This window comes from Homo sapiens, chromosome 10 (genome assembly GCF_000001405.40).
Source record: "Homo sapiens chromosome 10, GRCh38.p14 Primary Assembly".
NCBI classification, from domain to species: Eukaryota; Metazoa; Chordata; class Mammalia; order Primates; family Hominidae; genus Homo; species Homo sapiens.
In genome coordinates this window covers 123,200,680-123,272,768 of record NC_000010.11, presented here as the reverse complement: position 1 = coordinate 123,272,768, position 72,089 = coordinate 123,200,680, and the positions used below count along the sequence as shown (strand labels likewise).

Below are 72,089 nucleotides of genomic sequence, written 5' to 3'. Positions count from 1 at the left end.
AGGTCACAATGTAGCAGATCCCAGACCCCTTAACTCCATTTCTCTTTTCACTCAGCCTACAGTTGTCTCTTCTGCACACATGGCTCAGCTCAACCTCTTTCCTAACAATGAAATAATCTTGCATTGCCCATCATGTTCATACAGGTCCTTTAATCCTTTCCAGAAATTTCCATAGAATTTTTTTTTATCATGGCAATGAATCTTCCTTTGTTCCTTCACATATTCTCATCGATTTATTCATCAAGTATCTTCTCTAACAGGAACGATGCCCCTTGTGGAATACTGAGAGGTTCATCTCTGGCCCTCTGATACTTTTAGTCTAGGAGACTAGCCTAACTTTTGTAGCAGAGTGCGCATAATAAACTGGCTGATAGGGTAAAATCTGCTTCCTTCCATCACACAGCTAGAGGGGGCCCTAGAGATCCTCTGGTCCAACTTCTTCCAGACGAAATGGTACCTAACTGAAAACATCCTGTCTGAATTTATTGTTTCATTGGTTCTTGTCACCAATCAATTTGCTCTTATCAGGCAGAATGCCTCCTTTGAAATGTATGCCAGGCAGAAATTGGAGAATGTTCACAATTCCATGTGGCAAATGCTTGGAGATAAGCGAATTGGAGGACGTGCTCTGGGAGCCAGAGCAGCAAAAGGCAGGCAGGAATTTTCTAGGAAATGTATTAGTCGGGATTATCCAGAGAAACAGAACCAGCAGGATGTACAGTTGTCCCTCAGTATCCTCAAGGATTGGTTTCAGGACTTCCCTCAGACTCCAAAATCTACAGATGCTCAAGTCCCATAGTGTATTAGTTCCTTTTCACACTGCTATAAAGATACTACCTGACACTGGGTAATTTATGTATATATATATAGAAGAAGGATAAAGAGGTTTAATTGACTCACAGTTCCACATAGCTGGGGAGGCTTCAGGACACTCAATCATGGCAGAAGGCAAAGGGGAAGCAAGAACCTTCTTCACTGGGTGGCAGGAGAGAGAGTGCATGCAGGGAAATTGACACTTTTAAACCATCGGATCTCGAGAGAACTCCCTTACTATCCCAAGAACAGCGTGGAAGAAACCGCCCTCCTATTCTCCCTATCCTCGGGTTCCCCATCCCACAAATGTATTTTCAGTTGGATAGTTGGTTGAATCCATGAATGTGGAACCCACGCATACACAAAGCCAACTGTATAGAGCTATGTAGAAAGGGATTTATTATGAAGATTGGCTCCTAGAGACTGTCCCACAACCTACCATCTGCAAGTTGGAGACCCAGATAAGCCAGTAATGTAGTTCAGTCCATGACCAAAGGCCTGAGAACCAGAGGAGTTGATGGTGTAAATCCTATTCTGAAGGTGAAAGACCAAGGCCTCCACTCAAACAGGAAGAAAGGACAAATTATCCCTTCACCTTTTGTTTATTCAGGCCCTCAATGGATTGGAGGATGCCCACCCACATTGAGGAGGGTCATCTCCTTTACCGAGTCCTCCAGTGCAAATGCAGATCTCACCCAGAAACAATGTTTAGCCAAGTATCTGGGAACCCCATATTCAGTCAAGTTAACACATAAACTTAACCGTAACAGCAAAGGGAAGAAAGGTCCAATCCCAGCAGAGGGTCAAGTCAAGCTGGAAAAACTAAGCAAGTCTGTACAAATGGGATATAAAGTCACAGAGTCATCACAGAGCAAAGCTCAAAACCAGTAAACCAAGAGTCCTGGCACAGCTGTTCTTAGTCCCCGTGTGGTCTCACATGTCAAGGCTTAATTGCATGCCCTCTGATGGGAAGGTTGTCACAGAGAAGAGCCATAGACCAAGGCTGGGAGGAATGAAAGAATGTGGGCTGCCAGCTAGGGTTGGGGAGTGGGAGATGGAAGAGGAGACAGTGGTCAGGCCCCATTCAGAGGCCTTGAATGCCAGGTTAGGCGATTCGACTTGACTCTTTAGGGGACTCACCAAAGGGTTTTATGCAGGAAAGTAATGTAACATACAGGTCTTTGTTTAGAAAAGGTAGAGTTTTCCTTTTGGCCTGTTCATTTAGGATGTTGTAAAAATGGGAGAAATCAGAGGAGGGAAGACCAATTAGGAATTGTCCAGGCTAGAGGTGATTTTCAAAAACCCTTCTTCTAAAGCCAGGTTTAAAAGTTCCACACCTAAAAAGGGTACAAGCTGGTAGTTGAGGGGGATGAAGCAGCAAATAACACCAAAATTTGTTCCCTATTTATAAAATGAATCATCAGTGAGCTGCCATTCTCACTGTCTCAGCTGAGCTAATCTCATACCATAGCAAACCTCAACATTGTATTCCATTCTCTACTATTTGAGCTGATTCCAGTCTAAAGTGATTTCTGGCACAAAACCACAGCCAACAGAGTCCAACACTTAGAATAGCTGGGGTTTTAGAAGATAAAACCGAGAAAACCACACAAACTTAACCACAACAGCAAAGAAAGGGAAAATGTCCAATCCCAGCAGAGAGTCAAATCGAAGTGGAAAAGCTAAGCAAATCTGTAGACTTTTTATTCTTTTTTTTTTATTTTTTGGAGAGATGAGGTCTCACTAAGTTGCCCAACCTGGTCTCGAACTCCTGGCCTCAAGTGATCCTCCCACTTCAGCCTCACAAAGTGTTGGAATTATTGGCATGAGCCACCATGCTCAGCCCTGTACACATTTGAAAGGGGAAAGGTCACTCTAGGTCGTGTTAGAAATTATCAGAAGGCACTGATTATATTGTTAATAAGGCAACTAGGAATTTTAAAGGAAATTAAGCAGTATTGACTAAAGGATTTTTTTCCTAATTATCCCATTTTAGGGATAATCCTGGTTTCTTTTCTTTTCATGATCTAGTCCTCCCAGAGGACTATCTTGTACAATATGTTTTGTGGTGTGTTTGGAGTTTGAACTTTGGAATAAGGCCAAAAGGATAATTTAGTGATTGACTTTGCTCTCCTCAGGCTGCAATGCAGAAATTTGTGAGCCCATGGCCCAGACTCCTCACTACCAGGTCCGAGACAGCCCCTTCACAAAACAATCACACCCCATTCTGTGCAATATTTATAGGCTCAATTTTGGTTAAAGGTAAAAATTTTGTTTGGACACTCTAGAAGTCCTTCCTTAAAGGAAACTTTTGCACACCAAATAATCACTGTCAATTCCCATTTTACTTCCCCCTGTTGGTATAATTTTTGTAAAACTGGATCACATTTCTTCCAGCAATAAGAAGACAAGAAGATTCTGAAGAACTCTCTCCCACTCATTATACTTAGAAATGCTGGGTAAAATGCAGCCTCCCAAAAAATGTAATACACAGATACACTCTAAAGAAAGAAAAGGAAATCTCCAGGTGCTGAAGAGGTCACTTAAAACCAGAATGGCAAACACAGAGCAGACAGCTTGGGGCCCGAGAGGGTATTGGATCCAGACATAAGCTCCACAGCTCAGGGCTGAGGGCAGAATACCCGGATGAGGGCAGGAGTCTGGGCCTTGGCCCGCACTGAAAAGGAATCCTGGACTAAAACACAGCATAATATGGCCAGGCGCAGTGGCTCACGCCTGTAATTCTGGCACTTTGGGAGGCCGAGGTGGGCAGATCGCTTGGGCTCAGGAGTTCAAGACCAGCCTGGGCAATGTGGTAAAACCCCCTACAAAAAATACACAAATTAGCTGGGTGCAGTGGTGCACACCTGTAGTCCCAGCTACTCGGGAGGCTGAGGAAGGAGAATCACTTGAGCCCGGGAGGTAGAGGTTGCAGTGAGCTGAGATCCTGCTGTTGCACTCTAGCCTGGGCGATAAGAGTGAAACCCCGTCTCAATAAAAGAAAAGACACAACACAATAGAGGAGCCCTAATAAGGCTGCCTGTCCATCAAAATGGGACTAGAAAATTCCCACCTTAGGAAGAAACAATGAAAATAATGCTATTTGATGAGACTCTGGGTGGTGGGGAAATTTCCTCCATCCTCTGAGAAATCCAAATCCCAAGCATGCGTAAGTGAGGTGTTCAAATCTGTACTATCCACATGGTATGGGAATCTTAAAAGAAAACAATATTGTAACTGTTCCAGTAGCTAAGGCAGTGCCACACTACACTCTGTTGATAATGCTGTGGACAAACAGGCAGCTCAAACATTGATGCGGTGGGGGGTGTGAAATGAGACAATCCCTGTGAAGGGGGACTGGCGCTATCTAACAAATTCGCTCTGCAGTTACCATTTATCCAGCAATCCCATTTCTCAGAATCTATCCCAAAGATACACAAGAAAAAAATGCAAAGCCATGTAAGCACAAGACTATTGATTTCGGCATTTATTATAATAGCTAAATGATACAAATGAGTCAAATGCCCAACACTTAGAGTGATATCACAATGCAGTATCATGCACACTAAAAAGTATGCTATCTTTTGACTAAGAAAAGACTGTGTGTGTGTGTGTGTGTGTGTATGCATGCGCGCGCTTGCTTATATTTCCAAAAAGAAATAATGGGAGGGTAAACCAAAAACTAATGAAAATGATTACAAATAGAAGGAAGTAAGAAATGAAATAGAAAGAAAAAAAAAGATGGAAGCAAGATTTCTGTAGATGGACCCTATTATATGGTTTGAGGTTTTTGGTTTTATTTTTCAGTTTAGAATTATTAGCAATGTTTTCATGCTTAACAAAATCTTTTTAAGAAATCCTAAAAATTGAAAAAACACTGAAACAAATGAACCTAACTACCTATCAGATTGGTGGTGTAGACACACAAAGCAATTTAATTGACTTTAAAGTACTGTGTTCTGACTGTGTATCCCTAAGAGGTATAATTTGGGGACAAAAAGAACTGAAAAGAAGTCTTAAACTGTTTTCAATAGCTTATTTATCCCATAAATATTGTGAAGGTTATTTTGAAGCCACTAGTAATACAGTCTAGAATAAAATAAATAATTATGTTAATCTAAAAGAAGATTTTCATCATAAAAGAGATACAGTATAGAATCAAAGAAGTAGAAACACTGTGACTCTAAATTTGAATTTAAAATAACAGTATGACTTCATAATTTATCTTTTAAAAAATACATATTTTAGCTCTGTTTACTGAAAAACCTAGAAACAATGACAATCCCCTAGTAATGAGCACACCAAGTGCCCAGATATAGTCTCTAAATACCATCCCAAAGCAACCAGGTCTTATTGGGGAAGTGATGGATTTGAGGGATGGGTAGAAAATGCACAATATTAGCTTGGTACATCTTTTTCTGCCAGGAAACAAAGTAGTGATAAAAGGCTCCTGGAATTGTGTCAAAGGATACAGAAGCCAACCCGAAGAGCTATTTAAAGAAAAAAAAAAGTTGGTTTAAAAAAAAAATGGGTCACCTTTGTGGAATACTGATCTATCACTTCATTATCCTGAAAACTGGTAAAGAGAAAATATTAGAAAATCACCATTTTGTAACCCATAATGAACTAATGGATCTAAACAAATATCATAAGTGAATGACAAAAGCAGTAAGTGAGTACACCCATGTTGATAGCAGCAGTAATCACAATAGCCAAATGGTAGAAGCAAGCCAAGTGCCCATCAATGGATAAAATGTGGTACATACATATAATGGAATGTGATTCAGCTTTAAAAAATGAGGAAATTCTTCATATGCGACAACATGGATAAGCCTTACAGACATTATGCTAAGTGAAATAAACCAAAAGAAAAAGGACAAATGCTGTATGATTCCACTCATATGAGGTATCTGGAGTCATCAAATTTGTAGAGAGAGAACAGTGGTTGTCAGGGGCTGGGGGGAGGAGGGAATAATGAGTTGTTTAATGGGTACAGAGTTTCAGTTGGGGATTGCCTTAGTCCATTATGCTATAGCAAAATACTTGAGAGTGGGTAATTTATGAAGAACAGAAATTTATTCTCTCACAGTTCTAGAGACTGGGAAACCAAGATCAAGGCACCAGCAGGTTTGGTTGTCTGGTGAGGGCTGCTCTCTGCTTCCAAGATGGCCCCCTGTTGCCACATCCTCCAGAGGGCAGGGACGCTGTGCCCTCATACGGCGGAAGGCAGAAGGGCAAGGAAGCTCACAGTGAGACGTGTTTTATGCGGGCCTAAGTGCCCCTCAGGAAGGGGGAGCCCTAATGACCTAATCACCTCTTAAAGGCTCCCCCTCTTAATACTGTCACATTGGCAGTATTAAGGTAGAGCCTGAGTCTTGAAGGGGACACATCGAAACCACAGCAGGAATGATGAAAAAGTTCTGGAGCTGGATGGTAGTGATGCTTGCAACATTGTGAGTATGCTTAAAACCACTTAAAAATCGTTAAAATGGTAAGTTTTGTGTAATGTATGTTTTCTGTGTATTTTACAGTAAACAAGTATTAAACGAAAGTTTTGACTTCCTAAATGAGAGATTCAGCTGATACCACCTGAGTGTTGATCAATGAATAAAGTAGGACAGCAGACATTTCTGTGCTTCTCACTGTGATGCATTCAGTAAATGGCAATATCTCCAAAGTGTTATAACCCAGAAAGTCCTGAATTTAAAATAATTACTGAATTTAAATGCTGGTTCACAGTACCTTAGAAAATAGAAGAATAAGCTGTAGGACACCAAATAGAAGCAACTGGCAAAATGTGGACCACTGGGCATTTTACATTTTCTTCAAAGTACAAATGACTAAAAAAAAAAATTAATTAATTTAATTAAAACAATGGGGGAAGGGTGGACTTTAGTTAAGAAAATATCAAATGTGATATGTGAAACTTATTTGTTATTTATTCAAACAGAACATCTGTAAAAAGAAATTTTGAGACAACTAGGAAAATTTAAATATGCAGGGGACAGGAGATCATATTAAAATATTATTATTAATTTTGTTTACTGTGATAATGGTATAGTGATTATATTAACAGGGAAAAAGTTCTTGTTAGCCAAGTATTTCTAGGTGAAATGACATGATCTCTGAGATTTGCTGTAAAATATCCCATAATAATAACAGCAACAGAAATAATTGTAGTAATGAGAGGGGTAGATGAAATAACATTACCAAATGTTAATTGTTACTGCTGGTTGATAGCTAATGTTCTAATGACCTCCCATTATTTAGAAGAAGGATAAAGAAACTTCATTTGTTAATATAAGTATGCACATTAAAATGTTAAGAATAGCCACTAAACAAACAGAAATAACATATATCACTTTAATTCAATGTAGAGATTAATTAGAAAAAATTTTCAGAAGTAAACCCATGTAGACCAAAATCTCAAGCAAGGGAACTAAGAAATTATTCCATATACAAACTTTTATACAACAATCAACCTGACTTTGAATTTGAAACATTCTGCAAGCCCAGCAATCATTCATGAAGAAGTGAGTTGACCCTTTCTCTGGCCGTGGGCCATGAGTTTCCCATGGAAATCATGGAAAGAGTCTGTGCTTACACTAGAATCAGCATGTTCAGATCAGTAGCTGATGGGCACCTGCCAACCCACACCACTCACAGCACCCAGGCCGACTTGGCCAGGTCAGTGTCAGCAGGCATGCTCTCGAGCACCAAAGCACTTAACCCTTATGGGTTGTACCTGTCTATTTGCCATCCATATGGCAACCCTACAGCATCAGTCTTACCATCTCCACTTCACAGGTGAGAAAAGTGAGGCCTAACACGAGGCAGCATTTACCCTCTGAGACACAGTTAGGAGGTGGTGGAGTCAGGATTCATCTCACTGACCAGTCAAAAGAGTAAGAATGGTTGTGTAAAAGCCCATGTCTATCTGAAAAAAACCCATGAAAAGCCCATGTCTGAACAACGGTGGAGGCAAAAGCTTAATCATCAGAAAGAAACCAAAGTGACAAGACTGTGGGAGTGTCTTGTTCTGGGGCCACCTAAGCCTGTGCAGGAGAGGAATGGTGGACTGCTGGTGGAAATTACAAAAATAAAACAGGCATGGTATGGGGGTGCAATCTGAATTTATAATATTAAGAAATTAAAAATTAAGATCTCACTGACAATATAGAGATGGGGAAACCTCAAATACCCAGGCATATACTGGAATCCCAAAGAGATACTTCAGTTCATCCTCAGAAGAATATGGGATAAAAATTATGAACAAAGAAATGTATAATAGTTCTGGATTATTATTATTATTATGGGTATTATATAAATTTGCTTAATAAGTTGTAAGCAAAATTCTGGCATTGGGAGGGAGAGTGATTTCAGGCATTGAGGCCGGGAAATATCTTGGCATGGGACTTTTCTCAGGCCACCATCCCAATTTCCCTGAGATTCAGCGGGCTCCCAGGATGGAGGACTTTCAGTGCTAAACAGGGAAAGCCCTGGACAACCCAGATCAAGTTGGTCACCCTACAGATGGCCTTGAACCCAAATGCATAATACGCTGACTCTGCCAGACAATTCAGAGTATTTGATATGGGTACAACCCAAATGAAACAAGAACCTACTTCCACAAAACAGCCGTAGCTGCCTCTGCAGAGAGAATTCTGTGATAGATAAAATTTTTAAAGTACAATGACAAGGTCACTCTTGAAATTGAAGTCTTTCCTAAAAGCAAGGAGCCAGAGCCCTGCCCCCCTCAGCCTCCCTGGGGTCTATTTGTAATGAAAGAACACTCCTGGAATTAAAGTCAGGGTTAATGTACAGACGTTCACTTGGCTTCCCAGATCATGCCCATTATTAAACAGAAATCTTTTACAGAAAGACTGGCAACTTAAATCCCTCTAATCATTGGTCCATCCTATGAATTAAGACCAAGGCCTGGCAAATGTGCTGAGTGAGGAAGAACAATTACCAGGTTCATGGCTCCAGGTTCTGTTTACCCTGATATTGTCCAGGATAATCATTTATTTCCTGCTGCCTTCTAAGTTTTATTAAGCTGTTCAGAAAAGTTTCAGCCATGCTTTATGGCTATGTGAACTGCCCGTGTATCCATTTCACAATTTGATTCATTCTGATTAAATTGTTCAACTGTTAATGAGTTTTAGATTGCAAAATGGAGAGGCAAACAATTCAGAATATTTCACAAGTTCTTGCTGAAAACATAAAACAAAAGGCTCATTTCTGGGAGGAGAGACTGTACTAATTACCCTCTGTAAAAATAAATGTGTGCGGCCGCCTATACATTCTCCAGGCACCTGTGTAGTCACGCTCATGTGTAGAGAGCCAGGCAGTTCGTGGAAATCTCATAGATATCTAAAGAAATTCTGATCTTTTCAAGCCAATTTCAACAGAGAAGATAACCATCTTGACATATTATTCCAAATAATTTCTGGGGCTAGACAAAAAATTGATTCTTACTCGCTTTACTTCACAGTCTAATGAGTTTTGCCTGGATGAGGTGCTGAAGCATCTCACGTCCTGAGGCTTCGGAGAGGGATTGGAATTATGGACCAGGTGACTAAATACTGCTCTTCAAGCAATTCGACCCTTCTCCCACTCCCTCTCCCTCTGCCTCTTCTGCTCCCCCTCCAGCTCCTCCTCCTCCTTCCCACCTACTGTATGTTCTTGGCTCATCATCTGTTTCTCCAGTGATGCAGCGTTTGTTATAACAGTAATTGAGTAAAGATTCACTGGCTTCACCCTTTAAACATTTTTCCTTGGGCCTCCCTCCTTCTCATGAACCCTCTTGGAGTATAAACTATAGCCAATAGAGGCCATCAAAATACTGAGGGTCATGAGGCCTTGCATTGGTCACAAACTCTGGGGAAAAAAAAAATCCAACTTTTCATTTATAAAGTGGGAACATTTTCAGCCTAAAAGCAAAGTGCTCAAATTGATGATTTCTTCCGCTTTGTCTATAGTATAGACATGACTTCATTTCAAAGCAACTTTTCATTTGAGCAGCTCTTCAAATCCAGGAAAAGAAGAGGCATTTTAACCATGAAGAGTGAAGAGTTCTCTGCACACATTCCATAAGGGAAAGCATCGAGGAGCCTGGGAAAGCATCGAGGAGCCTGGAAAAGCACGTGCCATATGATCGCAGAATGTGAGGAGCAGCAGGGGCCTCTGAGGCCGGCAGGGCCAATGATACCGCTTTGCAGATGAGAAAGCTGAGGCCAGAGAAATCAAATGACTCACCCACAGCCAGGAATAGCCAAAGCAGGAGTAGGGATTAAAGAACAGCTGTGGAGAGGTGGAGCTCCCCAGATATGTCACCCAAGTGTTCTGCGCTCGGCTTAATCCAGCCCCAGCTGACCAAGAGGGTATTACTAGGGGCATTTCCCAAATGGGAAATATTAATGGATTGCTTCCCTTAGGCCACAATCCTAGGAAATGGCAGAATTGGGACTAGAACTCAGGTTTTCTAGCTCCAAAGCGATGCTTGCTCCTCTATTTCACGACGCATTATAAAAAGAGAACCACAAAGGGATGTGTGCTAAGAAAAGTGTGTGCAGAAGCAAGTCATCTCAGTGAGTTCAGTCTTTGTTTCCATGACTCCCATGACTTAGGCATGGCGAACCCTACCTCTGTATTCCATTTCTTAAGAATCCCCTTTCCCATCTCAAATGCCAGAAAGCCTGATTGATATACAATTTTTTGTTTGCCTTTTAGAATTTATTTTGACACACATTTTTAAATTAAATTAATTTACATTGGTTTTGCTTTAAGAATTTGAATGCACTGGAAGCCCCCTCAGATTTCCCAACCTAGCTTTGAAATTGGTGCTCTGAAAAGTCAGAGCAACTCCTGGGTGAATTGCAATCAACTTAGCTCTCAGGTCTCTAAACCCAAATTGGAACCTGAGTTATCTGAGTCCACCAGCCAAGCACCCGCAGCAAAACAGCACCTCCCCACTCCCCTGTGTTCCCCACTGCCTCCCCATCCACTGCAGCTTACATGTGAGGCAACTGCATTTCAGCACAAGCCCCCTTTGAAACATCTTAACTATCTCCAGAAAGAACTTCAAACATGTTTCAAAATTCTATTAACTGCTAAACAGATCATAAATGCATAAAATTATAACCTCTCACAGCATGTGTTCTGCCCTGAATCCTCTAGCATTCTTGGTCTTTAGGTCTGGCTTCAACAGACTCATGTTGGTCTACACCTCACAGCATGTTATGTGGAATCCCAGAATTCTCCTGGAAACCATCTAAGATGGCCGCCAGGGTGCCCTCAGCTGTGCCACAGGGACAAGGCTTTTAAAGGGACATCTCAGTTAGGAAAAACATTAATAACAACAGCAAGCCAACCTGCGAGCTGTACTTAATTGTGGATACTCATTCTATTATAAAGAAATACTAAAATGGGAGAAGTAAAATGTTTATGAGAAAGGTTCCCTTCATGTATTGTTGGTATGCTTCTGGAAGTCTTTTTTTCCCCTTGTTTTGGTAAAGTACAAGATATCTCAATAGCAACATAAACACCATATTGTCTACTAGTTACTATAGCAACTACTATCCATATAATTTGCTCATGCCTAAATTAAAGCTACCTAGGGTAGCTTTACTTGCGTCTCTCACATATTACTTTTTGATGGTGTTTTTCTTTAATGAGAATTCTGTCTCTTAAGTTGTAGGCAGGATGCTTACCACTCTGCCTTACTTGGAATTGACTTCCACCTTTGCCTGACTTTGTTTCCCATATTACTTTTAGGTATTTACCAAAAAGAGAACATACTTATTAACTGTATATATATATTCCATGAGGGTGGAGGAGGTGGAGGATGAAAGAGAAACAAGCTTTCCATCTGAAAAAACCATAAGCATCTGCCCAGCACTGAACTTCGCTGCTCTTGAACTCAACAATTCTTTTCTACTTCTTCATTTGACACAATGCAAACGGCATAACATGAAAAAGGATGTAATGGGAAGAGGTACTGAGATCCACTAAAGAAAAAGGCACAATAGTTAATCGTCTCTTCTCCAACATTCTTCCTTCCACCCCACAAAATAAACAAGTTGAGAAGTTCTTCAATGTTTGTGACTGTCAGCAATGTGGTGAGTTAATGCTCCTAAATGCTAGCACTGGAAAAATGAGTTCATTGTTGAGAAAGTTCTGGATGAGCCAGTAGCCAAGTATTATTAATTCTATTATATACTCTTGTTTGTGTCTGCTTAACGGTAAAGTTGGAAGAAGAACATTGCTGTGAAGAAATCCATTCAATAGACATGGCTTTGTGAAACATTGCATTTCAGATTGAAGATTTACTATGCTTTTCTTAAAGAATTCAAAGTCCTCAGTGGCCCTATTAAGATATGCAACAAAGTTCTCAAAAATTGCATTGGCAGGCAGGTGCTTACAACTACTTGATGAATTTTCACCGATTAAATATCCACCTGGAATTAAACCAGCACAAATTCATGAGAAAGAGCCATGAGGATCACTGTCCAACATGGTAACCGTCAGGATAGACAGTGGGCAAAGCCCCTAAATGCCCCTTTGCAGGGCTTTTGCAGGGCTCTGGATTCAGGTGCAGGAAATCTGTCTTTATCATTTTCATTACTGCTCCCAACACATTTTCAGTGTCATTAATTCATGGGAAGCATTTCATTATATTAGGTCCTCTTTGCAAATCCTCTCTTTTTGTCTTTCTTCTTTTCTTCCCTCCCTCTTTCTTTCCTTTCTTCCTTCTTTTCTCTTTTCTTGTAAATCTTTATCTAAACCAAGCGCATTTTGTGCTGGCTGCTCACAGCAGTGTGGGCGCTTGGAAACAGTCATACAAGCGCCGCCCGCCTCTGGACTGCAGCAAGCCTTTCTATTTGCCGGTATAATCCTGCAGACTTCAGCCGTTTCCCATTTGGTCCTTCATATCATCTCAGGCTAATCCGTCAAACATTTCAGACAGCCAAGCCAATCTCCAATTGCCGGGGACTTTGCCACAAGCACCATGTCTGTTAATAAGATTTTCATTTGGAAAGATGCCAGGGCTTCCATGTTTTCTATTGTATATAAATACTAAGATTTAATAGCTTCGGGTTTTGTTTAATGTAAACGTCAACTATTAAAAAAAAAAAAAGGGTTCTCAAATGCCTAGCCCAACAGTGAAATACCCCACTGACAGCTATTTGCAAGGGTAATGTTGTGGAAAACAACATCCATCTTGGAAACAGTTTCATTAGCCCCATCTAGCTGACCTCTCCACATAATGTTGTCAAATGTGACGGGCATCAGATTATTGGGAATATGAAGATCAATAAATATGCAACACCGGCTCTTAGAATGCTTCTGGCACCAGAGCCATACAAATGCCATGTAGCATGGCTCAGAGTAGCTGTCATCTGTCAAACCAGCTAGTAAACAGACAAGCTTAGGGGGAAGGCTATCTGTAATGGTAAAATATGTGGGTGAAGATGAATTAGACAGGGAGTGCACAGTCGAGGTTCTGATGCATGAAAGTTCCAAATGAAAAACACCAGGCAAACACTCTGGAGCAACAGCCTACCTTCTTTGGGGAATGGATATAAATTCTTGCCACCTAGTCAAAAGCTGCTCCATAGTCCTGCCTCTGTTTGCAATGTTGGCTGCCAAGGGAGTTATGTCTGCTTCTGGGATGCTTGCTGGCAGCTTGGAGTCTCTTGAATACATTTCTGTATAACATAAGGGAGACACACATTTCCCCAAATTCCTACTCACAATCCAACCACACAATGTGTCTTTCCATATGATTGCTGCCCAGGGCCAAAAACAGTGCCTGTACCGTCCAACAGGGCCTCCACCTTTGGGCCCACAAAAAAACAAGCTGGTTGAGCTGCTAAAGAAAACTCTGACCTGACTTAGTGTCTATCAAATTGCTCAGATAATAAGAGCTTTGGGGACCACTCTTCATGCCAGCTTCTGTATCAGGCCTCCCCTTTCTAAGACCTCTGCCTGCTGGATGGAGAACATCGCACCCACTCTTTGCCCACACCAGCCTTAAGCTGCGGGCCCTTGCTCTGCCCCCAGTGGTGCTCTTGGAATTCTCCAGAACAGGTACCACTGCCTGAATTATGCTTTTTCATAAACCCTCTTTCCCATGCAAAAAGTGCTTGAATCCAACTTAGTCCACCTTTAGGTTAAGGGAACATAAAGAAAAGCAAATTCTCACAACAGCAAGCACAGGAGATGTAAGCCACATTCGTGCATCTACTCAGACACCCTGTGCCAGAACAAACATGTTCCTCAAACCCAATTAATGTCGATGACCAGCAATGACCAACACACTTCCACCCCTCTGTGTTTTAAGAAATGTCATTCATCTCTATGGAAAAGAGAACAAACAAGAAGCATAAAGGTATTTTTGAAGTATACTGTTATGAGGTACTTGGCTAGTAATTTGCAGCCTAGGTACACAGCATACCTTTTAGCACGGCTATTTATCTCTCAGGGAGAATGCTGCCGTACTTACGATAAAGGCTCTGTTGGACCTCTTCATCAATAGCAAACCTTTAAGCACAGCACATCTCATAAATAGGAGTTCCACTAACACAGACTTCAAAAGGATAGAACTTGATAATTCAAAAATAGAGCTATATTAAGTGTTCCAGCAGTCCATCCATAAAAGCCGTCGTATATTCCAAATGCCAGAGTCCTCCGAGCAACATGACAGGTCTATTAGAATAATAGCAGGGGAAAGCATAATTACAAGTAATCATTGGCTGGAAAGGAGCTAGTTGTTTTTGTAGAGCAAAATGCTGCGCTGAGCCCCGCGGAAGATGCAGCTGGAGCAGCAGCGGCGAGGGCAGATAACCATCGAAAATCACCATGGCGCAAACCCTGCACTATTTATTTCTATTTATTAAGAACTCTTTGTATACCTTAATGTTTTCCCGGTGAAATCATCTTAATTTGAGCCCACATTTTCTTTGGATAAGATTATTACGTAATTGCTACTTACTGGCCACTATTTTCTATACATTTGTTGGTCAAACAGAGTGTCTGTCTCTTCCAGCCTGGCACACAGATCATTCCACCAGGCAGAGGCTCCTGGTTGGCTCCATGGAGCCATACCGTATATACCCTATGTGCCAAAAAGGATGAATAAAGCTAGACTAAGCATTAGCTTTTTACTGCAGAGATGAACGACTCCACCTATCAGAGGACTGGATTGTTTCCTCATTAGGGGTGGCAAACGATGGGGCACCCTTGGGCTGTTTTCCTATGGATTGGATTAAATTGGATACCAGAAACCTGATTCCTCTGGTGGCTTTTGTTTCTCCTCCTCCTTAATTAGATGGATTCCCTACCTTTTCCAAGCACTTTAAAGATTCCAAAATGCAAGGAGCCTTAACAACAAGCCCAGGAGGAAGTGAGGACAAGGATCATTAGCTCCACTTTGCAGACTTGCAAACTGAGGTTCCTGAAGTGAAGGCCCTTCCCAGGGGCACACAGTTGATGTGTAGGTGGGACTTGAGCCCTTCTTCCCACCCCATCATCCTGCTCTGACCAAATGCTTGTTATGCACCTGGTCATCTCTCTCACTTACTCTCTGGGAGGTGCTTGAAGGTAGAAGTCACATGCGTGTGCTCTCATGCACGTGAGACCAACATGGTCCCCACACTCTGGGATAGGCCTGTGTAGAAGCTTCTGGCCACACGCCTCAGCCTTCAGACCCCAGGGAGAGTGCAGGGGCTCACACCTGACACAGAAGGCAGTGTGCTCTCTGTGCAAAGAGAGACATAACCAAGTCACTTTCACCTGCGTCTTGACATTATTCACTCACCCACCATTGGGTTTATGAGCAGGATACCGGGGTGGAGGGAGGAAGGGGAAAACAGACAGAAATCTAGTCAGCTCCTTCACTGACTTTCTAGCCATCTGTATCTGGACTATTGACCTCATTGAGCCTCAGTGTTCACATCTAGAAAATGGAAATAACAATACTGCCTGGCTCAAAGAGTTGTAAAAGTAGGAGACTTTTACAACTTGTGCTGCACCGAGCGTAGTGCATGGTATATCGGAAGTGCTGAGCAAGTGGTCCTCATTTGATGTACCATAGGAAACCAGAGGAGGGAGTGATTCATGGGCCCTGTGTTCTTACGAAAGGTTTCCTGGAGGTGGTGGGAGCCCAGCCGGCACCTGGGGAGTAGGGGGATGGTTCTCTGAAAAGCCAGCACCCTAGGCCTGGTCATCGTGGTTCAGAAACTCAACTAGTCTCCTGCCAGGAGCTAATTTTTAATGAAACCATGATGAAAGACCCTGTTGGAGCTCAGGTTTGTAGATATGCCTGCTTCTCACATAGACCCCTACCAATATTGTGTCAGTTAGAACTTTAAAACCTTCTGGGGCTGGGCACAGTGACTCATGCCTATAATCCCAGCACTTTGGGAGGCCAAGGTGAGAGGATCACTTGATGCCAGGAGTTCAAGACCAGCCTGGGCAACATAGCAAGACCCCATCTCTACAAAATAAAAAATAGAAAAATTAGCTGGACATGGTGGCACACCTCTGTAGTCCCAGCTACTTGGGAAGCTGAGGCAGGAGAATCACTTGAGCCCAGGAGTTGGAGCCTGCAGTGAGCTATGGTCTTGCCACTGCACTCCAGCCTGGGTGACACAGCAAGACCCTGTCTCTAGAAAAAATAAAAAGAAATAAAACGTCCTTTTGGAATTCAAAAGCACATCAATGTTGGTTATAATAATATACAATCCTACTCCTTCTCCCAACGCTAAATACTCAAGTCCAAAATTAATTTGGTTTTGAGACAGTGACACTAGGATATCATCAAAGCAAGGTTAGAAACCCCTGGTACAATGAATATGCGTATTTAGAATGTAGGCTATTAAGGGATTTTCAGCTTATCAAGAGCTAGTCTTCATTCCTTCTACTGAGATACAGCTCCCGTAGTACCCAGCAAGACTATATTCTACATCCAGTGTACACGCCATGGAGATAAGACATCAAGGAAGAGGATGTGATGATGATGGTGGTGGTATGATGTTGATGATGGTGATGATAATGGTGGTGATGTGATAATGGTGGTGGTAATTATAGTGATGGTGTGATGGTGGTGGTGATGTGATGATGGTGATGGTAATGGTGGTGGTGGTGTACTGATGGTGGTGGTGTAATGATGGTGATGGTAATGATGGTGGGGGTGTGATGATGGTGATGGTAATGGTGGTGGTGGTGGTGTGATGATGGTGATGGTAATGGTGGGGGTGGTGTAATGATGGTGATGGTAATGGTGGTGGTGGTGGTGTGATGATGGTGATGGTGGTGGTGGTGGTGTGATGATGGTGATGGTGGTGGTGGTGGTGTGATGGTGGTGATGGTAATGGTGGTGGTGGTGGCGTGATGATGGTGATGGTAATGTTGGTGGTGGTGGTGTGATGATGGTGATGGTAATGATGGTGGTAGTGTGATGATGGTGATGGTAATGGTGGTGGTAGTGTGATGATGGTGATGGTAATGGTGGTGGTGGTGGTGTGATGATGGTGATGGTAATGTTGGTGGTGGTGGTGTGATGATGGTGATGGTAATGATGGTGGTGGCGGTGTGATGATGGTGATGGTATATGATGGTGGTGGTGGTGTGTTGATGGTGATGGTATATGATGGTGGTGGTGGTGTGATGATGGTGGTGGTGTGATGATGGTAATGGTGGTGGTGGTGGTGTGATGATGGTGATGGTAATGATGGTGGTGGTGTGATGATGGTGATGGTGGTGGTGGTGTGATGATGGTGATGGTGGTGGTGTGATGATGGTGATGGTAATGGTGGTGGTGGTGGTGTGATGATGGTGATGGTAATGGTGGTGGTGGTGTGATGATGGTGATGGTGATGGTGGTGGTGGTGGTGTGATGATGGTGATGATAATGATGGTGGTGGTGGTGTGATGGTGGTGGTGGTGTGATGATGGTGATGGTGATGGTGGTGGTGGTGTGATGATGGTGATGGTGGTGGTGTGATGATGATGATAGTGATGACAGTAGTGGTGGTGGTGGTGTGATGGTGGTGGTGATGGTGGTGGTGTGATGATGATGATGATAGTGATGACGACGGTGGCGGTGGTGGTGGTGTGATGGTGGTGGTGGTGGTGGTGACAGTGGTGGTGGTGGTGTGATGGTGGTGGTGGTGATGGTGGTGGTGTGGTGATGATGATGATGATAGTGATGATGGTGGTGGTGGTGGTGGTGTGATGATGATGATAGTGATGGTGACGGTGGTGGTGGTGGTGGTGGTGTGATGGTGGTGGTGGTGATGGTGGCGGTGTGATGATGATGATGATAGTGATGACGACGGTGGTGGTGGTGGTGGTGTGATGATGGTGGTGGTGGTGTGATGATGATGATAGTGATGACGACAGTGGTGGTGGTGGTGTGATGGTGGTGGTGGTGATGGTGGTGGTGTGGTGATGATGATGATAGTGATGATGGTGGTGGTGGTGGTGTGATGATGGTGGTGGTGATGGTGTGATGATGATAGTGATGATGGTGGTGGTGGTGGTGTGATGATGATAGTGATGATGGTGGTGGTGGTGGTGTGATGATGGTGGTGGTGATGATGATAGTAGTGGTGCGATGGTGACAATGGCTGTGTAAGTGGGGAAAGAAGGTTAGGCTCAGGGTCAGTTTTGAGCAAGAGATCCAGTTCGACAGAGAATGCAAATCCACCTAACATCAGCATGAATCATGACAGGGGACCTAGAGTTGACTGGCTGACTCCAAGTCCTGAGATCTGAGGCGACGCACTTTCCCTCAGCTGCTTCAAAATAAGGGGGTCAGGCTAGACTGGCTGGGGATCCCAAAACTCAGAAGTCTATCAACAGGTTTTACTGTGGAGAAGATCATCAACTCCAAAATAACCATTTTAGGCATATCTTGGACTGGGAAAAGATATAAACAGAAGTTAAGCCAACTAAAAAAGAATCTCTAAGGACTATATAAATCCACACAGCTCCTGTTTACCAAAGGCCACACATGCCCTGCCACTGGCTCTGTGGAAACTGGCTTATGTCCCGGCCCTCCCTTCCATGGCCCCACCGCTGGGTTTGTAAAATGATTTCTGAAATCACCTCTTGAAGGAAGCCTCATTACCCAGTGACATGTTGTAATCCCAGCCAATGCTTCCAGAAAAGTTTCAATGTCCATTACATTAGCTAGCCTTAAAATTGAATACAAATCCATTTAAATCAATATGTTGTAATAAATAGATATTAAGGCACCATGGCACTAATGTACAGGTAACTAATTAAAGCACCAGCATCTGCAGCACTCACATACCTCAATTTTCTCTACAAAATCCTTATTGAACCACTACTTTAAAAAAAAATAATTGCATTTGCAATTAGAAACACTGAAGTTACATTATCGATTTTCTGCTAAAAACCTTTTTAGTAAACAAGCACAAACTACATTCATTAAATGTAAGTGCTTGGAGCTATGGTGTGAAATTCAATTCAGCCATTATCATGAATTACACTGATTATTGCTGTAATTATTTTCTCTTGGATACAACTGCATTTCTGTCCCTTGCTAGTTCTGTTGGACATATAACCATGTTCATTTTATAGCTAATAATACTCAACTATAGTACCAGCAATTACTATCACTTATACAAATCATTAAGTTAAGCTACGGGTACCTAGTAAGATTCAAAAAAATTAAGTAAAACATCCTTTTTTACCCTTGAAATAACTAATAGCATTGGAGAACAAGGAAAATTACAGATGTTAACTGATTTACATTGCAAGCTTTAATCACCTGTACTTGACTCGTCAGAAATTTCTGCTGTCCTGACCACACTACACATTTTGAGAAAAAAATCCACCAACGGCCTTTTTTTTTTTTTAGAAATGAACAGTCAGTGGACTGTATTACACATCTGCAGCATCCTCAGGGAGGAGAAAAACCATGATCATTTGGTATGTTGCAAGAGAATAGATTTTATGTTTAATCAGAGCAAATAATGGCCTTGCATTTCTACGTGTGTTTGTTTGCTTAGGAATCTTATTAACTAAACAGATTTTTAGAGCAAAACCTCTCCTTTACTTTTCTTTCAGAAGCAGCTGTGGGTTTATGCAGTTCTTAAAGTGAATCCTCTAGGGAAAATAGATATTTTTCAAACGAGACCACCCTTCTCCCCTGGGGTGAGGGCATTGCACGGACCAGGCAAGGGTAGTAGACAATTCGAGATTCAGCAACCTTCCCTCCAAGTGGATGCAGTCTCTAGAGAGAACTGCCTTACAAGGAGAATGGATGGGAAAGAAGGAGGGAAGGAAAGAGGGAGGAGAAAAGATGTTTTTAAATTTGTGTGTGCGTAGTTTGCCACAGGAAGGTCTGCAGACTCTGGTCCCTGAGCTGGTGCAGAACCCCCACCTGCCAGCCAGAAAGGCTCTTCTCATTTGCCAAGGCCCTGTTCCACAGCCGGGACACTCACAAGACCTCATTTACAGAGAGGAGGATTGCTTCCTCCCGGCACAATTAAGAGTCCTTTGGAAAGTGAGCTTCCTGGGCCTCCTTGCTAAGCATTCCTCAGCCACCTTATCATCCCTCTCTTTTTTACCACTCTCCCCACTGGGCACTGGAGGGCTCAGCTCTGGGTGAGGTCCTGGGGTGGGCTGTAAATGAAGCAGAGATGCTTGGGTGGGAGACCTCAACTCCAGCAGAAAAATTGGGCCTTATTAAGGGGCTGGGAAGTCCTTTGCCATTTTATCAGTAGATGATTTTTTAGTATCACACACTATACACTTCACTTTATCTTTTTAAAAGGTGGAGGGAGGCTCATAGAAATCCATAAACAAAACCATTAACAAATAGAAAAGAATAGGGTAAGCGGGGGTGGCATAGAGGGTCTAGACACCTGGTTCTGCACCACAGGGTCCTACAAATTGCTAGAAGCCAGCCACAATTTGGGCTCAGAGCTTCCTCGTGGCAAAAGCAAAATGGGAAATACAATTGTATGGTCATAAAACTCATTGTTTCCAAATGATTGAATGTAAATTTTAAAATTTTGAAAAAAAATGTTTTTATTTGAAAAGAAAAATGTAAACAAAATCTTATACGTTAAAATTCAGAAATCAAGAAATAAAGGCATCATCTTAAAAAGTCAGATATTACTTCTTTCCTAGATTTTGTTTTTTCATGTAATATAAATCTCTGAAGATCATCAGTTGAAACTCCAATGCTATTTTTAACCATAAGAAGTATAAAAAGAAAAAAAAAGGACAAAATAGTATTGCCAGCACCTTTTAAAAGCTGAACAGCTGGGAGATAGTATGTGTTCACTATGTTGAACCACATTTAAATGACTCTAAATGGTCTGCTTTATGTTTTTGGAGTCATTAGAATTTTTCCAAAGCAGCTAAATGAATTTTCTGACCACTTTGGGCCATTTAAAGTATTAATTGATGTCACGCATTCAGTATGAAAAAGTCACATTTTGCTATTTCCAAAAAAAAGTTTCAGATTTTTTTAAAGAATATTTCTTGCTGCTTCTGCTATCTGGGAAATTACCTGCAATAATTGCATATAGTTTTGAAATGATCCGAAGTCAGAATTCTCAGTCCCTTCCTTGAATCTATTTTAAATTAGTGAGCATTTTTTTCCTATGGAAGCAATTTATAGTAATGATATATATATATACATACATATATATATATACATATATATATATGTATGTATATATATATATATATATGGAACCAGTAAAATGAAGAGACAGCCACTCTAAGACAAGCAGAGCATGTACTCTGGTCTTGCATCCCCAGAGAAGGAAACATTTTAAACTACCGCATTTTGATTTGACTATATCCTGTTGCCTGTCTGGCTCTGGGTTCTTCCTAAGGAATCACATTAAAGAATTCAAAAGGTGGGCTCGGAAACTCGGAAAAGGGAAAATTAAATTCCTAGAGAGGGTCAAGAATATCTTATTCATAAAGAGCCTCTTCTGCAGGACCTTGGAAACATGTAATATAACCTTCAAAGTAAAAACGGTTGTTGCATTAGTTCTGCTTAGCTGACCATGAATACTAATTGCAGGAAGAATTAACTGTGCCCAATACCTGGGGGCAGAAGCACACAAAAGTGACCGGGGAAGGCAAACAATGAATAAAGTAAAAATGAGCATCCACACCCCTATTCAACTCAACAGGATCTGCAACAAAACCCTAAATTACAAAGAAATCAGTATCTGCCTCTCACCCCCAGAGATTAAAAGAAAGAAGAGAAGCAACTGCAGCAAGATTGGAGTTTTTCAGTAAAAATAATACATGCTTTTGCTCTCATTCCTCTTATTCACATTCTGGGTTTTTTTGTTTGTTTGTTTTGTGTGTGTGTGTGTGTGTGTTTTTTTTCCTCCTTATTCTCTATTCCAGCTGTTGCTGTTCCTCTACAGGTTCAGGAACGTTATTACTCTTGCTCAGGCCTCCCATTTTGCATGGTATCTCTGCATGAGAGATAACCTGGTTGGTGAAAGAGGGCTTTGGGGTAAAACAGGGCCTGGATGTGAATTTCATCTCTGCAGTTTACTGGCCATGTGACCTTAGGTAAGTTACTAAACCTCTCTGGCCCTCTGTTTCCTCAGCTGTAAAATAGGGACAATAGTGTCCAGGTCACAGAAGTCTGAAGGAAAAAATGAGAAAATATCTTTGAATTGCCTGGCACATAACAAATCCTGAACAAGCACTACTCTTTGACGTGGAAGCTGCTGGAAATTCCTTTAACACATTCATCATCCCCTGCCCCTTCCAGGGAAGACCTGCTTCCAGCACACTCCCAGCCAGAGCTGATTGCCCAAACAAGAACACCTGACCCAGACTCAACCAACCACATTCTCTCTTCCTATAATGCAGAATTGGGCCATATTCCAATGTGGAATCCCTCTGGGAGAGACAGTTGTGGGGCAGCCATGTGTTGCCTTGTGCTGTACCCTGAAGTGGGGAAGAAATGTGGTATGCTAGAATCAGCTCATAAGTACCAGCTCCCAAGGACTGATTTCTTAAATTAGCAGGAATTCTGCAAGCCAAATTGTGAACACAACCATTATTAAAAATTAAATTATATAAATTTAAATTATATTTAAAACAAAGGTAATAAGTACTGAAATGCACCACTTCCTAATTATTTTATTATAGTTTATTATAATCTATGCTCCTGAGATTCTTTACAGCCATATATCTGTAAGGTGGGAATACTATATAATCATAAGCTATTGCACATCTCTTCCCAACTCTGCCTCCACATTGGTAGCTTTGAATCAGCCATGGTGGAAGTATTTACACCATGGAAATTGGCAACCACTGCAAATCGGGGCATCTCTTTCATCAGAGAATTGAGTATTAGACATTTACTACAACACCAGTGGAGAAAATTTCCAGGGAGAGGGAAAAAATGAGGTAGTGGCTCTTTGGAGCACAGAGGCAGGAGAGATAGAGACAACACACCCAGCTTCCCTATACTAAGACCATTCCTTTCCAGAAGCCTAGCTGTACTTCTGCTCTTGGGTTCCAGCAAAAACCTCTGCATCCTTACAGTGAATTCCTTTGTTGGGCTTAAACTAGCTCAAGTTGGTTTCTGCACCCCAATCTCAACCAAATAACAAAACATAAAATCAATGAGAACACTGAGCTCTCTCTTTGGGGTCATTTTAATCTATTCTTAGCTAAACAAAATAATAAAGCTCTAATCACTGGTCAGCCATTGTTGAGATTTTTTCTTAATCTTTGAATAATACACCTTGTATCCTGGAGATATTCCTGCTATTTCTTCCTCATCACCAAGAACAATCGAGCACCAGGCTCATTGGCTGGATCCCACGGGCCCCTCTGATTTCTCAGCAGTACTTGGTATTGCTCAGACCAACATTTGTGTAACTACTCCAGGCTGTGCATTAATTACTGTGACACCACACCAATGATCCAATTAGGTCTTAAATGTTTACTTAAGAGAAAGCTCTGTTCATCAAAGGAAGACGGGGTGGCTGGTGGGAAACCAGAACACATTCGGCATGGTAGGTGAACCTCGAGCTTGCTTTTCACATATCAGGTGAGCTCCCAGTCAATTCAGTTTCCCAGGAAAATCAAAATGATTTTAATTTTCAATTATTTCCTTCAACAAAAGCTGAAATTCAAGCTGCTTTTTTCTCCTCTTCTCCTACCCCCCTGCTCCAACTTCCTCTATACTTTGCTAAGCTTATTTTCCTTCTGCTTATGGCTTCCCGTACAGTGCAGTCTGCAGCCTCTTCAAGTCTGTTGGTTTTCAGGATATTAAGATGGCAGATTCTCTCTAAATAGAAGAGAAATGGTAATCATGGAAACCCCATTCAGAGTGGTCCTCCCAATTGAGGGCAACAGGTGAGATGGCTTAGTGTCTGCACAGAAAGGTAAACTTGAAGACGAACAGTACAGGAAGTGCATGCAGTGACAAACATTTAACACCAGCTCTCACACATCCCACAAGCGCTGGTATCAGCTCCTGCTTCTGAGGCAGGCAGAGCTAAGATCAAGGTAATTGGGAAAATGTGTGTCTCAGATTCAAGTTCACTTTTCTTTCTTTTTTAATCTTTTTTTTTTTTTTGAGACAGAGTTTCATTCTTGTTGCCCAGGTTGGAGAGCAATGGTGTGGTCTCGGCTCACTGCAACCTCCGCCTTCCAGGTTCAAGCAATTCTCCTGCCTCAGCCTCCCAAGTAGCTGGGATTACAGGCACCTGCCACCACACCGGCTAATTTTTGTATTTTTAGTAGAGATGGGGTTTCACCATGTTTGCCAGGCTGATCTCAAACCCCTGACCTCAGGTGATCTGCCCGCCTCGGCCTCCCAAAGTGCTGGGAGTACAGGCGTGAGCCACTGCATCCAGCTCACCTTTCTATCTCATGAAAATCCTGAATATATTTATATTCCTGAATTAGAATTTGGAAAACAAGCTATTTAACCTGCTATCTGCTCTGAAAGCAGGTAAGCCAGCATGGAAATAGGACATAAATATTTGGGTTTATAGATGGCAATTTGTTTCTCAAGAGTCATTAGGGTGACCCAAAGACTTCTGTCCTAAAGCTCACCTTTTTCTGCTTAAGGCTTATTATTAATCAGGCTTGACTTAGCATATCCAGCTACAATTTAGCATAAAGCGTTTTTTTCTTTATGATAGGGGTCAGCAAACCATAGCCACCAGTCAAATCCAGTCCTCCACCTGTTTTTGTATGGCCTTCAAGCTCAGATAACTTTTTCCATTTTTAAAAGTTTCTTGTTTATCAAAAGAATATTTCAGGACGTGTGAAAAATACATGAAATTCAAAGTTTAGTGTCCATAAATAAAGTTTACTGAAACTCAGTCCCATGTCCATTCATTTATGTGTGTCTATGGCTGCATTCACATTTCAGCAGCAGAGTCAAGTAGCTGAGACAGAGACTGTGTGGCCTACACAACCTAAAATATCTACTATCTAGCTCTTAGCCTGAAAAGTTTGCCAATCCCTGCTTTAGGAAATAGAGATTGCTAAGTGTCTTAGGCTGTTTAGGTTACCATAACAAAATACCAGCTACTGGATAACTTCAACAACATACATTTATTTTCTCACAATTATGGAGATTAGAAGTCCAAGATCAGCCGGGCAGGGTAGCTCAAGCCTATAATCTCCCAGCACTTTGAGAGGCCGAGGCGGATGGATCGCTTGAGTCTAGAAGTTCGAGACCATCCTGGGCAACGTGGTGAAACCCATCTCTATGAAAAATATGAGAATTAGCTGGGCATGGTGGCGCATGCCTGTAGTCCCAACTACTTGGAAGGCTGAATTAGGAGAATTGTTTGACCCTGGGAGGTGGAGCTTGCAGTGATCTGAGATCATGCCATTGCACTCCAGCCTGGGCAACAGAGAGAGAGACTCTGTCTCAAAAATAAATAAATAAATAAAAGACATCCAAGATCGAGGTGCCTAGCAAGGACTCAACCCCTGGGTTGCAGGTGGCCAGCTTCTTGCCACCATGTGCGTGCGTGGCCTTTCCTCGGTACACAAGCAGAGAGAGCAAGCGCTTGGCTCTTTGTATAAGGACACTAATCCTATCAGTCTAGGACCCCACCCTTATGGCCTCATTTAGTCTTAATTACTACCTTAGAGACCTCATGTCCACATATAACCACACTGCAGGGCTGAGGCTTCAACGGGGGGGAATACAACATTCAGTTGTATGAATCAGCTGGGGAATACAACATTCAGTTCATAACACTGAGCAAACCAAATCTTTGTACAGCCTGAAAGCCAGTGACTCCTCTATCACATCACATGGTTTCTCAGCATTTCTTTCCTTTCTTAGGCTAACAATGTTTCTGGATAGAGGGGCAGAGTTAACTTTTTGTGGAGTAAATTTTAATCGTCACAAACTACTCTAGTAGATTACACATGTACAGTGCTGGGTAGGCAGTAGGTACTAAATAAGTACTCTTGTCTTTCCCTCAATCCCTGCCTTCCCTCACAAGGGATCACCTGCACTTGTTTGTTTGGTTGGTTGGGTTTTGTCCTGAACCAGCACTTTCTTGTCCTTAAGTCTGACCCACCCCAAGATCTGACTGCTCTCTGAAATCCCACGACTCCCCAGGGCCTTCTCATGAGCCTGGCAAATATCCCTTTAAAACATACCCATTTCTGTTTGAAACCTCAAATGTTGAAGTCAAGAGCAGTCTTTCTTACTAAAACCGGAATCACAGAAGATTTTTAAAGAACTATAATTCTATTGTGTTCAAATATGTATAGTGGCCGGGCACAGTGGCTCACACCTATAATCTCAACAATTTGGGAGACCAAGGTGGGAGGATTTCTAGAGGACAGGAGTTCAAGACCAGCCTGGGCAACATAGTAAGACCCCCATCGTACAAAAAAAATATTTTTTTTAACTGGCTAGACAAAGTGGTGTGCACCTGTAGTCCCAGATGCTCAAGAAGCTGAGGCTAGAGGATTGCTTGAGCCTGGGAGTCTGAGGCTGTAGTGAGCTATGATCACACCACAGCACTCCAACCTGGGTGACAGAGACAGATTCTATCTCTAACAATAGCAACAACAAAATGGTTACAAATTTATGAGTGAAATATGGAAAAAAATAAACCTGTGGAATTGGGTGAACTTCAAAATAGCTGGCTAACCCTGAGCCCAAATGTCTGCAATAGTAAGAGGCGGCCTTTGGTTCATATATTTATAATAAGACCTGAAAAAGCTTTTCTTAACTTGGGGCTTTCTGAAGACAATAAGAGGATTTGTTGAGAATGACAACATCCCCGCATCGGGAATGAGAAGTCCTGGGCAAGATTGCACGTGACAACTACAAATGACAGGCAGCACTCCTATTATTGATGTCTAAGTGCGCCTCACCGTGGAGCTGGAGAAGCCCTTTGGGCAGGCAGAACTCTACAAAATGAGCTCTTTTCTGATGCAGGTAAGTTGGCCCTTTGCTCATTGGTCCCTAGTGGGTCAAAACTGCATTGCGCGTTCCCCTCTGTGCTCATCCATTGACAGTCTCTACAAACATCTTCGGGGCCGAGGTCCCTTTTTCTAAGGGCAGAAAACTCTCATTATCTGTTGTGTGCCCTTGCAGAGATCCTTCAAGCACCAAATCATGATGCAAAATACAATATAAGTATTTATAGCACACTTTAAACTTTAAATGAGTACATTAGAAAAATATTATATGTAATGTAATAATATATACGACCCAGTGGGGTATTTTTACGAGTTTACCTTTTTGTATCTGGCTGCTTTGTCTATCTGCTGCTGCTTCTTGCTGTAGGACACGCCATACAACTCTACACTATGCTACTTGTGAGAGGCTTACTTCTTGCCTAGGTCCAGGCTGGAAATAGATCTCCCATTAAACAGATTCATATCCTTGCCATATTTCCTTCACAATGCTGCTAAGTCCCCTCTCTGGCCCCAGCTGCTCAGGATATCACACCCTTTTAGCCATTCATAGCCATTATCACATGAGCTACACTGCATTTGCATATCACTTCACATGTGGCAAGTACTACAGAAGCCATTTTACCTGCTCTCTAAGACACTTTCCTTTCTTAAGTCATGAGATGCCCTTTAGTCCTCTTGTTTGGATTCTTGTGGAATTGATAAGCATACACTTTCCTGGGTGTGTGGTAGCCAGCCTCCAAGGTGGTCCTCAGTGACTCCCACCTCCTGGTAGTCGTGTCTTCATGTAATCTTTTTCCACACTGAATGGAGCTGACCTGTGTAACTGATAGGATATTGCAAAAACAATAGTGTGTGACTTTCAAGTCTGGGCCAAAAAAGACATGGTGGCTTCCACCTTGCCCTTAATTGGCTCACTCACTTTGGGAGAGTTCGGGTGCCATGTTGTGAGGACACTAAGCAGCCCTATGGAGAAGTGCACCTGGGGAGGAACTGAGGTCTCCTGCCAACAGCCAGCAGTATCTTGCCCACCTCATGTGAGCCATTTTGGAAGTGGGGCCCCTGTAGAGCCTCCAGATGATGGCAGCCCCAGCAGACCTCTTTACTGCAACGCATGAGAGCCCCTGAGCCAGAACCACCCAGCCAAACAGCTCCCAAATTCCTGACCCACAGAAACTGTGAGACATAAAGAACGTTCATTATTGTTTTAAGCCTATATGTATAGTTATGCAGCAACAGATAACCAGTACATTGGGAGAGTATTTAGTCTGCAGTTTTTATGGTCAAACTGAGGTAAATAACAAAATCGTAGGGAAACTTGTGATTTAAGAAAGGTAAGTCATGCTTAGCAAGGCCTGTTCTGTAAATACTCATCAAAATCAGTGAGAGTGCCCAGGGAATGGACACTAGTGTCTGCATGTGTTTCCCAGTCTGTCAGGCAGGAGACTCAGTACTGACTCACCTTCTACCTATTAACCTTTGGTTCCAGGCCTGGAGACCCCAGGCCCTGGACTGAGACCACACTGTGGCTGGACTCACCAATGTCCAGGACGATAGCCCAGAGGCTCCTCGTCACCAGGGGAGAAATGTGTGGGAGATCCAGATGAGCACAAAAACAGAAAACCACTCCAAATATGTGCCCTGACAACCCACTTTAGGATGGCTTTGATATGGAAAACAAGAATCTTTCAAGGGACACTCTTCAATAAGTTTTCTCTGTGTCATCATCTGTAAAAGGGAGATCATAATATTTAGCTTATGGACTGTGAGTCATACCCAATGATAAAATGAAATCTTAAATGAGCATAGAGCTTTCCCATATGGAATCCAACCAGGACCAGCATCCTGCTTTCTAGTCTCTGTCCATTCTGAGCACCAAAAATGTGACTGCAGTGGTGAGGGAAGAGCCAGTGTGAAACATTCCCATTATAGCTGCACTGGAGAGAGTCCTTAACTCCAGGATTTATGAAGACAGTGAACTTGCTTGGTTGAGAATTCCTGAATCCTCCTGGTGGGGTAAGAATCTTAGGTAGTGTGCTACACAGTGGATTTACAAGAATTAATATTCCCCAGACAAATGCCCTACAATGAGGTTCCAAGATTACTTTCTAGCTCATTCTGCCCCCCCGAACACTTGGAAACCCTAAGTTAGGTGTGGCTTGTAGAAGGTTCTCTGCTGGGGTCCCTTCTGATTTATTTTCTTCTAGATGCTCGGCAGCCATAAGATCACTTGCCTGCCCCTTCCTTTTAGCACATATTTGTAGATTGAATGTGACTGTAGTCAGCACTCATTCTCCTAGAGCCATGCTAGGAAGCACCCCTACCTCCACTGTCCACTTTCCCTTCTTAAACTAAATCGTGGCTACACTGACAGAGCAGTCCCACGGCTTGGCAGCCCCAAGTGCGTCGTGCAGGGATGTGATCATCAAGCTGCTGGAGAAGCCAATGAATTATTATCCTTGGCATCTGAAGAGTGGCATAAAAGTTGTTTCTGATGCTCACATCCATTTCTTGAGACAATGATATTTTGTTGGCAGTTTTAGGGTCATGCTAAAATAAAAACAGAATCCAAATGAGGAGACCCAGCCATGCCACTGTTAAGAAGAATGAAACTGGAAATTGGAAGCACCAACTACTGTATGATGGGGGACGGTGGCGACTTTTCTTCCAAGATCAGGACTATGCCCTTGGTCCTAGGTCTCAAGAACGAGGTGCCTTTTCCCTAACTCCTGCCCTTCCCCACTTAACCCATAGACCTTTTCCTCACTTCTCCCTTTCCCTAAATCATTACCCTCCAGCTCCACAGGAGAAAGCTCACCGTCGTTTCTGAATGCAAACTCACCAACCAACTTGATGTTTAAATTCAATAGTATTGTTGAATTAGCATTAATTGGTGCTAACTTTTTGGAGGGAAATTTGATAACATCAAACAAAATTTGAAATAAACAAACCTTTCAATTCAGGAATTACACTTCTAGAAATTTATCTCACAAAAAACTTACAAGAGTATACAAAAAAGTTCATTGAAGCATTTGTTGTTATAGCAAAAAAAAAAGAAAAAAGAAATTGTCAACAACCTCAAATATCTATCAATAAAAAAGTAGGTAAAGTACAATGAATTTCCATAGAATCACTATGGAATGTATATGTAGCACACTCACAGCTTAAAATAAGTAAATACATTTTAAAATAGCATCTGTAAACACATCTATGATATGGATGCATGTGCCCACCTGTAATGCACAGAAAAAAATCTCTAAGGTAGAGACCACATTATTCCACTGGTTATCACTGAGGAGTAAGAAAGCTAGGAGTAGGTAAGAGAGCTCATTTTTTACATCACTTCCTGCTGTATTGGTTTATTTTTTACAGTGAGCACACATTCTTTTGGTAACAGGAAATTATCACGAATGTTTCAAAATACAGTTGTGCTGGCTAAGTGTTGCTGTTGCCCGAGCCACAGGATCTGAGGAACAGAACCCAGGGCAGGAAGGAGGTGCCAGGGCAGGAAGGAGGTACAGGCCAGTGCAAGCTCCTCAGACTCCCGGGGTGTAAATGGGGATCATTGTGGTATCCACATCCTAGGGTTTCTGTGCAGATAAAATGAAGTCATGCCTACGAAGCCCCCAGAACAGTGCCTGGCACGCAGTAAGCACATAATGTAATAAGTAGTAGCTGTTATAGCTGGGGCTGTTGGTGGTAACACTGCTGCCCAGAGACAGCCACAGCAGTCATGAGCCTGCATTACAGCAGTCTGTTGTCAAGTCTGGGTCCTGTACTAAACATAAGAAGATCAAAGGTGAAACAAAGTTCATCTCAACATCCCCAGTGCCTGGGACACTGAAGGATACACTAACATTTGATGAACAAATGTATGGACTGTCAGGAAATATGTGTCGATGGTAACTGAACTGGAATAAATTGGTCTCCACCAATAAGCAAACAGGCAGTTCCTATGACGTACCTGTACCCAAGCAGAAAAGCAGAGAGCACAGCCCCACCCTCCAGGTGCAGAGATCAACACATCTGAAAAAAAGCTAATGAGGAGTAAGTGACATACAGAATTACTTAACCACTTCCTCCTCATGGCCCCTTAGCATCTTATATACACCACTATCACAGTTCTTATGGTTCCCAGGAGCTTCTATTTCTTGAGATAGAAACGTTAGACCCTTAGTGAGCACTAGCTATGAAACAGGCCCTGTGCCAAACTGTTCATACACATTAGTTCATTTAATCCTCATAGCAAACCTACCATCATTGTCCCTGCTTTGCAGCTGAAGAAACTGGAACACAGAAAGGTTCAGTAATTTGCCTAAGATCACACAGTAAATGACAGGGCCAGGATTTGAACTTGGAAGAGCATGGTTTCAGAGTCCAGGACCTCCAATATTACATATTATTGTAGCCATTTAGATAGCAAGTGCCTTGGGGGCTGGGTCATGTCTTAGCGACCTTTGTATCATCAGAACCTGGATCAGAACTTGGCATGTAGTAGGTTCTGAATAAATATTTGTTGATTAAACAGGCTCAGGCTATGCTCACCTTTGGCTTAAAATGGAGTCAGTTTTCCCCACTGCCCTGTCCATCTACTGCCCAGAGCACCAGCCTTGGGTTCATGTGAGCAAGCCAGCCTCCCAGGCCCCAAAGCTGCCCTGGTACCCTCCGATATCTCAGCAAGTTTCTCCAAAAACAATTCAGCTCAATAGCCAGCCAGCCCACATTGGTGAGAGATTCTAGGCATAGCTGTCACTGATGAAAAGATTATATTTATGTCTTGAACAAAATCCATTCATTCATTTAAGTACCCAGAGTCCCCCAGAGAGTGTCATGAATCCACCCAACATGCCCTGGCTCTCGACTTTGTGTCTGCATCTTTGATTTAACTGATGGATGTGTAAAATCACAGGTGATACACACAGCCAGACAAATCCCAGGTGGCCCATCCAAAGGACCAAGAGCAAAAGTTATTCCAGTTGAGATCAGTGGAACTTGGATTCACAAAATCCCCCTGGAGATCCTCTCTCTGGCCTTTGATGATGATGATGATGATGATGATGATGATGATGACGCAGAAACATGGGGGCTTCCAAGGCTGTACCTCCTAGGCATCCTGGGGAAAGGAGCCCATCAGAACATCTTCTAGGCAGCTTAGCCCCTGCGCCCGAGGCCAGCACAGTTCCCACATTACACATGTAGTCTTCCCTCCATACTCTGGGACTGCTGCTCACTCACTTAGAAGGTTCTTTCTTCTCTCCTCTCTCTTTCCTGTGGTTGTTTTTATGGTAGCACCTTTCCTAGACATCTATTCACACCAGAAGTCTAAGGTCACCTCCCTTGAGAGGCCTTCCTTGATTTCCAGGAACCTTACTATAGTTACTTCTCAGAGCACTGAATCTGTACCTCTATTATAGTATTGATCAGTCTGTTCTGTAATTATTTACTTCCCTGCCTCTTCTCTCAGCTGTGAGTCCAGCACCAGATCCCTGGAGCCCAGCATTGAGCCTGGTACATGAGGGGCATTCAACAAATATGTGCTGAGTGAATTAACATCCACAGCCTCCCTGAACTTCATTTACAGGGAGCTCCTTTATAAGCACTTGCCACTCTCTTAAATAGCAGATGCTTATGTGTGTTGCCTCTCGGACCAGACCACAAGTTCCCTTGAGAAAAGATTATGTCTTATTAAATTAAATCTGCTGCCCCTAGTACTATGTGGCACATAGTATGTGCTCAATAAATAGGTAACTATCCAATTTATAGTCTTGAGAGTCCTTTTTTTTTTTTTAATGGAGTTTTGCTCTTCTCTTCCAGGCTGGGATCTCAGCTCACTGCAATCTCCGCCTCAAGGGTTCAAGCGATTCTCCTGCCTCAGCCTCCCAAGTAACTGGGATTGCAAGTGCCTGCCACCATGCCCAGCTAATTTTTTGTATATTTAGTAGAGACAGGGTTTCGCCATGTTGGGCAGGCTGGTCTCGAACTCCTGACCTCAGGTGATCCACCCATCTCAGCCTCCCAAGGGAGTCTTGAGAGTCTTTAAATCAAGATTTCAAATTATTTTAGCAAATAAGCTGAATTTATTATTTAAGCACGTTTTAGGTGGTAAGTTTGCCCCTTAAAGTGTCATTGGAGTCACAGGAGGACGGATGTTATTTCTGAGAAGCAAGAGAGTCCACACCACTCAGATGATCACTCAAGTCAGTGGTGGGGCCTGGCCATAAAAAAAGAAACAAACCGATTTTCCAAGGTTATGTTCTAACCATAAGATTATGCTGCCTCTTGAGAAAACATCAATCCTGGGTAGATGTTTAATTAATATCCTTTCTGTTAACTCCCTTTGTTTCTGCTCAAGCTGCACATCCCTGAGGATGGTAAAGTGTTTACTCTAAATTAAAATGAATGGAAATATATCTCCTTTGGAAAATTGGACCATGTTAATGGCAATTGGAATGGAGTGCACCAACAGATAAAATTCCACCACAGGGAACACCCAAAGACTCCAGACTGTTAGAATATAATATTTTCTCAGAAATAACTTCCAGGTCTTCAGAATCTGGAGGAAGAAAATGCCAGCTTTTAGTTTCTGTGTGGCAAACTAGTAAGGAAAGAGGAGGGTGGCATGCCCACATCATCCTGAACTCCTGCATCATATTGTAGATCAAGCACTGTGCAGAGACTGGGGGCAGAGGGTGGATGGGCTGCTGAGGCTGCCCCCGAAGGGTCTTACCAGTTAAAGAAGGAAGTGGGAAAATCAACGGGCAATTATGCCCACTGGTGTGCTGGTAAACTGCCTCTCTGGGAAAAACCAAATCAACAAACAAAAACACCCTGATTTGTAGCATTTGCAGATTTCGGTGGTGTAAATACTTCCACCGTTCTGATTTTAAGCTATCAAGGTGAAATCACTGAACTTGGAGCTGGAAAGAGATGCCCAGTATTGGCTCTCACATACCATTATAAACCAGTCTGAGCTGATATCAGCTGGTATGAGTTTGGGGCAGGGATCTGTAGATGCCTCCAGAAGAAAGTAGCCCCCTAAGCTGAGTCCTGAAGGTCAAACAGAAGATAGCCAAGAAGATAAAAGGAAAGGAGGTGAGGGAGGACATTTCAGAAAAAGGACACAGCACATGCAAAGAACCACGTGCAAATGTCGTGGAGAGCAGGGATGGCTTATAACACCGTGAATTGTAAATAAAGCCAGGATATGGGAGGAAAAGTGGGAAAGAAACCCTGAGCTGGGTCTGGGCCACATTATGAGAAGTGTTGCTGATTCTCTGGATGATAAAGAGTCACTAAAGATTTTAAGCAAAGGAAGGACCTTACTTTGGAAGGATCCCTCTGGCTCTTGAGTGGATGGGCAAGATTAGAGATAGGGGTATTGAGAGGGTTCATATTGGTATGGTGGTGCTATGACTAGAGCAATAGCAGTGACCATGGATAATGGCAGATCCTTTTGAGAGTTAACTAGGGGGAAAGTATTAACCAGAATGAGTGAATAAGTTCATGGGCAGGGGGAGAAGTGAGAGAGAAGGAGAGGACAAGAACTTGCCCGGGCTTTAGCTAGAGAAACCAGGATGATGGCAATGCTAATCAACAAACAAAAGAGAGAAGACAAGAGGAAAAGCAGCTTACAAGGTGAAGATGAGTTCTGCTCATCTTGGGACATATCAGGATTTTGGTGCTACCCAGACATCCAAGTGGAAATGTCCAGCAAGCATCCAGTTCTACAGATAGAGAATGCAAGAGAGATGCGTGAGCTGGAGAAAACAAAGGAAAGTTAAGTCATAGAAGAAAACCAAAGTGCCCAGGGCAAGTATGGAAGTGAGAAGAAAAGAGCCAAAGATAACCCTCTGCAGAGCAGCAACCCCCAAGGGATGGGAAGAAAACGTAGGTCAGTAAGGATGCTTTTGGTTGCAAGTAACACAACAGTTACTTGTTACCAAACAATAAAATAAATTTATGAAATTGGAAAGTCTGGAGATCTGGAGATAATCTCTTACTGGGCCAAGAATTGATCAAGGATGTAGCCACATCTGCAGGAACCCATTTTCTTTCCATTTCTCTGCTTAGCTTTCCTGAGTGTAGTCTTCATCTTTTTCTCTTTTACTTTGAGACGAAGTCTCACTATGTTGCCCAGGCTGGTCTCAAACAAGTGGCCTCAAGCAATCCTCCCACCTCAGCCTCTCAAGTGTCTGGGATTACAAGCACACACCACCCTGCCCATGTAGTCTTCATCTTAAACATGGATCCCAGAGCTACACCCTTCCTCAAAAAAAGGAGAATCTCTGGCCCAGCACAAGTCCAGTGCTTCCTTTCATTTGAACTGGCTCAATGGATGCCCACCTATGAAGCAGCTACCCTGGCCAGGGTCATGAAATGTGCTGATTGGCCAAACCCAGGCCCCAGGCTTCACCCTCAGAACATGGGGTGGTATCAGCTTCTCCTGAACCACAAGAATCCTTCCAGGAAATTAAAGCTGATGAGAGGAGAAAGGATAATTAATGTTTAGGAGACCACCAACAAACACCAATTGACAATGGACACTCTTCCTGAGAGAAGGAGGCTGAGATGGACGACCAAAGAGCTAGGAAGAAAACCAGCAGAGAACAATGGTTCAGAAACAAGGGAGGAGCAAGATGGCTGATTAGAGATGCCTGGTGCTTGTCCCACCCCTGAAACCCCCACAAGAAAAAACCAAGGCAATGAATAAAAGCTAAGATTTGACTAGAGTGCCAAAGGGAGAGTGCTGAAGTGCAGCGGGGAAGTAAAGAGATGCTGTGGTGATTGAAACCCAGGAGGGCAGCATGGAGGCACCTGGCCTCTGCACTCCATCTTCACTGCACCTCCCACCCCCAAGAGGGCAGCATGAAATAACCTAGCCTATGCAGCCCCATCTTCCCAACAGCACCTGGATCAGATTAGCCCGGAGACAGGAGGGACTTCCTTTGCAGGGAAAAGGTAAGTAGAAGAACCCCACCAGCCCCCATTGCCACCACAAATACCTGCAGTCCTTACTATAGGAGAATCCCACAGTCCTTGCAAGCCCTAAGTACAGTTTGGAGCATTGCCAAGAATTAATGCAGCTGCATTACTCCAGATTGGAGGACAAAGTGTGCACTCCCCACCTCCCACTCACCCACTGTGAGCCAAGCTGCTGCAGTACAGCACTCTCTTAAGTCCAGAGCCACTCTGAAGTGTGCCCTCCCCTGGGGATAAGTAGCCACTGCACCTATTCAGCATTGGGGCTCCATCTTCATTCACAGAAGCCCACACAAGTGGCTGAATGCCACTACCTCAACTGCGTGGAACCTGAGCCCAGGATCGGCTATGACTCTGGTCTTGTTCAGTGGGGAAACCAACCCCCCACTGCCTGTACTTACAGCTGGAGGAACAGTCTGGCAGTCCTGGCCAGGGTGAACCCATCCTTGAGCCAGCCAAACCCTCCCCTGAGAGGGAGAGGTCCTTGAGCCACCAAGAAGCTAACATGCCACCAGGCTGGAAAAGCAGCTACACACCCATGCTCAGGGCCTAAGAAACAGCCCCATAGGCCACCCCCCAGCAAACACACCCCAGGCTGGCCTAGCAACTACACACCCGCCCATGTCCCCAGCCAGAGTAACAGTTCCATGTCCTCAGTCTCAGCAAGCCAGACCCCTAATTGGCCTACCTACTGTGTGCATGTACATGCCCCCAATCTGAGCAACAGCCTGGTGAGTCCACCCTCAGAAAAGCAGCACCATGATCACCACAAACTCTCTTAGCCTAGGCCCCTGAGATACTCACAAATGCCACTAGCATGGATCACAGCTTAAGAAACCGTATGGAGACTACACTACTGCATCCACGTAGAACCAAGGCCTGTGAATAACCAACACACCCCACCATACTGACATCCCAAGGCCTATGAATAAGTCTTTCCCTGCCCTATAAAATTAGAGGAGGTGACTGTCCCACCAGATATGTAGAAATCAATGTGGGAACACATCAAACAGGAAAAAGCAAGAAAATATGACACCTCCAAAAGAACACAATAATTCTCCAGTAACAGACTCCAATCATGAGGAAATATACAAATGCCAGAAAAGGAACTCAAAATAATAATCTTAAGGAAACTCAGTGAGATACAAGAGAATACAGATAGGCAATTCAACAAAATCAGGAAAACAATTCATGATTTGAATGAGAAATTCAACAAAGAGATAGATGTCATTAAAAAAAAACCCAAAATCCTAGAGCTGAAGAATTTAATAAACAAAATGAAAAACACAACTGAGGGCTCCAACAACAGACTAGATCAAGCAAAAGAAACAATTTCTGAACTTGGGCCGGGCGTGGTGGCTCACGCCCATAATCCCAGCACTTGGGAGGCCAAGGAGGGCAGATCATGAGGTCAGGAGACCAAGACCATCCTGGCTAACAGGGTGAAACCCTGTATCTACTAAAAAATACAAAAAATTAGCCAGGTGTGGTGGCGGGCCCTTGTAGTCCCAACTACTTGGGAGGCTGAGGCAGGAGAATGGTGTGAACCTGGGAGGTGCAGCTTGCAGCGAGCTGAGATCACGCCACTGCACTCCAGCTTGGGCGACAGAGCAAGACTCTGTCTCAGAAAAAAAAAAAAAAAAAAAGAATTTCTGAACTTGAAGACAGGTCTTTTGAAACAACACTGGCAGACATTTAGCAGGGACACTTAACACAGACCTGAGGGCTCAGGAGAAGTTTGCCAGAGAAAGTAACATGTAACCTGACATTTGAAGGACAATCAGGAGTTGGGCAAGTGGAAGGCACATAGATGAGTGGGATGCAAGTCATGGTACGGGCAGCGGAAAGAATGTGTGCAAAACTCTGAGATGAGAGGAGCTTTGTATCCTCAAGGAGCTGCGTGAAGCTAGGTATGGCTGGGGCACATTGCTCTTATCCAATACCCTAGATGAAATGGGTCAGAGCCCTTGGCACACCTCCAGAGGCCTCACCCACCCAGTCCATGAATCATCTCTCCTCCAATATGATCATAAATCAACTTGTGGTGTCTCCATCTTGTTCCAGGGATTCCAAGGGAGGCCTGGTCTAACACCTTACTGAAGTGAGGTAAGTGAGGTATGCAATACTAAAGTCCTTCGTTTGACTGCAGCCTCCCAAAGGACATAGGGTGTTACCTGTTTTGTTTACTGCCATATCTCTGGCACCTAGTACAGTGCCTGGCAGTAGTAGGCACTCAATAAATAATTGTCGAAAAAATTTAAAAAGCAAGCAAGGAAAGAAGGATACAATTAACCTCACTGCCTGATTCACCTCTGTAGCCACCCTATCAAAAACAACAACAAATGCAGTAGCCTGTGCACATGTCTGTGCCTGGTGGTCACATGACTACTAAAAGCTCACAAGTTATCCTTGAAACCATTTATTGAGAATGAATATCAAATCTTTAGATGTCTCCTTCATTTTGTTGAAATTATGGGCTTCATTTCCCTGTCTCCACTCATTCTGACACCTCAGAGAAGGCAGATTAGTGGGGAGTATGGGAGGTCAGAGATCTCATCTCTAAATTCTATCTGATTCCTACTCTTTCCACATGCTTTTTTTCTACCTTATAGGTATATTGTATCTTGAAATGGAGATGATCAGGATTTTCCCCCTTCATTTTATTTTATTTTATTATTTATTTATTTATTTATTTATTTTTGAGACGGAGTCTTGCTCTGTCACCCAAGCTGGAGTGCAGTGGTGCGATCTCGGCTCACTGCAAGCTCCACCTCCCAGGTTCACACCGTTCTCCTGCCTCAGCCTCCCGAGTAGCTGGGACTACAGGCGCCTGCCACCACACCCAGCTAATTTTGTTTTTGTATTTTTAGTAGAGACGGGTTTCACCCTGTTAGCCAGGATGGTCTTGATCTCCTGACCTCGTGATCTGCCCACCTCGGCCTCCCAAAATCTACCTCCTATTTTAATGAGGCAATAGTTTAATTAAAAGTAGAATAACATTTATGTACATAATCATCACACCTCAACAAGAGGCAACTAAGAGCCTCTTATGAATGCACATCTTGCCACCTTGGCATGGGTTTTATGAAACATACCTGAAGGGCCAGTGTGGGGCTCACACCTGGAATCCTAGCACTTTGGGAGGGAGGGAAGGAGAAGAAAAGAAAGAAAAAAAGAGAAAGAAAGAAAGAAAGAAAAAGAAAGAAGGAAGGAAGGAAGGAAGGAAGGAAAGAAAGAAAGAAAGAAAGAAAGAAAGAAAGAAAGAAAGAAAGAAAGAAAGAAGGAAAGGAAAGAAAGAAAGAAAAGAAAAGAAAGGGAGGGAGAGAAAGGAGGGGAGGGGAGGGGAGGGGAGGGAAGGGAAGGGAAGGGAAGGGAAGGGAAGGGAAGGGAAGGGAAGGGAAGGGAAGGGAAGGGAAGGGAAGGGAGCTGAAGATCCACTAATTTTCTGTTTGGGTGATAGTGACAGGCTATTATCAATGAAAACCTTTATTGAATTAAAGTATGTGCATGAGGCTTAAAAGAGGCCCTTTAAGTGTCAGGTTCTCCAATATCATATCCTTTGCAGGGACATGGATAGAGCTGGAGGCCATCAATCTTAACAAACTAACACAGGAACAGAAAACCAAATACCGTATGTTCTCACTTATAAGTGGGAGCTAAATAATGAGAACACATGGACACATAGAGGGGAACAACAGACACTGGGCCTATCCAAGGGTGGAGGGTGGGAGGAAGGAGATGATTCGAAAAAATAACTAATGGGTACTAGACTTAATACCTGGGTAATGAAATAATCTGTACAACAAACCCCCATGACACAAGTTTACCTATGTAACTAACCTGCACTTGTACCCCTGAACTTAAATTTAAACACACACACACACACATATATATGTATGTATGTATATGTATATGTTTAAGTTCAGCAGTACAAGTATATATATATAGACAGAGAGAGACAGTATATATACATATATACATAGAGAGAGAGAGTCTAGAGAGAGAGAGAAAAAAATGAAGAAAATTTAACAAATTTAACAAATTCAAAAAAAGTGTTATGTTCTCATATTTGGAACAAAATAGATCACAATCCTATGTATAGTGATAATAATTTATGTGCTCATAAACGTTTAGTGCTTTTCAGGCTCTTCAAACTGTCTTGCTTGACCCCTAGAACCACACAGCCAGGTATGTAAGGGGAGTCATCACCCTTCATTTGCCAATGAGGAAAACAGAGGCTCTGGGAGGTAAGAAACATGTCCAAGGTTAACAGGGGACCAAGTCTTAGTTCTTAATCCAGTGCCCTTACTACCACTTCACACCATAAGATGATACATTCTATGGTTTTCTGGAATTATTGTTTGCCAAAAGTTAGTATCACTTAGGTACAGAGTGACATTCTTAGTGAAGAAACCATAAGATATACGTGTAAGATATTTATTACAAGACTTTAAGAGTCGGAGAATCTAGAAGGACCACAGGTCAGAGAAAGGGCTCTTGAGTAAGACTATCTGGGTTCAAATTCAGGCTCTGTCACTAATTACCTGTGTGAATCATGGACCAGTTACTTAATGTCCCTGTCCCCGGTGAACATCTGGGGTTGTCCCCAGCTACCATTCCCTGGGCTTCCATTTGGGATCCTCAAGGATTGAAGAACACTGTATTAGTACATTCTCACACTGCTTAAATAAACTACCCAAGACTTGGTAATTTATAAAGAAAGGAGATGTAATTGACTCACAGTTCCACATGGCTGGGGAGGCCTCAGGAAACTTACAATCATGGAGGAAGGCAAAGGGGAAGCAAGGCGTGTCTTACATTGCAGCAGGAAAGAGCGAGAGACGGGACGTGCCACACTTTTAAGACCACCAGATCTTTTGAGAACAGCATGGGGGAAACCATCAACATGATCCAATCACCAACCATCAGGTCTCTCCCTCAACACGTGGGGTTTGCAATTTGAGATGAGATTTAGGTGGGAACACAGAGTCAAACCATATCAAATAATGACTCTAACGATCAGCTCCAGGGGTAGCACAAGTGATCTAAATTAAGTCAATCAACTCATTCCATCACCCAGACCATGTCACTGATTCCACCATAACCATGTGACCTAAGCTAATCCAATCACAAGGACTCAAAGAAATGTTGGGACAAAAACATCTCACTGGATGTAAGCAAGGAAGCATGGTGTCCTGGGCGCTTCTGGCAGCCATCTTGGAACCATGAAAGGATGAAGTGGCACTTCTAGAAAGCAGAGACACAAAAAGAAACTGGGTCTGTGATATCACTGTTGACTTTCTGACTCAAGCCTACCATTCACTTTGGATCTTTGAGTTACTTGAAACAATACATTCTTGTTTAAGCCAATTGGAGTTGTTTCCTGTTATCTACAACCAAAAACATTCTGATTCTCACAGACTCCTCAACTGTAGAATAGGAATAAATAGCAATAGTCACCTTTATTAGTTTACTGTAAGACTCAAATAACACATGTGAATACTTGGCACAGTGCTGTATATGACATGGACACTTGGAAACATGTCATCTTTTTTCTCATTATAATATCTGGTTCTTTATGCCAAAAAGGCCAAGTCTTTCAAAGATAAATATCACATTTAGCCTGGGGGTCCCAGATAAACTGCATTTGCCCACACTTTTATGCATGGGCTCATTGAGGATGTGCTATTTTTAAATTGTGTTATATTGGAAACTGCTGTAGCGGGAGGGCAGAGCTATTTTGTCATAATCATATTGCTCATCATTTCCAGGGGTTTGGTGATTTTACTACCTTTTTCCCAGTATCACCTGGGTTGGTGTCCTTAACCTATTATGTAATGATGTTTCAGGGTCTGGGAGATGAATTACTCTCTACGTAAAATATGGCAGCAGATCTATACCCCTAAGCTCTGATAATTACTTTTTAATGCAACTACAATTCTTTTGAAGAGATCTTTTCGTGCTCTAAAATCTTCTTAAAAGCATCCCTTAGGCTGAAATTAAGTTGGAAGGAATGTCATGGAGGTCTGTGGCAAGGGGTGAGATGGGTTCAGGTTACCAACCCGCCTGACATGATTCATGAGCCTTGAGCAATGAGAAGCCCAGCCTCCCTCTCACCTCTGTGGCCATGCCTGTTCCTGCACACAGCTGCCAAGGCAAAGAGCGAGAATGCACTTCATCACCGAACATGACACCCACACAATGGTGACAAATGAGTCTTCGAGGAGGGGGAGAGTGAGCAGGGTGGGGGCTCACAAGGGGCTGGGACTGAGCTGGATGGGGGGCACCTACCAAGGCTACCCTTTGCACTGCATCAAAGAGTTTTTCTCTATCAAAATAATTGTGGATTTCTGATATGGTTTGGCTGTGTCCCCACCCAAATGTCATCTTGAATTGTAACGCCCACAATTCCCACATCCCAGTGGGAGGTAATTATATTATGGGGGTGGGTGTTTCCCATCCTGTTATAGTGATAGTGAATAAGTCTTACGAGATCTGATGGTTTTAAAAATGGAAGTTTCCCACACAAGCTCTCTGTCTGCCTCCATCTATGTAAGACGTGACTTTCTCCTCCTTGCCTTCTGCCATGATTGTGAGGCCTCCCCAGCCATGTGGAACTGTAAGTCCATTAAACCTCCTTATTTTGTAAATTGCCCAGTCTCAGGTATGTCTTTATCACAGCGTGAAAATGGACTAATACTTCTTTTCTATAATATTAACAAATATTTCAGTTAAGGCATTTAGAATTCCTAAAGGACCACAGCCAATGGGTTCCTTAGGAAGAAATGTCAGAGTCCTTCTGGAAACCCTTTGGCTACTGGACTTGGCTGTGGATTGCCAGCGTCTTCCACTATTTCCTCACTGTGTGTGCAAAAATGTCTTCCATTTCATTTTGGTATTCTCAAAATTAAGATTGTTTGGTCTCTGCAAAAACAAACAGGCCATCTTGTCTACAGGGAGCTCTACATACAGGTGCCATAGCTAAAACATCATCTGTCGTAATTAGCCTCTATGCAACTAATGCATGAAGTGCTTAATTAGCTACACAGAGGAAAGCAAATGGGAACCCGCATAACATAAAGATACCCAAAGGGGATGGGATACCACAAAATGCTAAGGTCTCTGAATTCCAAAGAAATTCAAAATCCCCAAATGCCCAGCAGATCTATGAAAACATTTCCTTTCCCTCTGCCTGAAGCTACCCTTAGAAAAACTTTAAGGAGTTTAAAAACTAAGACAAACTAGAGTTCTTTACTTTGATCATCAGACACACAGAGGATGGGCAGCCCCTAACAGCTCTCTGTCAAGGTGCTCTCTAATGGTCAGGTGAGGGAGCCTAACAGGTGCATGGGCCAAGGGGGTATAGTCCCTTCTCATGGTGTGAGGTCTCCGTAGTCACAGACAGATTCCCAGGGGAACTGTAGGGACAAAAAGAAGACAGAGTTGGCACAAATGACTTTATAAAAACAGCAAACACGATTTGATAGCACTGCTTTCATATGAAAAGAATGAGAAATGGATTTTCAACATAACTCAGAAAAAACATCCTGTAAGAGCATATGCTCACGTGATTTGGGCATGTTGCTCTCTGATGACCTGTAAAACATGATAGAAAAAGTAGAATTTAGAATTCCCGGAGGATTAGATGGGCTGTGTGTCCATTACATTGTATTCTAAAATTGACACTTTGTCCTTTTTTGGTACGGAGAGATTCTTGTCATCAAGGGGTACCTGGTGTGCTGATGTGTTCTATCGGCAGCTGAAGATAGACCAATAAGTTTTAAATTCCAAAGGAATGAGTGGCAGGGTATTGTTCCAACCAATGTTTCACTCAAACCAAAGACCAAGGCTCTCAAAACCATGCATTTGAGGAATGAGGGCAGGAAACAGAGAGTTATACCTAGAGAAGAGATTTCATGGGGACATAATAGCCACCTGTCTTAGTCTAGTCAGGCTGCTATAACAAAAATACCATAAACTTGGTGGTTTATAAATAACACACATTTATTTCTCACAGTTCTGGAAGATGGGAAATCTAAGATTAAGGAGCTAGGAGATTCTGTGTTATATGAGGGCCTGTTTCTTACGGATGGCGCCTTCTCACTGTGTCCTTACATGGTAGAACTGGGTAAAGAAGCTCCCCTAGGTCTCGTTTATAAGGGCATTAAGCCCATGCATGACCTACTCACCTCCCAAAGGCCCCTCTTCTTAATACAAGCACAATGGGTATTAGGCTTCAGCATATAAATTTTAGGGGGGACACAAACATTCACACCATAGCACCACCTTCAATATTTGAGAAACCATCTTACAGAGAAGAGATTTTACTGATTCTTGTGTCATATCAGAGGACAAAACAAGGACCAATGACTTTGAGGTAGAAATAGACAAATTGCAGCTCCATAAATGAAGAACTTTCTAATACTTCAGGCTACCAAACTAAGGAATGAGCATCCAGGAAAACTGAGATAGCCATCTCTCAAGCAGAGGCTGGAAGTAGGTGACAATGGGATGAACACAGTGACCTGTCCTCAAGTGTTTACTTTTTTCCAAGCTCTTTGGTACCGGCTTGACAGGTGTAGACTCATTTCATCTTCTAAGTATGTACTGATATCATCACCGATTTCAGAAGAGGAAAACCAAGGCTAATGACTAATAACTGACAAAGCTAAGACTCAACCCTGCTAGTTCAACTCTGCAACTCACAAGTTTAAGAACTAGATAACCCATCCACTTCTGTCACTGAAGGGATTCCTACAGACTCAATTATCCCTGCTAAATTCCTTTGAACTCCCAAAGTGAATATATAGTCATGATTTGCTTAACCATGGAGATACATTCTGAGAAATGTGTCACTGTGCAAACATCACAGAGTGAACTTACACAAACCTAGATGTGCTACTACACACCTAGGCTATATGGGATAGACTAGTGCTTAGTGCTCCTACACTACAAACCTGTACAGCATGTTACCGTACTGAATACTGTGGGCAATTATAGCACAATGGTAAGTATTTGTGCATATAAATATATTCAAACATAGAAAAGGTGCAGTAAAAATACCATATAAAAGATATTTAAAAGGTACACATGTATAGATCGCTGACCAAGATTGGAGCTTGCAGGACTGGAAGTTGCTCTGAGTGAGTGTCAGTGAGTGAGTGAAGAGTGCATGTGAAGGCCTAGGACATTATGGTACACTACTGTAGATGTTTAAACACCATACACTTAGGCTACACTAAATTTATAAAAACTTATTTTTATTTTATTTCGTCAATAATAAATTAATCTTAGCTTATGTAACCTTTTTACTTTATAAACGTTTTAATTCTATTTTAAGAACTTTGATATTTTTGTAATAACATAGCTTTAAATACAAACATATTGTACAGCTATAGAAAAATATTTCCTTTATATTATTACTCTATAAGCTTTTTTCTACTTTAATTTTTTTTCTTTTTTTCTTGTTTTTGTTTTTGTTTTTGTTTTGAGACAGGATCTCACTTTGTCACCCAGGCTGGAATTCAGTGGCACAATCACAGCTCACTGCAGCTTCAACCTCACAGGCTCGGTTAATCCTCACTAGCTCAGCCTCCCGAATAGCTGGGAATACAGGTGTGCACCACCATGCCTCGCTAATTTTTTGTATTTTTGGTAGAGACAGAGTTTTATCATGTTGCCCAGGCTGGTCTCAAACTCCAGGACTCAAGCAATCTACCTGCCTTGGTCTCCAAAAGTGCTGGGATTACAGGTATGAGCCACCACATCTGGCTTTTTTTTTTCCTTTGTAAAAAATATGCTGTTAAAAACTAAGACAGAGCAGGGTGCAGTGACTCACACCTGTAATCCCAGTTACTTGGGAGGCTGAGGTGGAAGGATTACTTGAGGCCATTTCAAGATCAGCCTGGAAAACAAGACCCCCGTCTCTAAAAAAATTTTGTTTTAATTAGTTGGGCTTAGTGGCATAGGCCTCTACTCCCAGCTACTCAGGAGGCAGGAGGATCCCTTGAGCCCAGGAGTTTGCAGCTGCAGTGAGCTATGATCACGCTGCTGCACTCCAGCCTGGGTGACAGAGAGAACTGTCTCATTATCTCTTGTCTGCCGCCATGTAAGACGTGGCTTTTGCCTTCCACCACAATTGTGAGGCCTCCCCAGCCAAGTGGAACTGTGAGTCCATTAAACTTCTTTTTCTTTATAAAGTATCCATTTTCACGTATATCTTTATCAGCAGCGTGAAAACAGACTAATACAGTAAATTGGTACTGGTAAGGTGGGTGCTGCTGTAAAGATACCCGAAAACATGGAAGCAACTTTGGAGCTGGGTAACAGGCAGAGGTTGGAATGATTTGGAGGGCTCAGAAGAAGACAAGAAAATGTGGGAAGCTTTGGAACTTCCTAGTGACTTAAAAGGCTTTGACCAAAATGCTGATAATGATACGGACAATGAAATCCAGGCTGAGGTGGTCTCAGATGGAGATGAGGAACTTGTGAACTGGAGTAAAGGTGACTCTTGCTGTTTTAGCAAAGCGACTGGTGGCATTTTGCCCCTGCCCTGGAGATTTGTAGAACTTTGAACTTGAGGGAGATGATTTAGGGAATCTGGTGGAAGAAATTTCTAAGCAGCAAAGCATTCAAGAAGTGACTTGGGTACTGTTAAAAGCATTCAGTTTTAAAAGGAAAACAGAGCATAAAAGTTTGAAAAATGTGCAGCCTGATGATGAAATAGAAAAGAAAAAACCATTTTCTGAGGAGAAATTCAAGCTGGCTGCAGAAATTTGCATAAGTAACTAGGAGCCAAATGTTAATCACCAAAATAATGCAGAAAATGTCTCCAGGGCATGTCAGAGACCTTTGTGGCAGCCCCTCCCATCACAGGCCTGGAGGCCTAGGAAGAAAATATGGTTTCATGGGCCAGGCCCGAGGCCCCCCTGTTGTGTGCAGCCTAGGGACTTGGTGTCATGCGTCCCAGCCACTCTAGCCATGGCTAAAAGGGGCCAAGATACAGCTCAGGCCATAGCTTCAGAGGATGCAAGCCCCAAGCCTTAGCAGCTTCCACATGGTGTTGAGCCTGCAGGTGCACAGAAGTCAAGAATTGAGGTTAGGGAACCTCTGCCTAGATTTCAGAGGATGTATGGAAACGGATGTCCTGGAAGTCCAGGCAGAAGTTTGCTGCAGGGGCGGGGCTTTCATGGAGAACCTCTGCTAGGGCAGTGCAGAAGGGAAATGTGGGGTTAGAGTCCCCACACAGAGTCCCTACTGGGGCACCACCTAGTGGAGCTGTGAGAAGAGGGTCACAGTCCTCCAGACCCCAGAATGGTAGATCCAGCAACAGCTTGCACTGTGCACCTGGAAAAGCCACAGACACTCAATGGCAGCCTGTGAAAGCAGCCGGGAGAGAGGCTGTACCCTGCAAAGCCACAGAGGCAGAGCTGTCCAAGACTGTGGGAGCCCATCTCTTGCATCAGCATGATATGGATATGAGACATGGAGTCAAAGGAGATCATTTTGGAGCTTTAATATTTGACTGCCCTGCTGGATTTCAGACTTGCATGGGGCCAGTAGCCCCTTTGTCTTGGCCAATTTCTCCCATTTGGAGGAGCTGTATTTACCCAATGCCTGTACCCCCATTGTATCTAGGAAGTAACTAACTTGCTTTTGATTTTACAGGCTCGTAGGCAGAAAGGACTTGCCTTGTCTCAAACGAGACTTTGAACTATGGACTTCTGAGTTAATGCTGAAATGAGTTAAGACTTTGGGGAACTGTTGGGAACGTATGATTAGTTTTGAAATGTGAGGACATGTGATTTGGGAGGGGCCAGGGATGGAATGATATGGTTTGGCTGTGTCCCCACCCAAATCTTATCTGGAATTGTAGCTCCTATAATTCCTATGTGTTGTGAGAGGGACCTGGTGGGAGATAATTGGATCATGGGGGTGGTTTCCCCCATACTGTTCTTGTGGTAGTAAACAAGTCTCATGAGATCTGATGGTTTTATAAGGAGAAACCCCTTTCACTTGGCTCTCATTTTCTCTTGTCTGCCACCATGTAAGATGTACCTTTTGCCTTCCGCCATGATTTTGAGGCCTCCCCAGCCACGTGGAACTGTGAGTCCACTAAAATTCTTTTTCTTTATAAATTGCCCAGTCTTGGGTTTGTCTTTGTCAGTTGTGTGAAAACGGACTAATACACCATCTCTTAAAAAACATTAATAACAAAAACTAAGACACTAACACACACATCAGCCTAGGCCAGCACAGGGTCAGGATCATCAATATCACTGTCTTCCACCTCCACATCTTGTCCCACTTGAAGGTATTCAGGTGCAATAACATGCATGGAGCTGTCGTCTCTATGACGACAATGCCTTTTTTTGAAATACCTTCTGAAAGACTTGCCTGAGGCAGTTTTACAGTTAACTGCTTTTTTATAAGTAGAAGAAATATACTCTAAAATAACAATAAAAAGTATAATATAGTAAATAAACCAGTAACAATGCCATTTATTATCATTATCAAGTACTATGTACTATACATAATTGTGTATGTTAGACTTTCATATAACTGGCAGTGCAGTAGGTTTGTTTATTCCAGCATGACTATAAACACCTTAGTAATGCATTCTGCTAGACATTCACAACAACTACAATGTCACTAGGTCATAGCTGAATTTTTCAGCTCCATTAAAATCACCTTATGAGAAGCTGGTCAGTCATTGATGCATGACTGTAATTATGCTAAAATCCAGGGTTCTCTTGAGGGGATTGTAAAAGGTGAGGTCCTTGTGGCCAGGAGTGGCAGGGAAAACAAGGACCTGCAAAGCCTTGTGAGAGGGGCTAATAAGGGTGCAGCTGAGAGAGGAAGGACATTCCAGGTAAGGGGATCAGGGCGAGCAAAGGGGTAGCGCCAGAATGAGGACCAGAGAGAAAATTGCAGTGGCTGGAAGACTGATTTTGAGTCTAAGCACAATGGGCCATAACTTTGGAATGGTTGGTCGGAACCAGACTACAGAAACCATAGAAAGCCAGGTTAAGACTTTAGATTTTGACCAGGCGCAGTGGCTCACGCCTGTAATCCCAGCACTTTGGGAGGCCGAGGTGGGCAGATCATGAGGTCAGGAGATTGAGACCTGGCTAACACAGTGAAACCCAGTCTCTACTAAAAATACAAAAATTAGCCGGGCGTGGTGGCGGGCGCCTGTAGTCCCAGCTATTCGGGAGGCTGAGGCAGGAGAATGGCATGAACCCGGGAGGCGGAGCTTGCAGTGAGCTGAGATCATGCCACTGCACTCCAGCCTGGGCAACAGAGTGAGAGTCTCAAAAAAAAAAAAAAAAAATTTTAGATTTCATTGGTAGATACAAGGAAATCATTGAAAGTTTTAGGGCAGGAGAATGACACAATAAAAGTACCATTCTAGAAAGATTAGCCTGGAAGCAGGGTAGAGGACAGATTACAACAAAGAAATGCTGGAATGGGGCAGGCCACTTAGGAAGTAATGGAAACAATCCACCAACAAGGTGTGAAGGCTTAACCGAGATAAGGGAGGAATCAACGTTCAGTAACTCAGTATCATTTCACAAGTTTATTTCGAGGTGGGGATTTGCCTTCTGGACTAAGGATAAGGCTGAAGATTAGTGCTTTTCTCCATGGTCAGTGAAGTTAGCTGTATTTAATACGTGTACATCTTCACCTTCAGCTAGTTAATTAAATAAAGTCAACCTGATCATTTGCTGTAGTGGAAGCTCTTGAGTTATACGGGTAATCTACTACCTTAGTGATCCCCAATGAACCACACCTCCTCATATTCAGGCCTTTGTGTAGTTCCCTCCTCTTGAATCTGGACTGAGACTGCAACCTGCTTTAACCAATAAAATGCAGGGAAAGTGATACCATGCCAATTCTTGGCCTCAGCTTCCAGAACGTTTTAAAGCTGCTGCTTTTAACCTCCTGGGAGCCTAGTGCCACCATATAAGAAGTCGAGCTACCCTGCTAGAGACTCCAGATGGAGAGGTTATTATGAAGAGAGATGCCTTGAGACAACAAGCCCCATACCCAGGACTTATTGCAGCCCTGGGTACCTTCTAGCTGAGCTACAGACAGTGAGTGAAAAAGACATTGTGGCTGTTCCAGCCCCCATGGACATCAAGTGGAACAGAGACAAACCAATCCCACTATGCTCTGTGCAAATTCTTAACTCACTGAATCATAAGAAATGACAAAGTTGGCAGTCATTTTAAGCTACTAAGTTTTGGGTTAGTTTCCTAAACAATAATACATAACTGAAACAGGTGTCTACCAAACTCACTAAAAGCCCCTTTCTGTGAGAGCTACTTCTCCCAACCCAAGGGGAAAGACCCCGGCAGCCTCGTTAGTCATACTTAACTCCACCCCTGACCACATTATTGGCCTTGGGATGGAGGTTAGAATTGAAGCTGGAGTATATTTGTCTTGGTCCCTGAGACTGGCTAGAAGGGAGACATGTAAACTCTCCAGGTTATAGGAGAGCCATCTTCAGCCATGAGGTATGACTGGGAGAAAAGTGAAAAAGATGGCAGCCTCTGGACGTGGCCCTTTCCAATCCTGCTTCCTCTCCCACATGAGGGCCCACAGTAACTGAGTATCTTTGAATTACTTACAATTCCTTTGTGTTGTTATAACATAATCTCGTTTTAAAAAATCTTTTATTTTTATGGATTTGGAGGTACAAGTGCACTTGTGTTACATGGAAACACTGCATAGTGATAAAGTCTGGGCTTTTAGTGTACCCATCACCCACATGGTGTCCCCAATAGGTAGTATGTCATCTCTTACCCTCTTCCCACCCTCCTAACTTTTGGAGTCTCCATGTCTCCTATCCCCCTCTATATGCCTGTGTGTGGCCATTAAGTCCCACCTATCAGTGAGAACATGTGGTTTTTGACTTTCTAGTTCTGAGTCAATTCACTAATGATAATGGCCTCCAGTTCCATCCATGTTGCTGCAAAAGACATGCACAATCCCAGTAAATTTTTATTTACTGCAGTGTGCATTGGGTTTTTCTTACTAGCAACCAAGAAAAAATTATTGGAATAACAATTTTTCAATCTACCCCTCCCCCTGCCCCCCTCCACTCACAAACAAATTGTTCTCCTGATTTGAATGAACCCCTATTCAAGCTGAATGCATTAAATTGGCTTGTCAGGGTAAATGTGGCCTCAGAGTGTCAACCCAGAGAGAGGGACCAATCCACAGGCCATGTGACTAAGGAGACTACCCCACTACATTACCCTGTGAAGTTCTCCAATCAATGCCAGGATAAGACCACCCCAATCTGAGAATAGCCATTTCTTGGTCACCTCTGAGAATTCGGGAGCTCAAAGAAAGCAGAGACTTGACTCTGCAGTTCAAAGCTTCTCCAGGAACATGCAAGCAGACAGAACAGAAGATTGTCAAGACAGATGTGGTAATAAAGTTCCCACCAAGTGTAACTTCAAGCAAATTGAACTTCTTCAATCTATCACCAGACGTGGGAGGTTGAGACCCATTCTTCTGTGTCAAGTGTAGTCATTGGCGGGTTAATGGAAGCAACCTGTAACTTTCAGCTGGCAGCTGCTTCTCCTAGTTTGTTCTCAAGCAACTGAGCTATGGCCACAGGGTCTGTGGAATTGGGTTAAAGTGACACCGTGTCTCGCTTAGACATTGAGAAGTATCTCCTGAGGTGTGATGGACACTGGGGAGATGGGGGCTCAGATCTATGCAGGGCAAGTATCAAGTTTGGACATCCTCATGATAAATGTTTTCCATCTTCAAGGGTGCCCTTCCTTCTCTGAATGCCTTACCCTTCTGAAGAAATGACTGAAAATTTATTTAATAACACACTTCATGTTCCCTTCAGCCCATTCTCCTCCAAGGAAGTATGTTGTTAGCAAAGTAGATGATATTGTCTTTCCTTTCTCCCTGCCTGTCCTATGCCTTGGTAGTCCTAAGACTGTCATGTGACAGTTTCTAAGGCTGGGAACATGCATCTGATTGGTTACTAAATAATATGCACAGCATTAAGACACCCTGAGTCTCTCAACAGAACACCTCCTTTCTACAACTACCATGTGTATAGAGCCCCACAATCCACCAAGTACTTTCACATATGATTGTTTTTGATGACGATGATGATGATGATAGCTAATATTTATGTAGCAGACACTCTGTTAAATGCTTTATATCCATCAGGGCATTTTAGCCTCACTGCAGCCTTATTAGGCAGGGATGTAATTATCCCAGTTTACAGATGAGGAAATTGAGGCCCAGAGGAGAAGTTACTTGCCCTTGAGGGCATACAACTAGGAAATGGCAGTGACGGGCACTGCCTGCAGTTCCAATGACTCTAAAGCCCAATTCTTGAGCTATTCCTTATTTACAAATGGATGCTTCAGTGGAAGGACTGCATAGAGGCCCTCTCCTCTCTGATGATGGCTCTGGAACTTCTCTGACCTTTTCATCCTGCAACACTTGCCCCATGGCTAGCCATGGGGGACCAGCAGGGGCAGGAGGAGAATGGGATGGAGGTCAAGGTGTAGTTGGGGAAAGGAGGGAAGAGCAGGGAACAGCAGCCACACTCCTATCCTGCTCCCCATTCCAGAGCACACCACAGCCCTGAGACAAAGGCCCTGTGACCTTTTCTGTGTGAAGATGGCCAAGAGGAACAACCTGAAGCTCCCTCTAAAGGGCAGAAAACTCCCACCCTGGGCCCCATCCAAGGTCACAAAGGGCCCTCTCCTCTGCCATCCCCCAGTCACTACACCTCAGTAATCAGTCTGCACTGGTGGTTCTCAAATCAGTGTAATTTTGCTCCTTGGGAGGCATCTGACAATGTCCAGGGGCATTTTTTGATTGTCACATGGGGGAAAGGTGCTACTGGCAACTAGTGGATAAAGGCCAAAGATGCTGTTCAACACCCTACTGTATGTAGAGCAGCCCTCCACAACAAAGAATTATCTGATTCAAACTGTCAATAGTGCCCAGGTCGGTCCACACCAAGGGTGATCTTGTTGGACCCTCAACAGCTTTCAGGGTGTTCACAGCACCTGCCAGATCAGGTGAAGGCCCTTCAGCAGGCTGCAAAATCAGAGGCAAAGATGTGGATTAGAGCCCATGCCCCTACCCCTGAAGGGATGTCAACACCAGGACAAGGGTGGAGCCGTGGTCCAGGATCAGGGAGCAGAATCGGCAGCTCCATCCTACTTCCATTGCGAAGAGAAAGAACATCATGGCTCTCTTTGTAGGCATCAGGCACTATGTTCAGTGTATCCTTCACCTCTTTTAATTCTCACAGAGGATTACCTATGAGGCTGATTCCCCTTTTATTGCCATTTTCCAGATGATAAAAACGAAGGCTTACAGATCTAAGTAACTAAATGAACCGGAGCAGTTGTCCAAGATCACGCAGCTGCACAAATGACTTCATAAGCATCTTGCCTGTTCCCCCACCCAGGGCTCTATCCTGCTCTCCTGCTCCCTGTGAGAAGATGGCTCCCTGAACATCTTGCTCCCATTAAAAACAAATGAAAATGCTTTAACTTTCTCTTACTTAAAAAAAAGAAAAAAAAAAGCAACTTCCAAATCAACCATTGCTCTCACCCCACATTGGCTCAGTCAGTCCACTTCCTCTCCTATCTTCCTCACACATCCACATCCAGTCCCTTGGTAAATGCTGCCAACTCAACCTTTGCCGTAGATATGGAGTCTCACTTCTTACCACCACTCTGGCTTCCACTGTCCTCCTCCCAGCCACCATATCTGACCCTGGATCTTACCATAGCCTTTTCACTGCTCTCCTGCTCCACCCTCTGATCCACCCCATGCCTGAGCTATTAATATTTTTCATAAGGCAATCAGGGTGAACTTTCTAAAACTACAATCCGATCTTGCCACACCTCAAAGCCCTCCAGTGGACCCACAGAGGCCAAGTGGGGAACCTAAACATCCACCCTCATCAGGCTGCAACAAGCCACCCCAACCCCCACCCTAGCCTTGCTAGGGAGGTGTCAAAGAAGGCTGAGAGAGAGCTTGAACTTTCATCCCACCCAGAGAAACAAGGTGCCCCACCACCACCAAGGTGTCAGTGGAGACCTCATGGGGAGCTTAGATTTTCACCCAATCCATGTATAAAAAGGTGCTCCTTCTCCCCACTGGGGTGGTATCATTGGAGAGAACAAGGCCACCCCTTCACCCAACACACATACATACATAATGGCAGTGGAGACCATGTAGGGTGTAGAAAAGAGGCACTAATGCCCCTCCTAGCCATGGTGGTTTCTTTCATCCACTAGAGTAGTGTCAGAGAAAGCCTGCTAAAACACAAATTTTAAGTAAGACCCAGAGTCTCATAACATAATATCAAAATTCCTAGGTTTTATTCAAAATCACTCCTCATACCAAGAACCAGGAAGATCTCAAAATAAATGAAAAAAGACTATTAACAGATGTCAACACCAAAATGACACAGATGTTAGAATTATTTAATAAGGATTTTTAAGTAGTCATTACAAAAATATTTCAATAAGCAGTTAAGAACATGCAACAAATTTTTAAAAATTGAAAATAACAGCAAAGAAACAGAAAATACTACCAAAGCTATAAGGAAGCTATAAGGAAAAATCAAATGGAAATATTAGAACCAAAAAACACAATAACCAAAATAAAACCTCAATGGATGGGCTCAACAGCAGCATGGAGAAGACACAGAAAAGAATCCATGAACTTGAAGACAAAACAATAGAAACTACTCAAATTGATTAGAGAGAAAATAAACTAAAAATAATGAACAGAACATCAGGAGCCTGGGAAATACAGTTGGCCCTCTGTATCCATGGATTCCTCATCCATGGATTCAACCAACCATAGATTGAAAATATTTGGGGGAAAAAAAATAAAAAATGATACAATAATAAAAATAATACAAATAAATAACAATGCAGTATAAAGCTATTAATATTGTATTAGGTATTATATTGTATGACATTTTACATAGTATTAGGTATTATAAGTAATCTAGGGATGATTTAAAGTATATAGAAGGATGCACCTAGGTTAGATGCAAATACTATGCAATTTTATTTAAGGGACTTGAACATCGGTGGATTTGGGTATTCGAGAGGGGTCCTGGAACTAATCTCCTGTGGATACCAAGAGATGACTACTGCATAACAAAAGATCAAACATTTGTGTCAGTAGAGTCCCAGGAGGAGAGGAGGAAGTGGATACAGCTGAAAAGGTACTTGAAGAAATAATGGCTAAAAACTAACAAAATTTGGCAAGAGACATAAACCTACAAATTCAGAAAGCTGAGCAAACCCAAACAGGATAAACCCAAAGAAATCCACTTCAACATACATTACAGTCAAATTTCTAAAAATTAAAGACAAGAAAAAAATATTGAAAGCAGCCAGAAAAAAAGTAACTTGTTGCTTATAAGAGAAAAACCATCCAAATTACTATAGATTTCTCATCAGAAACTAAAAAAGCCAGAAGAAATTGGCACATTTTTCAGTACTGAAAGAAAAGACCTGTCAATGCAGAACTTTATATCCAGTAAAAAAGAAATATTATTCATGAATGGAGAGGAAGTCGAGACATTCCCAGATTAAAAAAAAAAAAAACTAAGATGATTTCTCACCAGCAGACCTGTCCTAAGAGAATAATTAAATGAAGTTCCCTCAACAGAAAGAAAATGATTAAAGAAGAAATCTTGCAACCTCAGGAGGGAAGAATGAGCACAGAAAATGCAAAAATACAGATAAATACAATAGTGTTTCCTTTTTCTCTTGAGCTTTCTATATTAGTTTGGCAGTTGAAGCAAAAATTATAAAATTGTCTAATGTGGTTCTCAATGTACCTAGAGAAAATGTTTAAGACAATAATATGATAAATCAAGAATGACAAAAGGATATAAAAGATGATAAGGTCTCTACACTTCACTTGAACTGGTAAATGTGGACGCTAGTCAATTTAGATAAGTTATGTACATGTACTGCAATGTCTAAAGCAACCACTAAAAAAAAGTCATACAAAGAGATATACCCAAAAACATTAGCATTCTAAAAAATGTTCAAGCAACTCACAGAAAGGCAGAAAAAAAAACAGAAAAATGAAAAAGGAGAAGAAACATAAAACAAAAAAAGGGGCAAACTTAAGCTTATCACAGCAATAGTCACATTAAATGTAAATGATATAAACACGCCAATTAAAAAACAGAGATTGTCAGAATTGACTTCAAAAAAATGACCTAACTATATGCTGTCTATAAGAAACTCTCTTCAAATATAGTGATATATATAAGTTGAAAGTATTTGTAGTTTCCACATCTGTGGAGTCAACTATTAGGTTGGTACAAAAGTAATTGTGGTTTTTGTCATTATTTTTAACGTCAAAAACTGCAATTACTTTTGCACCAACATAATAACTGTGAATTGAAAATATCTGAAAGAAAAACTGCACCTATACTGAACATGTACAGATTTTTTCCTTGTCATTATTCCCTAAGTAATACAGTATAACAACTATTTACATCACATTTACATTGTATTAGGTATTATATGTAACCTAGAGATAATTTAAAGTATACAGAAGGATGTGTGTAGGTTACGTGCAAATACTACACCATTGTATATAAGGGACTTAAGCATCAGCAGATTTTGGCATCCACAGAAGGTCCTAGAACCAATTCCCCAAGGATACTAAGAAATGACCATACCATCCAGACATTAATCAAAAGAAAGCAACAGGAGTAGCTATATTAACACAAGAAAAAAAGTTGACTTCAAAGTAAAGAAAATTGCCAGGGACAGAGAGGGATATTACATAATGATAAAAGGGTCAATTTACCGTGAAAACATAACAATCTTAAAAAAAAAAATCAGTCTTACTATACAACCCATCAATTGCATCCTAGGCACTTATCCCAGAGAAATGAAGGTTTATGTCCTCACAAAGGCCTGTACATGATTGTTTATTGCAGCTTTCTGTAATAGCCAAAAACTAAAACCAAAGTGTCACTCAGTAGGTAAGTGGTTAAACAAACTGTGCTACATTCATACTATGGAATACTACTCAGCAAAAAAAAAAAAGAAGAAGAAGAAGGAATGGAATACTGATTCATGCAACAACATGGACAGATCTCAAGGGTATTATGTTAAGTGAAAAAAGCCAATCTCAAGATCACATAATGCAAAATTCCATCTATAGAGCATTCTTGAAACAAAATGAAAGAGATCGATGGTTGCCAGAAGTTAGAGTTGGTGGAAGGTTGTGGGAGAATGGATATAAATAACTATGAAATGGGAGATATTTGTGGTAATGGAATAGTTCTGTATCTTGATTGCAGTAGTGGATACAAAAGCCTACACATATAATAAAATATCATAGAACTGTACACACACATTGTATTAATGTCAATTTTCTCATTTTTTATGTTGTACTATAATTATGTAAAATATAACCACTGGGATAAACTGGATAAGGGTGTGTGGAACCACCCACCCCCAACTCCTGTATCACCTTTGTAATAATCAGTTTAAAAACAATTTACTTCTTCTGTGAAGTGACCCTCACCTTCTTAAAGGGGCTGCCCCTTGATCCGCAGCCCTGTCCCCATATCTATTCTCCCACCAGCCTCTGGACAGGGGCTAGGACTTCTTTTTCTTTTTTGTATCTCTTCAAACAGTGCCTGGGTTACAGTAGCTTCTCAGTAAATATTTGTTGAATGACTAAGTGAGGGTATGACTTGCAACCCTGGTTCTATCACAGAACAACCTGGGCCACATGGGAGAAGAATGTCACAGCCTAAGACAAGAAAAAGTAGTGTAAATTTTAAGTCACCCAGATAAGCTGGCTTCTTTCTGATCTGACTAGATCCACTCTGGCTGCTCAGAAATACAGTCTTTTGCCAAACAACTGCATCTCCAGGAACCTAGTTGTGTCCCACTAATTACAAAAATAATACATGTGAGAATTGCCAGGATGCTACAACTATTAAGTTTAATGGGAAACAGGATATTTACAAGATTCAGATTATTTATTAATTACAAAAAAGAAAATAGTAATTTAACAGTGGCAGACACTAGCTTTCTTACCTGATGCTAATCCAAATTAACATCACTTCTAATGAGACAAATTGGCATCACGTGCCACTTACATAATGCACTGAGAACAACAATCTATGGCTTCCTGCCCAAACACATAACCTGAATCTAATCATGAAACATCGGACACACACAGAGTGAGGGATATTCTACAAAACAAAACTAGTCCTTATTCTTCAAAAATATCAAGCTATGGCCAGGAGTAGTGAGGTGGGAGGATAGTTTGAGGCCAGGAGTTCAAGACCAGCCTGGACAATACAGCAAGACCCTGTCTCTACGAAAATTTAAAAATTAGCCTGGTGTGGTGTTGCATGCCTGTAGTTCTAGCTACCCAGGAGGCTGAGGTGAAGGGATTACTTAAGCCCAGGAGTTTGAGGCTACAGTGAGCTATGATCACACCACTGCACTCCAGCCTGGGCGACAGAGCAAGACTCTATCTTAAGAAAGTATATTATCACGGTCGTAAAACGCAAAGAAAGGCTAAAGAATCATTCCAGATAAAAGAAGATTAAAAAATAGAACACTTGCTATAATTTGAATATGGACTGTAGGTTGGATAACAGCATGTGTGCATACATGCAGGTATCACTGTTACATTTCCCAGTGTCAATAACCTTACTACCATGTGCAGGAGAATGTCCCTGTGTTCAGGGGATACACACTGAAGTATTTACATGTGAAAGAGAAATTGTAGAAACAAAGCAATGTGGCAAAATGGTACTGACTGGTGAATCTAGGTGACTGGTACACAGGAGTTATTTTCGGTAAATTTTAAATTATTTCAAAATAAAAAGGCTTTTAAAAATCATACACATTTACATTTGTATGCCGGGAAGAAAGGCAGCTTTAGGCCGACTGTGAGTTGCAGCATCTTGTAGCAAATCAAAAACAAAAAAGAAAGAAAAGAAACTATCCCTGAATGTCTTCAAGTTCTCTAAATGCCTACCCGGCTCTTTGCACCCCCCAGCATTCTGTCTGCTCAAATGCTCCACTGGGGCTGGAGGAAGAGACCCCTCCTGTCCTTGCAGCTGCAGCTCACTCGGCCTAAGTTAAAATGGAGGGAGGAGGCCAGGGGAATGCAGGAGGCCCGGGAAGCACCTGAGACAATAAGATAAGCAGCCCCTGCCTGAATCATGGCAATTTGATCAAAATGGTCTCTGAGATGCTCTCTCTCACCTCTTCTCACAAAGGCACGATAGCCCTATTTGGCTCAAGCCAACTCATAGATTTTACTCATTATTTTTCCTGTTGAACTCTTGGTCCACAGTGAAGATCATTTGCAAATAAAGCTCAGGGTTTCTAAAGGCTTTATGAGACAATCAAACAGGCAGGAATGTAGTCTCCAGTGTCAAATCAGTCTCTGACTATCCATTATTATTCTTTTTTTTTTAATATCACTCATTTTTTTCTCTGTTAAAGTTGTTTCTATTCATCTCACTTTACCACTGCCCAGACCAATCTTCCTAAATTAGCAGAGGCCTGCAGCACCCTGCATGGGGAAGGAAAGTGCGGGGGGGCGGGAATAGACAGACAGACTGTCTGCAGCAAAACTATTTAATTCGAGCTGGTTGCCCCCTCTGAAAAATGATGTCCACATCAGATAAGGAGACGGGCAGTTTAAATTGTTCTATCAGAACCGAGTTGCCTGTTTTTGAAGCTCATTCTAGACAATTGAAAACTGTTCTCTTCTCCTTTTTCTATAACGCAATTGCCCAACTTGAAGGCTGTTTGTGATTGAAGTAGGGGCCACAATAATTTATACAGTAAAAGCCTCTATCTAGATCAAATTGTATATTTTCTACGTAAATATGCTGGGTAAATAGTCCCTCTGTTTTATCTTTAATGCAGTATCTTTATGCATTCTGTCAAGCTAACACTCCTTTGGGAATATTTTACATGCTAGAACACAGGCAACTTGCTACTTATTACATTTAATGTGGTTTGGCTTTTCGCAGATGAGAATATTAAGTGTTATGTCTGCCTTCCTTAGAAGCAGTTTGCCCTGTGAATGTGCATTTGTTGCCCTAATGGGTCTTTTCCTGTTTTAATTAATATGACAACATAGTATTGTCATCAACCAATATTTATGGAGCAACCCTCTAAAGGCTTGTGGCCTGTGCTGGGGGCTTTAATTAAAAGGTCCTATCTTATTCTGGGGATCTATGCAACAGAGATATTCACGCAGCTGTGCAAGGGCAGCTATACAAGGAGCTGGCTGCAGCATCATTTGGTATAGCAAAACAATGGGATTGACTAAATAGATTATTATACAGCCATTAAAGAACTGGATCAATGAGTATTAATTAAAGTGGAAAGATACCCATGATATATTGGGGAATCAAAAAAAGAGAACTGAAAAATATTACTATAGGATGATCCAATTTTCAAGGAGAAAAAAAATCTCAGGCCAGGCACAGTGGCTCATGCCTGTGACCCTACCACTTTGGACAGCCAAAGCAGAAAGATCACTTGAGCCCAGGATGAGACCAGCCAGAACAACATAATGAGACCCCATCTCTACAAAAACATTTAAAAAACAAAAATTAGCCAGGCATGGTGGCTCACACCTATGAGGCGGGAGGATTGTTTAAGCACAGGAGATCAAGCCTACAGTGAGCTATGCTCATGCCACTGCACTCCAGCCTAGGCAACACAACAAGACCCTGTCTCAAAAAAAAAAAAAAAAAAAAAACTCAATATATGCATTGTGTGGATGTGTGGGTATGAGTGTTTGTGTTCACAAGTAGCTGTGCATGAAGCTTCTATTTACATTTCTAAAATCTAGAATAATATACACCTAACTTTGGTCAATAGTAACCCTTTAGGGAGTAATACTAAAGTAGAGGGCAAGGAGATATTTATACTCTATTTCAAACATCTGTATATTATTTGAACTTTCTACAAAGAACATAGGCCTTTTGCAAATAGGAAAAATAAAACATTTCTTAAGAGATAGTATTCATTCCACTTATACACTGTTGGTGGGAGTGTAAATTAGTTCAACCATTGTGAAAGACAGTGTGGTGATTCCTCAAAGACCTAAAGACAGAAATACCATTTGACCCAGCAATACAATTACTGGGTATATACCCAAAGGAATATAAATTGTTCTACTATAAAGACACATGCACATGTATGTTCATTGCAGCCCTAGTCACAGTAGCAAAGACATGGAATCAACCTAAATGCCCATCACTGATAGTCTGGATAAAGAAAATGTGGTACATATACACCATGGAATTCTGTGCAGCCATAGAAAGGAATGAGATCATGTCCTTTGCAGGGACGTGGATGGAGCTGAAGGCCATTATCCCTAGCAAACTAATGGGAACAGAAAACCAAATACCACATGTTCTCACTTACGAATGGGAGATAAATGATGAGAACACATGGACACATAGAGGGGAACAACACACACTGGGGCCTATCAGAGGGTGGGGGGTGGGAGGAGGGACAGGATCAGGAAAAATAACTAATGGGTGCTGGGCTTCATACTTGGGTGATGAAATAATCTGTACAGTAAACCCCACGTTTACCTATGTAGCAAACCTGCACATGTACCCCTGAACTTAAAATAAAAGTTAAAAAAAAGAGAGACAGTGTTCATTTAATAATTATGTATGCTATGTTTATAATCACAGGAACAAGCAAAAGAGAGCCCAAAATAACCAAATAAATAATCTTCACAAATGAACAAAAACTCTTTAAATTAACTATTTTCCTTTGTTCAGGGGGCACACTGGGAGACCCCCTGAACATTCAGGATGGGTCAATCATCACTTCATGAACAATTAAAACAGCAGAACACTAACACCTCCATGCCTAAGGGGTGCTGTGATTTCCAGTTCTTCAATGGAGATGAAGATAAAGAGCTCTATCTCCAGGGCTTCATGAGAGGCTGAGAGGATCCTGGGCAGCTAGAAGAGAAATCTGGAGAAAAAAATAATAAAGATGCAGCCCTCTTAAAAGACTTAGGACTTGAAGCTCTTGATTACACCAGGATTCTATATACCAGATGTAGACTCCAGGATCTACTGTTTTCTGAACACACTGTTCTGTTGAGACCATAAAAATAACCAGATTTCTGGGAATCACTAACAATGGTGTGGAGTAGGGGAGGGAGGGGGACAAAAACCCGACCCCCCCACCTCGAGCATGCCCTGGCATATCATACACAGGTGTGTGGCTGGACTTATGCAAACCAGCCATGATGGAAACTGGGGAGATCACAAATACATCCAAAATCAATCACCTGCCTGGGAAGAGCAATGGAAACATAAGCTTCTCATAATTTTTGAAAAACAGAAAGTTAAAGACAAACATGTTTGAAATCCATAAAATAATTAGTGGTAAAAAGTAAATCAGTGGCATCTCAAATGCAAATTTAACTTAGGAACTACCTTAGAACCTGACCATTAGAGAAGATTCACCTGTCCCAGGCATCCTAAGCCCAGTGGCCAAGGCTGCAAGAGGGACAGCATTTTCTGTTTAGCTCCACTGCGCAGTCAACTTGAAAATGCAAGCAGCCATGCTCTCCTGTATAACATTTTAAAACACCATTGTATGTGGAATTTATCAAGGAAGTTTAATACTCAAAACAATCATTTATTGAGCAGGTACTGTGTGCTGAATAGTGTGCATGGTGCTTTCACATTTATCACTTCACTAACTCCTCACAACTCACCAATGCTTTAATGTGTATTAAGGATGATGATTACGGAGGGTGATGTTGAGTTAAAATAGAGTAAATCCTGCAAGCAAGCAAGAACCCCTTGGGTTACCCAAATTCCAAACTTCACTACCAGGGACTTCAGATTATCTTAAATGCAGAACAGGGTGAACACCCAAAAATCTGTCAATCTGTATATACATTTTCTTTTATTCCTTCCTTTGGTCCAACTCAGTGTTCTTAATTTTTTTTTTTTTTTTAAAGGTTCTCACTCCCATTGCCCAGTCTGGAGTGCAGTGGTGCTATCTCGGCTCACTGCAGCCTCAACAGCCTGGGCTTAAGGGATCCTCCCACCTCAGCCCCTCAAGTAGCTGTGACTACAGACATGCACCACCATGCCTCGCAAATTTTTGTATTTTTTTGTTTTTGTTTTTTCTTTTTTTTTTTTGAGACAGAGTCTCGCTCTGTCGCCAGGCTGGAGTGCAGTGGCACCATCTAGGCTCACTGCAACCTCCGCCCCCTGGGTTCAAGCAATTCTCCTGCCTCAGCCTCCCAAGTAGCTGGGACTACAGGGGCACGCCGCCATGCCTGGCTAATTTTTTTTTTTTTTTTTTTTTCGGTAGAGACGGAGTTTCACCATGGTGCCCAGGTTGGTCTTGAACTCCTGGGCTCAAGCAATCCGCCTGCCCCAGCCTCCCGAAGTGTTGGGATTACAAGCGTGAGCCATTGCACCGGGCCACAGTGTTCTTAATCTTTAATGAGCATAAGAATAACTGTACTGGCCCGGCACCGTGGCTCACGCCTGTAATCCAGGCACTTTGGGAGGCTGAGGTGGGCAGATCACGAGGTTGGAAGTTCGAGACCAGCATGGTCAGCATGGTGAAACCCTGTCTCTACTAAAAATATAAAAATCAGCCAGGCATGGTGGCGGATGCCTGCAGTCCCAGCTACTCGGGAGGCTGTGGCAAGGGAATTGCTTGAACCTGGCAGATGAAGGTTGCAGTGAGCAGAGATTGTGCCACTGCACTCCAGCCTAGGCAACAGAGTGAGACACCATCTCGGGAAAAAAAAAAAAGAAAAGAATAACCGTAACCGTACTATACAGAGTTATTGTACAGGACATTTGTGGGGTTTTGGGTAGAGGCAGACAGGACAATCTGTATAGCATACAACACGCACCAGCCTTGTTGGAAAGCAGTATACCCTTCCTAATCATAAACAACAAGAGAACTTGAGCCTCCCTCTCACCATCTCCCAATAGTCTACTCAACCAATCAGATACTTCCACCCAGGACTTTGAATCTGGAACAAATGAGAAAATAAACAAGAGAAAGTTAGAATCCGAAAGCAGTGGTAGCAGTGGTAATATCTAGCAGAAACAGCAGTGTCCTGGCAAGACTATTACAACTAAAACACTGTAGCTATATATTCAATTCATTAGGCTAGTATAACTTCATCATGAAAATCTGATAAATACAGTACAATAAAAGAAAATCATATCCCAATCTCTCATTCACATGGATATAAAAATCCTAAACAAATATTAACACACCAAATCCAGCAATATAGATCAAGTTGGGTTTAGAGCAGGAATTCAAGGTTGGTTTAACATTAGAAAAATCCATGTATTTTACCACATTCACAGATTAAAGAAAAAAAATTAAGTGACTTTTTTTCATAGTACAGAAGAAGCATTTGATAATATTCATCATCCTTCATGATGGGGGGAGGAAAAAGTTGTAATAAACCAGAAATAGAAGGAAGTTTCCCTAAACTGATAAAGGATATACACTCTCACCAAACATTATGCTTAATGGTAAAATTATGAGAGTTTTATTTTTAAGATTGCAAACAAGACAATGATGTCCACTGTCACTACTTCTATTGAACATTTTACAAGAGGTCCTAGCCAGTGCAATAAGGCAAATAAATAAATAGTGTAAGGATTGGAAAGGAAGACATGAAACTGTCATTATTTGTGGATGATACTATTGTTTATATTTTAAAATCCTTTAAAATCCTTAGTTTATTATAATTAATAATGGAATTCGGCAAGCCTACTACATTTTTTTTAAAAATCAATATATAAAAAATAATTGTATTTCTATATACAAAAAATAATTTTTAATGATACAATTTTCAGTTGCATCAAAAGTAGCAAGTACTTCTTCAAGACCTCCATGGATAAAACCACATAATTATGAAACTATTAAAGAAGACCTAAGTATACTATGCATTTACCTGGGTGACAAAATAATCTGTACACCAAATTTTCATAACATGCAGATTACCTATGTAACAAACCTGCACATATACCTTTGAACCTAAAATAAAAGTTAAAAAGAGACCTAAGTAAATGGAAGCTTTTAATTTGAATGTAATGAATGTTACCAATCTTTTGCTTTATAATTAATGTTTTATAATTCTTTCTCACAAAGACAGTCTTCTGTACTATTTTGCCTTTTACATTTAGGTCTATAATCTGCCTGGAGTTGACTTTTGAGTATAGTGTGACGTAGAGGTCCACTTTAATTTTTTTCATATGGATATCAAATTGTCTCAGCTCTATTTGTTATCCTCCCCCATGGATTGGCAGTGCTAGCTTTACAATAAATCAAGTGTCCATACATGCTGGGATTTGTTTCTTGGTTTTATATTCTGTTCCATTGGTCTATTTGTCTCTCTTTGAGCCAGTATACTGTGCTACGTATACATGATGTTCATGGATTGGAAGCCTCAATGATTGCAAAGATACTAATTTTCTCGCTAAAATGATCCATAGATTCAATGCAATACCATTAGCAAAATCCCAACAGATATTTTGTGTAAATTGAAAGGCAAGTCTAAATTTTATATGAAAAAGCAAAAGGACAAGAATAGTTAAGAAACTCTTGAACAAGATAGAGTACTTTTCCTGCTAGCTGTTAAGATCAGAAAATAAAACTGTTATTAAATGTAGCACAGTATACTGGCTCAAAGAGAGACAAATAGACCAATGGAACAGAATATAAAACCAAGAAACAAATCCCAGCATGTATAGACACTTGATTTATTGTAAAGCTAGCACTGCCAATCCATGGGGGAGGATAACAAATAGAGCTGAGACAATTTGATATCCATATGAAAAAAATTAAAGTGGACCTCTACGTCACACTATACTCAAAAGTCAACTCCAGGCAGATTATAGACCTAAATGTAAAAGGCAAAATAGTACAGAAGACTGTCTTTGTGAGAAAGAATTATAAAACATTAATTATAAAGCAAAAGATTGGTAACATTCATTACATTCAAATTAAAAGTTTCTGTTTATCAAAACATACTAGTAAGAGAAAGGAAATGGAAGCCACAGAGCAGAAATTATTTCCAACACATAAAACCAACAAAGGGCTCACATCCAGAATATATCAAGAAGCCTCAGAAATCAGTATGAGAAACTCAGACAATTCAGTATTTTTTTCAAGACTTGAACAGACATTTTACAAAGTGGAAACCTAAATGCCAGTAAATATGTATTAATAAAAAGGTAATTGACCTCTTTTGTAATCAAGAAATTCAAATGAAAGTCACCAACAAGTTACCCTACAAATCTACCACACAGGCTAAGGCTGCTAAAAGTGTCCTTTATTTGATTATAAGGAAGGGGCCAGAGAGCCACCCTGACTCCATTCAGTTCTGACAGTGACTGTCTCCATGTAACTGAGAAGAGCATTGTTTTAGATATGAGAAATTTACTCGTATTATGAGTGATCCTCCCACTTTTTTGGTAGGCATTCAGATTAAAGCTGATTCCCTGCTCTGTATCACAAAGTCTCAGGATTGGAAGTAGCATGCATGCAAGTTTCTTGTTTCTTTTTCCTCTAATTCTTCTTTTAAACAATTCCGCCCCACCACTCTAGCCCCCTCAAAGCTCTCCTTCCCTTCTAGACTTGGGCTTTCTCCCTGGCTACTGCAAAATCGCATCTTTCAAATGTTGTCTGTGAAGGCCATTTGTTGCAAGTACTAAACTAGTCAGTGGTTTAGACCAATATACATGGTGTCCTAAAGCACATTTTCCACCTTCAAAATTGTCAAGTAACAAGCCCTGATAAAGTCAACTGTGTACCACACCACAGCACTCCCCAGAGAGGCAGATAGACACGGTTAACCCTGAATTAATTGGCAGCTGCTCTTTGGCTGCCTAGAGGGAGGAGATCATCAGAACAACTTTCTGGAAGCCAATCTGTGCCTTGGTGGGAGTCTAGGGCAGTGGAAATCATTACGGACTCATAATACCTGGACCTGGAAACAATTCTGATTATAAATCAAATTTATGAAACATGTTTCATCTTTCAGAAAAATAAAGTCCAAAAAGTTACAGTACATAGTTCAAGCTCAAACAACTGAAAATGGATCAAGTTGCAGAACTCAAACCACCCAGACCCCACTTCTGAACTTCATCCCACTTCCCTTCAGTCTACTTGTCTAACTGGACTGTTCCCATGTATAAACCTTGGGCAAACAACCTGACCAAAAGGATGTCAGACCTTATCTAGTTCATCAAATAATTCAAATGTTGTGCCAAATGCCAATATAGATTTCCCTGCTCTGAAAACAGTTTTTGTCTGCTGCTCATGAGAGAGCTCTCATGCATCCCCATGTTGTCCCATCGTAGCTCTTACAAAAGACTAGCGTCACTGTCCATCGGAGACACAGTCACTGATGTCTTTGTCTTATTCCTTGCACTTGCTCCAGGGACCGCACACCAAGAACACAGCATGGACACAAGGGAATAAGATGCGGCTGGCCTCCCTTCCTCACACCAGCGGCTTCCTTTTTCTTCTTACTCTGAGCACTTGAGTTTCCGATAAAGTGCCCATCTCCCATGACCAAGAAGAGGTCAAATTAAGAATGGTGCTCTCTTTAGCAACTACAAAAGGTTCTCATTTTCTCATCAAGTAAAGTTCCCTAATGGCTGGTATATGAGCCCAATTTCTTACCAGTCCTGAATTGAACCATTTCCCTCTCAGTGGCATGGGCTCCCCGTGGGGCAGATTGTCACAGGCACTGCAGGTGCCAGAAGGAATCAGCAGGAATCATCTCTCCCTTTTAGACTTCTTGCCTTTGGTGTTTTAATTCGGTTCCAAACCTAAACCTTACAAGGGGACTGAGAAATCACAAGCGTCCTTAGACCCTCTGCATCATAAGCTGCAACCCATATTTATTTAAAGAAAATCAGTTCCTCCTTTCTAGGCTGACCTAGAGAAGACAGAGGGTAAATTGGATGAGGCGGGAGAGGGAGCCTCATGTCGAATAAATGACTTAAATAATCATGGTCCAGGGACTCTGGAGCCTCTATATTGATGGCTTTTAAAAGATCTTGGAAATCTACCCCACACAAGCAACAGCCCTTGTACTGAGATACATTCTGTCTCTGGACCATGAAGTTTCCCAAGTGAGGTTTCTGGTCTCCCTACCTTGGCCCTGTGCATGCCACACCCAGCTGTGCCTTCTCCTGCCCAGTCTAAGCCAGGAGCCTGCGAAAAACAACCCAAGGGCCTCCCATTCTTCATGCAGCAGCTCAAAGGCAACTAAGAAGCAGCTGGAACATTCATGAAGCCTTAATATGATTTTAATTTAGGATATTAAGACAGCTGCAGTGACCTCACACTCCTAGCTTTTAAACTCAAGTCTAATGACTCTTTTGCTGCAGCCAATGCTGTCACAACTCTCCTGGCATCTCCTGACAATTTAAACTGCTGGGCCTGGTGAGTGCCCAGTGCTGTGGGTCAACACTACCTTCCCTTACTCATTCTGTCAATATTTGATGATCTCTACTCATGGTCAGTGGATGAAACAGATCATTCATGCAAGTGATTTCATTTCCTCTTCATGTTAAAAATGAGAAACACAGCCTAGACAACATAATGAAAACCTGTCTCTAGGAAAAATAGAATAACTAGCCAGGCATGGTGGTGCATGTGTGTAGTCTCAGCTGCTCGGGAGGCTGAGGCAGGGGGATCGATTGAGCCTGAGAGGTGGAGGCTGCAGTGAGCTATGATCCTGCCACTATACTCCAGCCTAGGTTACAGAGCAAGAACCTGCCTCAAAAGAAAAAAAAAGAGAGAGAGAGAGAGAGAGGGAGAGAAACCCAAAGCCCAGAGGGGTTAAGCGACTTGTCTGAGGTCACACAGCAGTAATGATACCTGATTCCAAGACCGACTCTGGTCCCTGGATGCTGGGCTACCTCCTTCCTAGGGCCCTGCTGATCTGCCACTCACTGGGCTTGCAGTTTGTGCTGTCCTTCCGTAATGGGAGTGAGTGTTCTCCCAGGTCGCCCCCTCTGTCCCTCAGGACCCCCTGTGGCCCCTGCACATGTCAGCCTCACAGGGGGACAGAGGAGCCATCTGAGTTTCTCCAGGGCACACTGGTGGCCACTGGTTCAGCAGCCTCTCATCTGACTCTGATCCACTTAGCCACCTTCTGTTGCTCATGTTGCCCAGATCACATCACATCTAGGTCTCTCAGTCTGGCACGCAGGCTCTCCAAGATCCTGCTCCAGCCTCCGCAGTCCCTGCAACTTCCTCCTGATCCTTATGGTCCAGGAGCTTGGACCTGCGCACCAGCCCCTGCACACCATGACCCCACACCTTGGCTTGTGCTCCTCCTTCTGCCAGGAGCATCCCTTCCCTCCTCACTTCTGATCTCACTCACATTCACCTCCCTTCTCCTGACTAGTCCTCAACTACTCGAATGACCCCTCCTCCAGGAAGCCCCTCTGATTCCACCCTCAGGCCCCTGCCTAGGCTCCATGGTACCTTGCTTCTCATGCCCTACCAAAGTCTTACAGCCCTGTCACATAGCAATCTGGCTGTGTGTCTGTCTCCCTCAGCAGCATCCAGAGTGCAGGGACCATGTCTTACCACACCTGTGTCCTCAGCACAGCCCTCAGCTGACACACACTGGGCTATGCCTGCCCTGGGACTGCCCAGCTTCCCAGCCTGGCAAGGGCACTGGCCCAAAGAAGGCCCCAGGCATCAGCCCCACCGAGGCTCTGCGGTTCTGCTCTGTGCTGCAGACAAAGGCCACGCTCACAAAGGGAACAGTGTGGTCACCTCTCCCAGAGCCAAGAACAAAGGGATGGCACGTGGGCATCGCCTTTGGCGGTGATGGCCACTCTACGCCAGGCTACACACACCTCACTGGTTGCCATGGCACATTTTAATTAAGCATAAGGATTTCGTGGCTTGATAACAGAAAATGCATCTTCCTTTTGCCTCTGGTCTCTTTGGGAACAGACATGGGGGTGTGGAGCTTGGAGCTGATTCTTAGCAAAGGGGAGGGGTCAGAAGGCCCCTGGAGAGACACCCCTGGTTCGGGGAAGACTGCCCCTCTGACATGCTCCTGTGCTCTTGCCTTGGGACTAGTCTCCACTGTCAGGAGGGGTGTCCCCCAAGCTGTTGGGGTTGCCCAGGATGGGCTAAGGATACAGGAGAGTGCTGGGAAGGCTGCTGTACTCTCACCCCCTTTGTCCGTAGTCTCTGCCTCCAACAGGATTCAAAACCAGGCCACAGCAGGGCACAGAAACAGAACAGCAATATGAGCAAATCCTGGCCACACACAGTGGTGCATGCTTGTAATCCCAGCACATTGGGAGGCTGAGGTAGGAGGATTGCTTAAGGCCAGCAGTTCAAGACCAGCCCTGGCAACATAATAAGACCTAGTCTCTACAAAAAAATAAAATTAAAAAAAAAATAGCCAGGCATGGTGGTGCATGCTGATAGTCCCAGCTACTCAGGAGGCTGAGATGAAAGGATCACCTGCCTGAGCCCAGGAGGTTGAGGCTTCACCAAAGGGGCTCTGCCAACAGCAAGCATATGGCTAGTGTGCAGCTGGCCCACATGTATGTGCATACATGCCCATGCGCTGCCATTCCTCAGCCTCATCCTACCACCCACACCTGAGCTGCTTTTAGCCTGAGCCAGTATGCACTTATATTAAGAGCTTGCCCAACGAGGCCTCCCATCAGCACAGTTACACCTCATTTGCACCTTTGAATTGGGCAGAGGGAGCTGAGCAGGGACTAGCAGACCCATTCTGCAGATGTGGAATCTTTGGTTCACAAGGTTAGGGACTCACCCAACCAGGAGTTGAACCAGGATTTGAATCCAGATTTGTCTGACTCCAAAGATCATGGAGTTCCCTCTCCCCCAGGGTGTCTGTTTGACATTCCTTGGACATCCACTGTGTTCTGAGCACTCACTCAGACGTGTATTGAGCATCTACTCTGCATTGAGCCCTTTGGAAGCTCTGGAGAGACACAGATGAGGACACCATCCAGGCTCATGGTGTAGGCCAGAGCTGCCCAATAGAAATAGAATGCCAACCATATACATCATTCCAAATTTTCTGGAAGCCCCATTAACTAAAGAAAAGAAACAGGTAAAATTAATTTTAATAAAAAATGTCTTTCACACACTATCCAAAATATCATTTCAACATGTTAATGAGATAATTTACATTCTTTTTCATATTAAGTCTTAGGAATCTGGGGGTATATTTTACATTTACAATACATCTCAATTCAGACATCTCACCCTGTTTTATCCTGTCGTATTAGTTAGAGTTCTCAAGAAAAATAGAACCATGGATATATAGATATATAACAGGGGATTTATTATGAGAATTGGCTCACGTGATTATGAAAGAAGCCCCCACAATATGCTGTCTGCAAGTTGGAGAACCAGTGAAGCCAGTGTTGTGATTCAGCCTGGGTCTGAAGGCCTGAGACCAGGGACGGAGAGACTGCTGGGGGTAAGCCTTAGAGTGTGAAGGCCTGAAAACATGGATCTCTGATGTCTGAGGGCAGGAGAAGACGGATGTCCCAGCTCAAATAGAGAGAGCAAATTCGCCTGTCCTCTACCTTTTTGTTCTAGTCTGGCCCTAAATGGATTGGCTGCTGCCCACCCACTTTGGTGAGGGCAGATCTTCTTTACTCAGCTCACTGATTCAATTGCTAATCTCTTCTGGAAACACCCTCACAGATGCACCCGGCCAGCTGAGCATCCCTTAGCGATCAAGTTGACATATAAAATTAA

The 72,089-nt window shown here is 42.5% G+C and overlaps 2 annotated features.

Moving 5' to 3' along the window:
* Nucleotides 47,245-47,746: an enhancer, noted in NCBI's record as "H3K4me1 hESC enhancer chr10:124984539-124985040 (GRCh37/hg19 assembly coordinates)". NCBI's record gives its function as "activates a minimal SCP1, AML or CMV promoter by ChIP-STARR-seq in primed H9 embryonic stem cells {active_cell/tissue: H9 hESC(primed)}" and the evidence as "EXISTENCE:reporter gene assay evidence [ECO:0000049][PMID:30033119]".
* Nucleotides 50,356-50,435: an enhancer, noted in NCBI's record as "active region_4152". NCBI's record gives its function as "activates an Ori minimal core promoter by ATAC-STARR-seq in GM12878 lymphoblastoid cells {active_cell/tissue: GM12878}" and the evidence as "EXISTENCE:reporter gene assay evidence [ECO:0000049][PMID:35858748]".